This window comes from Amphiura filiformis, chromosome 8 (assembly GCF_039555335.1).
Source record: "Amphiura filiformis chromosome 8, Afil_fr2py, whole genome shotgun sequence".
Classification (NCBI taxonomy): domain Eukaryota; kingdom Metazoa; phylum Echinodermata; class Ophiuroidea; order Amphilepidida; family Amphiuridae; genus Amphiura; species Amphiura filiformis.
Genome location: NC_092635.1, coordinates 18,894,117 through 18,961,521, shown reverse-complemented (window position 1 = coordinate 18,961,521; position 67,405 = coordinate 18,894,117). Strand labels below are relative to the sequence as shown.

The following is a 67,405-nucleotide window of genomic DNA, read 5'->3' as shown; positions in this document are numbered from 1 at the left end:
TTTAAGAAAGATACGGCAGTTTTGGCACAGTATGAACGCGTTTTGGAGTGTCATGTACCGTGCTAAGTAGGCGCTGGAAAAGTCTGAGAGGCAAATGGGAAGGTATTTGCAATATGTTGTCGCACACCGTGGTATCTTATGGGGATTATTAATTGGTGTAATTTGCTATCTTCAGAAGATAGCAGGTTAATTGTCGCACACCGTGGTATCTTATGGGGATTATTAATTGGTGTAATTTGCTATCTTCAGAAGATAGCAGGTAAATTGTCGCACACCGTGGTATCTTACAGCGATTTTTAATTGGTTTAATTTGCTATCTTCAGAAGATAGCATGTTAATTGTCGCACACCGTGATATCTTATGGCGATTTTTAATTGGTTAAATTTGCTATCTTCAGAAGATAGCAGGTTAATTGTCGCATACCGTGGTACCGTATCTTACGGCGATTATTAATTGGTGTAATTTGCTATCTTCAGAAGAAAGCAGGTAAATTGTCGCACACCGTGGTATCTTATGGTGATTATTAATTGGTGTAATATGCTATCTTCAGAAGAAAGCAGGTTAATTGTCGCACACCATGGTATCTTATGGGGATTTTAATTGGTTTAATTTGCTATCTTCAGAAGATAGCAGGTTATTGTCGCACACCATGGTATCTTATGGCGATTTGTAATTGGTTTAATTTGCTATCTTCAGAAGATAGCAGGTTAATTGTCGCACACCGTGGTATCTTATGGCGATTTTTAATTGGTTTAATTTGCTATCTTCAGAAGATAGCAGGTTAATTGTCGCATACCGTGGTATCTTACGGCGATTATTAATTGGTGTAATTTGGTATCTTCAGAAGAAAGCAGGTAAATTGTCGCACACCGTGGTATCTTCAATGGGGATTATTAATTGGTGTAATTTGCTATCTTCAGAAGATAGCAGGTTAATTGTCGCACACCGTGGTATCTTATGGCGATTATTAATTGGTTTAATTTGCTATCTTCAGAAGAAAGCGGGTTAATTGTCGCACACCATGGTATCTTATGGGGATTTGTAATTGGTGTAATTTGCTATCTTCAGAAGAAAGCAGGTAAATTGTCGCATACCGTGGTATCTTATGGGGATTATTAATTGGTGTAATTTGCTATCTTCAGAAGACAGTAGGTTAATTGTCGCACACCGGTGTATCTTATGGCGATTATTAATTGGTGTAATTTGCTATCTTCAGAAGAAAGCAGGTAACATATTGCAAATATAATGCCTTTTTTTCCTCATTGGTAGTCGGTGAACTTACCACAGTCAATGCATGCAAGAATCAAATTACACGCACAGTGAGTGGAAAGTGACCAAGCACACATGCAACGCACACTGGAATACCAAAGTTGATCTAATTCAGAAATTTAACTTTTGCTACTCCTAAATGATGATTGATCATCAAAGTTCTATGTTATTCCCAAAGCTAACATCTTATATCTGTAAATACAAACCGAACCAGGTCAATACCCCATTTCTTTGCCAAGTTCTGACCTTGTAAAGAGTGAAAAATGAGTAAAATTATGACTTTTGACTCCTTCCTCCATAGAAAGTATTTCACACATGTGGTGTTTAAATCCAAATTTGCTACTCTTGAACTTTGGAGTATTTTTATCTAGCTAAAAGTACTGAATGTAAACATAACAAATTATCATTTATCGAGCAAACCAGATTGTTACCTCAAGATTTAAGAAAGATACGGCAGTTTTGGCACAGTATGAACGCGTTTTGGAGTGTCATGTACCGTGCTAAGTAGGCGCTGGAAAAGTCTGAGAGGCAAATGGGAAGGTATTTGCAATATGTTGTCGCACACCGTGGTATCTTATGGGGATTATTAATTGGTGTAATTTGCTATCTTCAGAAGATAGCAGGTTAATTGTCGCACACCGTGGTATCTTATGGGGATTATTAATTGGTGTAATTTGCTATCTTCAGAAGATAGCAGGTAAATTGTCGCACACCGTGGTATCTTACAGCGATTTTAATTGGTTTAATTTGCTATCTTCAGAAGATAGCATGTTAATTGTCGCACACCGTGATATCTTATGGCGATTTTTAATTGGTTAAATTTGCTATCTTCAGAAGATAGCAGGTTAATTGTCGCATACCGTGGTACCGTATCTTACGGCGATTATTAATTGGTGTAATTTGCTATCTTCAGAAGAAAGCAGGTAAATTGTCGCACACCGTGGTATCTTATGGTGATTATTAATTGGTGTAATATGCTATCTTCAGAAGAAAGCAGGTTAATTGTCGCACACCATGGTATCTTATGGGGATTTTTAATTGGTTTAATTTGCTATCTTCAGAAGATAGCAGGTTAATTGTCGCACACCATGGTATCTTATGGCGATTTGTAATTGGTTTAATTTGCTATCTTCAGAAGATAGCAGGTTAATTGTCGCACACCGTGGTATCTTATGGCGATTTTTAATTGGTTTAATTTGCTATCTTCAGAAGATAGCAGGTTAATTGTCGAATACCGTGGTATCTTACGGCGATTATTAATTGGTGTAATATGGTATCTTCAGAAGAAAGCAGGTAAATTGTCGCACACCGTGGTATCTTCAATGGGGATTATTAATTGGTGTAATTTGCTATCTTCAGAAGATAGCAGGTTAATTGTCGCACACCGTGGTATCTTACGGCGATTATTAATTGGTGTAATTTGCTATCTTCAGAAGACAACAGGTATATTGTCGCACACCGTCGTATCTTACTGCGATTATTAATTGGTGTAATTTGCTATATCTTCAGCAGATAGCGGTTTAATTGGCGTACACAGATTTCTCATTGAACTGATTAATTACAGTAATTTGCTATCCACTGAAGATAGCAAGTTAATTGTCGAGATTTTCTCATCGAAAATGTTAATTGATGTAATTTGCTCCATGCAGCGTGTCATAATCTTTAAGTGTAATTTCTCAAAAATAAACATTAACGTATAGTTGTAGTTGAATGTTATAGTTTTTGAGAATAATATCTAATTAAATAAAACTCTAGGCAATTGCCCGGGCAATTGATAATACTAGAGAAAGACACTATGATATCAAGAATACACAAAAAGACAAGGAACAAATTCCTTACCTTAATAATAATCGACTAAAATGACGAAAATGATGCTACAAAATCAGCAAAATCAACACAGGATAGGAAATTGCATAATTCAAAAGAAACACATCACTGATTGTTCTGAAGAATACGGAACTCGTTTGGATTTTAATATTCCACCAGGTAGTGTCCGTCACCACCATACACAAATCGTCACAGCCCTGCAATGCGATACACCAAACGGATGACGCCACATTTTAACTTGAATGGAATCGCCTTTCATATTTCTTATATCATAATGATCTTGACTTTTACACCAACTTCAGTGACGTCGTCATCTTCAACCAATTAAATGTCGAGACTTGAACGACATGGTACAATATTAATTTTATAGGTTAATAGCAAGTTTTTGTGAAATATAAGATACCTTAAAAACAATCCATTATGCCTATGACTAGTACTTAGCATCACCCACGTATTATTTTTGGGAGCTTGTTTTAAAACACTTGATATTGTTACTAAATTAGCTGCGGTGGAATTAATCTTGTTGGTCTTTTATGTTTTTACTAGATCTAGAGGTCCACTCGCTTAAAAGTGTTTGATTCGTTTATTGAACCCGTGTTATAGGCGGGGAAAATTAGAATTCGCAAGACTGAACATCAATTTAGAAATTTCCGCATTTTGACAACTAACAAGATTATTTTCAAATCAGCTTTCATTATTTTACAGTTTTTTAAGTTAATTATTATCTGCACTTGCGGTGAAGATGAATTAAAATGTGTATGCCCAGGAATGATAGCATACAATTCAGTGAACTGACAATGTAAAATCTAGTAATTTATTTAGAGTACAGTTTCTTAATTAATCTCATTTGCAAAATTGATTTATTTATCCCGTAAGGCATAAGATGGCTCATATTGATGAAAGCTTTCAACATTGTGGTTTCATTTAACGTGTAACCAATCAAGAAAATTTGACATGTCAAAGCTTACAGATGACATCTTAATACAAATTCTTCAAGTATATTGCACGTAGACACGCCAAAATATTGAACGTTTTTTATAACATGATTGTACTTTTTTTTTTTTTTATAACTGTACGTTTAGTTAAGTATTTCAATCTAAATGAAACTATTCTTGATAGACCAAAACATATTCATTAATCTTTCCATGGAAGTACGAGAGATCTTTTTAAAACCTCTTGATTTATTGCAGAAATTTGAACAGTACGTATTCATCACTGTTGGAGGCCTATAAATTATTTACTAGATTACGATTAAACTAATGCTAATGAAGTCAAAATTTAGTTCGATTACTCATCGTTATAAACACTGATAAAGAGGACATAAAATAATGTTAAATAAAGATACATCCCCGTTTTGAAACCAACTCTCTTAAATTGGTCGATTGAAATATGTCAATGTTTTAACGATTGATGATAGGAATCAATCTAAATAGATTGAAAAATAGATTGAAATGTTGTTGTTTTTTTCACTCTAACTCTCTTTGTAGACTGATTTCACTATCTAATCAAGTGTTACTCCTAATGTACTGCCAAATGACATGTGTTGCATAATGTTTGGAATGAGATTTCAAACTGTTTTAGAGTGAACATTTTCAATCTTTTTTTTTCAATCCTAATTTGGGACGACAAAAGATTGAAAACAATGAAAATCAAACCTTTCTACTGAAAATTCAATCGAAAAAGATTTGCCCCGACCTTTAATCACTAAAAGATTGTAAAAGATTGAGAATCACTCCTTTTGATTGAAAAAAAAAGTTTGAAAAATTCAAATCACCCAACTGAATATACAGTCGAAAACGATTTGTCCCTAATTCGGGACGGCGAGATTGAAAATTTAATATTTTTGATTGAAAATTCAATCGGGCAATTTAAGAGAGAAAATTATCGTTTAGGGATTAAAATATTTCTTGATGCGTTTTTTTTTTCAAAAGAATAATGTATTTTTGCTAATATTGTTTCCCTCTCCATATAACATTTGGACAATTGGTATGTTATTTCTGCATGCAAGAAAATAAAATAATCCAAAAAGGAGGGCTGAAAAAAGGTTATAGTTAATCTGTCACAATTTCTTTGAAAATTACGTGCGTATAATGCATTTTTCTTCACTATCAATTTCTTTCTTCCATCAATCAGGAACTAGGAAGTTCATATAAGATGTCTCAGTGCGTGATTTCAATATAGGCAGCCGAAAATAATCAGAATATCGATATCCGTTGTAAGATCCGGTTAATTCCGGATGTGGATATGATTCGCTGAATTCGCGGGATGTCAAATGCATTGATTTGAAATAATTTCTACCACTCAAAAGCTTTTTGAGTGTAACATGTTATTAAATAAATATACCTATCAATCGGAATTTGGTCATAGCGAATTTTGACTAAAATGACAGTGTTTGAGTCAAAAAGGACAAAATTTGAAAATTGGCAACAAAAAAATAAAAAATTGCTATTACTTGTTGATAACAGTATTTTCATAAATGAGACCTTTTAGTGAACATATTTATGCAATGGGATTGGTTGTATTACGTCAATTTTATAGAAATAAAAAAAAATGGAAAATTATTTAAAAAAAATGATGAAAATAAAGCTTCCATTCTGACTTTTCTTTACACTAACGATAACCAAAATCTAGTTGACACAATGCTATCTTCGGTAGACACTATATTATATTATTTCACCAAAATCTAGTTAACACAATGCTATCTTCGGTAGACAGTATATTATATCATTTCACCAAAATCTAGTTAACACAATGCTATCTTCGGTATAGACTGTATATTATATCATTTCACCAAAATCTTGCTAACACAATGCTATCTTCGGTACACAGTATTATATAATTTCACCAAAATCTATTTGACACAATGCTATCTTCGGTAGACACTATATTATATTATTTCACCAAAATCTAGTTAACACAATGCTATCTTCGGTAGACAGTATACTATATCATTTCACCAAAATCTAGTTAACACAATGCTATCTTCGGTATAGACTGTATATTATATCATTTCACACAATGCTATCTTCGGTACACAGTATTATATCATTTCACCAAAATCTATTTGACACAATGCTATCTTCGGTAGACACTATATTATATTATTTCACCAAAATCTAGTTAACACAATGCTATCTTCGGTAGACAGTATATTATATCATTTCACCAAAATCTAGTTAACACAATGCTATCTTCGGTATAGACTGTATATTATATCATTTCACCAAAATCTTGCTAACACAATGCTATCTTCGGTACACAGTATTATATCATTTCACCAAAATCTATTTGACACAATGCTATCTTCGGTAGACACTATATTATATTATTTCACCAAAATCTAGTTAACACAATGCTATCTTCGGTAGACAGTATATTATATCATTTCACCAAAATCTAGTTAACACAATGCTATCTTCGGTATAGACTGTATATTATATCATTTCACCAAAATCTTGCTAACACAATGCTATCTTCGGTACACAGTATTATATCATTTCACCAAAATCTATTTGACACAATGCTATCTTCGGTAGACACTATATTATATTATTTCACCAAAATCTAGTTAACACAATGCTATCTTCGGTAGACAGTATATTATATCATTTCACCAAAATCTAGTTAACACAATGCTGTCTTCGGTATAGACTGTATATTATATCATTTCACCAAAATCTTGCTAACACAATGCTATCTTCGGTACACAGTATTATATCATTTCACCAAAATCTATTTGACACAATGCTATCTTCGGTAGACACTATATTATATTATTTCACCAAAGTCTAGTTAACACAATGCTATCTTCGGTAGACAGTATGATCATTTCACCAAAATCTAGTTAACACAATGCTATCTTCGGTATAGACTGTATATTATATTATTTCACCAAAATCTAGTTAACACAATGCTATCTTCGGTAGACAGTATTATATCATTTCACCAAAATCTAGTTGACACAATGCTATCTTCGGTAGACAGTATATTATATCATTTCACCAAAATCTAGTTAACACAATGCTATCTTCGGTACACAGTATTATATCATTTCACCAAAATCTAGTTAACACAATGCTATCTTCGGTACACAGTATTATATCATTTCACCAACATCTAGTTGACACAATGCTATCTTCGGTAGACAGTATTATATCATTTCACCAAAATCTAGTTGACACAATGCTATCTTCGGTAGACAGTATATTATATCATTTCACCAAAATCTAGTTAACACAATGCTATCTTCGGTAGACAGTATTATATCATTTCACCAAAATCTATTTGACACAATGCTATCTTCGGTAGACACTATATTATATTATTTCACCAAAATCTAGTTAACACAATGCTATCTTCGGTAGACAGTATATTATATCATTTCACCAAAATCTAGTTAACACAATGCTATCTTCGGTAGACAGTATATTATATCATTTCACCAAAATCTAGTTGACACAATGCTATCTTCGGTACACAGTATTATATCATTTCACCAAAATCTAGTTGACACAATGCTATCTTCGGTACACAGTATTATATCATTTCACCAAAATCTAGTTGACACAATGCTATCTTCGGTACCCAGTATTATATCATTTCACCAAAATCTAGTTGACACAATGCTATCTTCGGTACACAGTATTATATCTTTTCACCAAAATCTAGTTAACACAATGCTATCTTCGGTACACAGTATTATATAATTTCACCAAAATCTATTTGACACAATGCTATCTTCGGTAGACACTATATTATATTATTTCACCAAAATCTTGCTAACACAATGCTATCTTCGGTAGACAGTATTATATCATTTCACCAAAATCTATTTGACACAATGCTATCTTCGGTAGACACTATATTATATTATTTCACCAAAATCTAGTTAACACAATGCTATCTTCGGTAGACAGTATATTATATCATTTCACCAAAATCTAGTTAACACAATGCTATCTTCGGTATAGACTGTATATTATATTATTTCACCAAAATCTAGTTAACACAATGCTATCTTCGGTAGACAGTATTATATCATTTCACCAAAATCTAGTTGACACAATGCTATCTTCGGTAGACAGTATATTATATCATTTCACCAAAATCTAGTTAACACAATGCTATCTTCGGTACACAGTATTATATCATTTCACCAAAATCTAGTTGACACAATGCTATCTTCGGTACACAGTATTATATCATTTCACCAAAATCTAGTTGACACAATGCTATCTTCGGTAGACAGTATATTATATCATTTCACCAAAATCTAGTTGACACAATGCTATCTTCGGTACACAGTATTATATCATTTCACCAAAATCTAGTTGACACAATGCTATCTTCGGTACACAGTATTATATCATTTCACCAAAATCTAGTTGACACAATGCTATCTTCGGTACCCAGTATTATATCATTTCACCAAAATCTAGTTGACACAATGCTATCTTCGGTACACAGTATTATATCATTTCACCAAAATCTAGTTAACACAATGCTATCTTCGGTACACAGTATTATATCATTTCATCAAAATCTAGTTAACACAATGCTATCTTCGGTACACAGTATTATATCATTTCACCAAAATCTAGTTAACACAATGCTATCTTCGGTACACAGTATTATATCATTTCATCAAAATCTAGTTAACACAATGCTATCTTCGGTACACAGTATTATATCATTTCACCAAAATCTAGTTGACACAATGCTATCTTCGGTACACAGTATTATATCATTTCACCAAAATCTAGTTGACACAATGCTATCTTCGGTAGGCCTACACAGTATTATATCATTACACCAAAATCTATTTGACACAATGCTATCTTCGGTAGACACTATATTATATTATTTCACCAAAATCTAGTTAACACAATGCTATCTTCGGTAGACAGTATATTATATCATTTCACCAAAATCTAGTTAACACAATGCTATCTTCGGTAGACACTATATTATATTATTTCACCAAAATCTAGTTAACACAATGCTATCTTCGGTAGACAGTATTATATCATTTCACCAAAATCTAGTTAACACAATGCTATCTTCGGTACACAGTATTATATCATTTCACCAAAATCTAGTTGACACAATGCTATCTTCGGTACACAGTATTATATCATTTCACCAAAATCTAGTTGACACAGTGCTATCTTCGATACCCAGTATTATATCATTTCACCAAAATCTAGTTGACACAATGCTATCTTCGGTACACAGTATTATATCTTTTCACCAAAATCTAGTTAACACAATGCTATCTTCGGTACACAGTATTATATCATTTCATCAAAATCTAGTTAACACAATGCTATCTTCGGTACACAGTATTATATCATTTCATCAAAATCTTGTTAACACAATGCTATCTTCGGTACACAGTATTATATCATTTCACCAAAATCTAGTTGACACAATGCTATCTTCGGTAGACAGCTATATATTATTTCACCCATCAGGGCTGCGACGCGCACAGACAACAAAACATTCATTAGTTCACACACATTGACAATGAAAATAAAAACATGCTCATTGTAAAAGTTAAGCAAAGAAGATACTGATGTTTTTGAAGATTGAAAAGAGTAAGACAATTGTTTTCTTGACTTGTGTGACATTATAAGGTTTTTGCAGTGATCTTTTGTTTAATTAAAAATGTTGCGCGAGATGTTTTTAGAGCCTCATTAAAATAGCCTCAGGTTAAATTTAAATATAACTATCAATCTTATTTTGAAATATCAATCACAATTATCTCGTACTTACTCTTGATGACAAATATCAGATGAATTAAGGTGGGTTGGAGGGAAGCATGACTTATAGCGGTGTTTGCATTCAAATATTGAGACAAACACAAGAGGAATCATATGTATTCTAGAAAGGAGACACGTAAGGCTTGATATTTCCGTCGTTTCTACGCATGTGCATGATTTTTCTCGGAAGGGGAGAAACATCCAAAACTGGATATATTACTGGCCTTAACTCAAGAACCGCAAGACCTATGCAAATATAGATATACAATATTGGCTTCCTTGGCTAATTTCTTATATTAAAGATCAATACACTGCAGTTTTCAAGTTAAGTGATTTAAACTAGAAAAATAATTATGACTCCTGACATTCCACTCGCCTTAATCGAACCAAAAGAATTTATTCAGATGATATTACAAACTCAACATATAGACCAGTCTGCTCCTCAAGGGATAATGTTGGTGTTACGAAGTGGAAGCATGGAAGATGCATGATCTCATAATGAACACGACCAACTGAAACACAAAGCCAAAAAAGAACCTGATTTTATACATGTTATCACTGGTTATTGGAAACTGTTTTTGGTTTAACTAGTTATAATATGATGTTTTCAGGTGGATAGTAGCTTAATGATAAGGACTGCTGATTAAGAAATGTGAGCAATTTCAATACGAACGGAGAAATAAAAAAAATTAGATCAGCTGCAGATAGCATGATATAAAAAGAGAAATTGTTAGAAAATACTGATTTTTTGTATGAATTGCCAGTGGTGTGAATATACGCGTCGTTCATGTCATTAGCCGCGTTTGACGCAATCTCGAAAGCGCGCATATCGTGTGCGTCAGCTGCGTTAACTGAACCGCTGCTTCTTGTGAACGCGTAACACACCAAATTGCAAAAGGGATTGAAAATGAAAATATTCAAACTCATCACTTCGAAACAAATTTATCACTTGTATTTACTATTTAGCATTATCTTTAAGCATTCGGAGCGGAAAAGAGCGCCGGGGTTCTCTGGAAAAGCGCGTTCTGGACAAGACCAATCCAAAAATACCGTTAACTTCTGCTGAGTGAAAGCTGTAATTAGGCACGGAGGCTGATATTCCAAGCCCATCAAATCGGCCCTAATATGAAAACCAATATCATTATCACATATTATGTGTTATTTCTGTGTCTAGTTTTGACGTGTTCGGGTTTGACTACCTTTAAACAAGTTTCGAACGAAGGTAAGTTTTCTGAGCATAATTATTATGTAGGCCTACTAAACAAATCGCCACACTTAGGCATAAATTTGAATAGAGCGCTCTGACTTAATTAATAAACAGGCCTAATAGGCCTATGCTTTTTGTATTCATTTTCTAAATTTTTCTGAAAATTATCAAATAATCAGGGGTTGTATAATTTAACAATACTTATTTTGCAGAATTTGAATGTTATGACTGTACGGGACGTATATTTGATAAATCAGCATGCGGTGCAGCTGTAGACTTGAATAATGCGCCGAATACCACCACTTGCTCTACAAAATGCTCGGTAAGGCTTTGCATTTTTATGAAGATTTGTAACAAAAACCGTAAAAATCATCCAAGGATCGTAAAAATCATCAAAATTAAGAATTTGGCACCTGGCTTTGTTAGTGCCAGTCTCAAAGAAAGAACGGCTTGCAGTAAAATGCACGAAATTCGATATTTTACACGAATCTGCAATTATTTCTCTACGTAAAGATATTGTATTTGAACGGGGCTTCAATACTGATGTTTTCCTCGTTTTTCCAACTTTTCATTTCAAAAATACCTAATGACAATTTTAATGACTTATCCACTTCTAGGCAATTTATGCGCATTGTTTTTTTTGTTGGCACTTTCTCTGGGATCACTGAGTATAGCCTTCAACTGATTTAAGAAATGATCAAACCACGGATCTGAACTGAAAAACTGATTCAGAAATGATTGCGAGTGTATTTCAATCTTATTGGAATATGGGTCTTTGGAAATAACGTTTCTGGATATTTATAAAACACAACAAATTGGTTTTTTTTCAGACTCACATAATTTATGACAAGGACCTGCAAGAGAATATTACGAGGTCATGTGATGCAAATTGCACCGATGGCTGCCATCTACTAATGGGCACTGGTAGCTGCACTTTCTGCTGCAAAGACAACTTGTGTAACGATGCTCCTGGTAACGTCTGGATCCATCATACACTCCTTCAAGTATCTTTATTATTCATATTACTAGTGCTGCACTTTACAAAGTGACATTGACGAAATTTTTCAAATTGAAATTTGGTTTTCTAGATAATGTGGAGACTGGAGAGAAATAAAGTTGAAAGAAAAACGACGTTCTCTGTATTTGAAACTTCTAACATGAGCTGCACATCATAGGCCCATCCTATGTTTTATGTAAAATTAAATCTTTTTATAAAATGATTCCAAATTTGGATATAAAATTGGATCGATTGAGCCCATATTTATTGGGCGCAAAGCATCCAATTTTATCATTATTATGTGTTGGATCCAATATTTTCACACACTTGGATTCATCAAAACATAATGAGTGAAATTGTTCTGGCGGTTGGATAATATAATTTATATCTTCTCACCATCCCCATCTAACTGTTTATTGTTGTTGTGATTTGAAAATAAAGTTCAATTGATATTAGATGGGTGGTACACCATGAGGGTTGAGGCTACTACTTTCTCTCCCCCATGAATACTATCAAAATAAACTGAACTTTTACTGGGGGTTTCTTTAGATCTCAACATCTCAAATTGGATGGGGTAAATGGTGTGTGGGTGGGGGTGTGTGTGTGGGGGGGGGTGTAGGGGGCTGTCAATCATTCACCCACCTTCCCTAACTCAATAATCAAATGACTTTTTCAATTTGAACAGAAACATAAAGTCAATTTCAGGAGCAGACTTACTTCTTACAGGAGGCATTATATTTAGTCCAGACTGTTTCTTGAAAATAGTAAAAAAAGGCATACAAATATTTGTATCGGACGAACCAAATTAACACAAAAATCAATGAGAAAAAATAATTTCATACTTATACAAATGCAATATTTATTTATTTGATCCTATAGCGGCATTTCACTATTGTTTTACTACAGCATACAATATTGGCAATAGACATACAGTGCCTACTGTAGTTTAATTTCTAGATTTAGGGACTGCTTTTGGCACTTATATGCCACAAAAATCAGATCAGCAGAATCTGTCCCTCAACTTAAATAAAATATTAAAATAATACACAACTTGGATACATTAATTGGTATAATAATTCTGAAGCAACAAGTCTGTGGTCACATCATACAAATATACTTATGGAGAGGATACTTAATATATTTTGTGTGCAATACTGCTCACGTTCAACATTTGAGATTTTTTATTCCTCATTCCATCCTAAGAAAAAACAACTCACAAGTGTGGCAGGTTATTTGACTTATCTTTTAGGTTATATTTAAGACACATTGGACTATTACATTTTGATATCCATACACCTGTGTGGACGATAAAGATCATGTCATCCATAGAGGGTGTAAGGGTTTCAGCTGGAATAACCCAAAGTACATGCCTAAGTTCACTTCTTAACTTTTCAATTTTACGCATTATTATGTTTTGATGAGTCCAAGTGTGTGAAAATATTGTATCCAACACATAATAATGATAAAATTGGATGCTTTACACCCAATATTTATTGGTCTCGCTATGAGTTGTATTGGACTCGACTATGTCTCGTCCAATATTTTAAAACTCATAGCTTGACCAATAATGGGCTCAACCGATCCAATTTTATATCAAACTTACAGTACTGTGGAAAAACATGTCGGGAACAGTTATATTGCACTCAGTTCACTAGGTTTTGTGTTTCCTGACATTCAATACTCAGGGAATGTAACTTGTAACTTGTTTTCCATTCTGTACTAGTTTGCGCTTGACAGAAAGTGCAATGTATGTCAATTTGATATGGGGAAAACACAGACAAGAAACAAGTGTTTGCAATAGGAAGGCAAATATTACCATTTCCTGACCCAGCAAATGCATATAAAACTACAGTAAATGGACAACTGACAAGATACAGTAAGCTAGGAAACAAACAAGACCAACAAAACCAAAGTGTATTGAAGGGAGTGATGAAAATTACTGTGTATCAATGGCAATAAGGCACTGAATTGTCTAAAAGACCAATTACAACATTTGCAGCTGTTTTCAAGCATACAAAACTTGATCCAGGAAGGAAGAACTGAAATATACTCTGATCAGCTCGTAATTGGCGGGACTCATAACATTGTGGATTGATATAAAATGGCGTACACAAAGCTAAACCACGCTTTTGTGAATTTACATGGGCATAAGTTGGACTTTATTGACTCGTGCAGTAACAAAAAACAAATAATTCTCGCCTATTATGAGCTGATCATAGTATGGTGAGATGCAACAAAACAGCTGTTAAATTATGTAACAATGAACATCATTCTCTTCAACATTACCAAAAATGGCACCAAGATTGAAGATGACCTTTGACCCAAATTTCCCGAGTATATGAGAAATTCTCGCCCAAGGATTGCTCCATTGAAGATGAATGAACATCCATTGCATTCTATAGAAAAAGCATTTTGAAAAATGACCTTTGACCCAAAACAGCTTACAAATTTATACATCACCACTCATGGATACCTTTGTCCATGTTTTGTTAACAGGGCATGAACATGATAAACTTTGTTGTGCATAAAACTTTGACCAAAAACTAATTACAACAGCTTTGACCTCATTTGACCTGACATGTGACCTTTGACCTCTAATGTAGCCCACATTATCTTTGCTGCCCAAAACTCATTGTATGCAGGTTTCATGCTAATTCGGACAAAACATGAGAAATGAGATGAATTGAGAATTTAAAACTGTAAGTGTCTCATAAAATTGATGAGATGACACAAACATTAGGATGACAAAACAGATTTTGCAAGAAGACTCAAGTTGTTGCATACATAAAGAACACAGATGCCAATATACTGATTTAAACAACAAGATACATTATTGAACAACTGTAAAATGAGTCATTTAGCTTTTGCACTGCATCAATTTATTTAGCTCATTTGTTAATTTGATATTTCAGGTTTTTACATACATGTAATTATACACGCCACACTAAATAAATGTTTTTGATGTTTTCCATTTTATGAAAATATAGCAGAAAAAAATCAAATTATACAGACACATTACTAGAATTATTATTAAATTCTGAAACATATTACTGACAAAGTGCACTCTTCACTGTTTATCAGAATCTTTCAATTTTGAAGATTGAAGAGTAACATAAGTTTCGGTTACAGGTCAATATTCTGAAGGATCATTAGGCCAAATATCCAGTAAACTAAACCCCAATTCTAACCCTTAACATAACCCTAACACATATTCTAACCATCTTACTATATAAATAGGGAAATGTTGTAAGTATGTGAAGTAGTATGTATGTCGGTTAATTGTTTGGATTTAAATCCCGCCAAATTCATACAGGAGATCGAGGAATATACAGGAAGAGTTTTAAACTTTATTTTGGTTGAAAACAGTTTCAAGAATTGGTCTCAAACACAGTGAAAATATGGTTAAAACCAGGTTTTTTTGTTATAAAAATTTGTTGTCAACGCAACTGGCAGACGTTAGTGGTAAATCACTAACCATAAATCCTAACCTGAAGCGTACCTGTCTTCCTTTCCAGACTAATGATAATTCAGACTAATGACCCTTCAGACTAATGGGCTGTTCACAAAGTTTCAAAATAGAAAGAATTGATTATTAGGCAGTGACATCATTATTATAGTTTACGTACACATAATGTGACACAATCAAGCAAAATAAGTCTATTGCCAAAGATATTCAATTGATAGTGTTTAAAATCAGTTTTGATATAAACCTCATAAAATGTAATTTCTGGCTACTAAGCTATAGGCAATTCTATAAACAATCGGAAAGAAAAAACATTAACTTGTCAAAATCATTCATTCAACATTTCTTCTATACAAGTTCAAATGAAACGCTTACTGTATGAGATGGGAAAAGCTAAGGTCTTTTCATCAGAGATCAATATATCATAAAGGTGGCTCTATTTTAATGTGTCATCAACCCCGTCCACCCTTCCCCCGGATCCAGACGGACCCATCATGCAGGAATTTAGTGTCAACTGGCAACAACTCAAGCAGATCAATGCACCATCTGGCTGATAAAAAGAGCAGACCGTATCTCTTGAAACTCCCAATTGGGGACTTGTATAAAAGAATTCTTAAACACTTGAGAATGTTCCTGCAATCTTATTGGTTCTTACCCGTGTGATATCACACGGGTCAGCGCGTGTGCATCGACGCTATACGCGTACTCGCAATTTGAACCAATTGGAGGCGCATAGCAGCAACGGGACTGATTGATTTTAAGCCCTAGGTATAATTCCTTGCAAAATGTAGGATTTACTTATTTGTAATACTTATCATATTTTTACTTGAATTGAAGTGTTTAAGAATGAGAATAAAGGTATTATTTTTAGCCGCTGTCGTGCATCTATCGTCTCATATAACACAGGTGACACATTATTTTTGGCGTAAAACAACTCAGCTTCGCCTCGTTGTTTTACTTCAAATAATGATGTCGCCTGTGTTATATGAGTCAATCATGGCGTAGCTGCCGGGGGAATTGCCCCTGGCAAAATTGCCTATTTGGGCCCCCCCCTACCCCCCTAGTGCAAGGAAAAAGAGGAAAAGGAGGGAGAAAGAGGAAAAAAGAGAGGAGAGAGAGGGAGAGGAGGGGCTGAGAGAGGGGTAATCCATACGATATGCAATACCATACGATTATTATCAATAAGCCTGGCAAAAATTGTCTAATGTAATTGACACTACTCTGATAATATATTGATCACTGTCAGGTCATTGGCCCAGTCTTAATGACAGTTATAACATATAGCAGGGGGGATTCTTAGTTGAATGGTGGGTACAGGGATGTGTGACAAATTTGGGGTGCATCATTTTCAGGCTCTTTGGTCTAGATTTGGGTTTAAATTGCAAACAAATGGTTTAAAAATTGGTGCATTTTCAAAATTGTGTCCAAAAATCTGGAAAAAGCGCTAATTGTTTTATTGCTTTTTAGCAAAAATTTGTGTTGATGACATGTTTCATCTAGCCAATCCCAAATTCATGTTTATGTCATAAACTGCGCCAAAATAAAAACTGTGAAGAAATTTTGCAAAAGATAATAGTCACACATCTCTGCCCAATCCAAAATCACAATCTCTTTGAAAGCTAAGCAACATAAAATATACAGTACCACAATTATAATTGCTTGTGCAGGTAATGTACAAGAGGGAAGGTTCTACAGGCTAATTGACATTATATCAACTTGTTCTTTGAGGTGGGTGACTCGAATGACACGACTCATATTTGGCTTAAAGGTCCGTTCATACTACCACCGCATTTGCGATGTGTTACTTTGCGATGCCGATATATCGACTACTTTTTACCGCAACTCAACGCATTTCCAAGTTAAAATGTATTTAACTTAATTGCGATATCGCAATGCAGTAGTTTGCAGTACAGCAACGCATCACAAAGCAACGCATCACAAATGCGGTGGTAGTATGAAAAGACCTTAATCCCATCAAAAACTGAGATTTTGGGATCTAGGGAAAGCTTATACAGTCGCTTTCAAATGTCTCAACACTCATACTGTTACTGCATATAATTTGCTCCGTGTAGACAGTCATTACCACAGAAATGCTGAAGATGAACCGGGACTCCCTATACCGCCACGTACAATCGCGCCGTCAGCTATGGGGAGAAAATTGGGGGTATTCGGGTCCTTGCCGATGGTGTGCGGAGACGAACAAAAACAATTCTGCGTCTCATCTGAAGCATCTGGGTACTCGCAAGTAGGTTGCATCAAGTGCATCTCCCAAATGCGCCCAACATCCATGTCGTGCTTATATGACAACGAATGCCTCGAGCGCATTCCGAGGGAAACCGAATACCCCTAATTTTTGCTCCATGCCTGTATCAAGATGGTGGTAGAGTCCCGGTTCTCTTTCTCTAATTCTGTGATCACTACACAAGTCCACATTGATCTGGATTATTTAATTGTTCCTGTTATATAGAGTGCCTCAGGTTCAAATGAATTTAATTACTGTGTGAGAAATCCTACATCTTATTCAAGCAACAAGCAATTAAGTAGGCCAACAGTGCTTTTCTTGACACAACAGAATGCACTGTACTTTATTGCGTAAAATTCAATAGCTTATCGCTCAGCTACTAAATGTGAATTCAGCTTTAGAGTGTGCTACATGAAGAAATGAATACCTTTTACATTAAGCAGCTTTTCAACCATTTCACATAATGACTGTTCAGTGACAGAAGTGGGTTGGTGCAATAGCTGCCCTGTGAACATTTGGCAATTTACAAACAGTATATTGTACTCATCTACACATGGCAGCTACACTAGGCAGCTATTACACTTACTCACTTCTGGCACTGAGCAGTCGAAAAAGATCATCTTGCATGTACATCCTTATGTGTGAATAAACTATATTTGCATGTACCTAGTACCTAACAGGTGTGCAGCGTGCCATAGTAGCATACAATGATACTGAAGAGTCAGCAGTTTCTATACTGTGATTGATACACACATATAGCAAAAGAGAAATACAAATCAAAACATTCCTGCCAAATTGGTCCATTCCTCTGCCCTTTTTACAAACGTAGTATAAAATAGTGCCCAACCAGTTGCATATAGTTTCATTGTGAAAGGGGGCCTACACAGATTACTGACTCAAAATAAACCTTGGGTTTGTTGCTCATGGAGGACAAATAGTGTACCTCCAGCATGTATCAACTACAGCACTAAATGAAATGATAATTGGCATATTTAACCTTGAGCGCTTCAAGGGTTTGCACTTAGGCGACGAAAAAAGAAAACCTTGTTCTACGGGCCTGACTGACCCAGATTTTAAACAAATTGTGGAAAATTTTTTCCTGTACAAATGAATGCCGACCCAAATTTCGGGAAAAAAAGGCAGACCGACCGACCCTACTTGAAAGGTCCGTCCGCCCGTAGAACAGGGTTTCTTTTTTTCGTCGCCTTAGCACAAGTTTTTGACACAACACAATTTAAAATCAATCAGAATGTCAGGGGTGGAATTTCGACGCGAGTCCGCGAGTCGACTCGCGCCGAGACTCCCGTAAAAGTCCTATTTCGCGAGTCCATGTGGACTCGTGCTGGAAATCCCTTCAGTCAACTTGCATGCTTGATCGGCTCATTCACTCGGCAAATTTTCATTCAACACTGACTCGCCATCGCGAAAACACAACGCTGATTTTTAACAACAAAGCCAATTAGTAATCAATACTACCGATTAATCAATAAAAGTTTCTAACCAATGCAGTGATTGGATATCTAGCCATCAACAACAGGACAATCAGCCAATCATAACTGGTTTCTATACACGACGGCACTGTGACCCGAGTCTGCAAAGCCAGCCCCTCGCCCATTTTACCCATAATTCTTTTTATAAGAAATAAAAAGCAAAAATAAATCGCGCTCACTTCCGGGTATATCGGATCTTGTGGTAAATGTTTACGACTGTCAAAATTGCACTCTGCGCTCTCACGCTGTCATTGCCAATCACACGTGTTTGGAAGGTTACCGCACGTTGGAATGTGTTAAATTAAACGATTTTGGGCCTGATTTTTGATCATTTCTGAGCGACTGACAATGGCTAGCAGGACGGGTACTGGTAAAGCAACTAATGAAGTGGGAGGACGATTTAAGAGAAAACTATTTATTTGAGTACAACGAACATGACAAAGATGGCTCGAATGCAATTAAATTAAAGCTTATTGCAAGGTGTGTAAATCGCATTGCCAGAAAATAGCATCAAAATATAAATGTAAAGTTGCAAGGGACGCGATGACTTATGGTAGTGAAGGGACAACATACATTTTAAAAACCAACTTTGTTAGTGTTATTTGACAATCATTTAATTGCATTCTCTACACCCTTATAGTAATACAAACTGAATGCATTTTACATAATGCATGTACCTTGCCTGCCCAAAATGATCTACATTGTATAAGCAAGCACAAATTTGCCAAATTATTTTGGACTCCCGCAAGATTGTACTACGAGAATCCGTTTGCGGGAATCCATGGACTCTCGCAAAAATCTCCTGCGAGAATCCACTTGGATTCCCGTGGCACTGAACGAAATTCCACCCCTGGAATGTGCCAGACACATAGCAAAATAACGAGGTGCAGCATTTTGCCCTCCATGAGTGACATACAAACGTATCATCAGAGTTGATACTCTTTGGTTTTACTCCCTTGGTTTTGCCAGACTAACCAGGATTAACATACAACACATACAATTTCTAGATTTAGGTCTGGTTTTGGCAACCTTAATAAACCGGCATTCAAATGCTTCTCAAACTAGCAACATGTCCATTTTGTTCTGGCCCATTAGATATCAATGAGATTTTGAACTGGCGGTGAGCTGACATTTAAGTGATCCATGCCATCTTGATGTAGTGATCTGGAAAGTGGTGATCCTGATAACAGGATTGAATCATCCTCATCTGAAATGAAAATGGGAAGAAGTGGTTAGAAACTTCAATGATTTCTTCATAAATGGGTCATCCAGTTTCATCAAACTGCTGCCCACTGCCAATGCAATTTAGGGGATGCAAAACATTTGGGAACATCCTATGTTATTGTTAGCAAATAAATAAGAGAGAAAAAACACTTGATGATGTTTCTTGATTTTGCAACTCTTGAGCGTCTTTGTTTTGAAAATGCTTCGTTAAGGTTGGTCTTAATCCTGAAATTATGGACATTTTGGGGGCTCATAACTGCCAAATTGTTGGTCTAAAGTATATAAAAGTGTACACATTTAGATTGGCAAAGACTTGACAAATCCATCTGTGAGGTCAAATTTAGGCAAAAATTTGGGTAGTTTTGGAGAAAAAACAAAACAAAACAAAAAAGTTTCAGGAACAAAACAAAAGAATATTATTTAGATATTTAAAAACTAGATATAAATATCTGTGACCTGTTTTATTTTTGTGAATTTTGACCAACTTAAAGAAATTGTCACCAAAAATGGTTAAAAACTGCTCAATTTTGCACAAAAAAAATCACAAAAATACATGATTTTCACCCAAATTTCAGAAACATGTTTACTTTCCAGCCAAATAACCCCAAAACACAGCCTTATGGTATATAAAGTTATGTATTCATGAGAATTCTGATAAAAATACTGTTAATGGGTTATTCCATTTGAAATCTACACACCCTATGGAAGATGGAAATAACACCCCTGTAAGCAGGGGTGTCTATTCTTCCCGAAAATTGAAATTATTCCCTCACCCTACCGTGCTGTGTCACATCCGTCCTCAGATTCTTCCCCAACTGAGATCCAAAAAAAATGGACCCAAAAGGGAAAATTTTAGGCTGGTTGCTATCTACATGTACTTTTCCTTATTTTCTTGTTCCCTCCCTTCCCTGCCTGAATATAGGTGTGTTGTCAGACCCAGAAACTTCTTTATACAAAGTTCTGTTAGGCTAAGTTGTGAGTTGTTCTATTCTGTCTTCCCTAAAAACATCAAATTCTTTCCTATGGTACAGTCTGGACACTAAACCATATTGCATCTAAGGACTAATGGTTCAAAGGGAAGACAGGCTGGCAAACACCTTTAGGCTCTTTATTATTTAGAGCTAGCTGTGATTTATTATTTACAGAGATGTGAGAGTTCAGCTTTTTTGTTTTGATTTTCAACTTTTTTTGTACCAGTACACTTGCTCTGCAAAAGTATATAGGATCTTCCCAAATTGCAGCTTTTTGAAAGGTGTTTTTAGCTTTTTGTTGTTTTCAGCATTTTCAGCTCTTTATATGTGGTGACTCACATGCCCCGGTTTAATAAAGCCTTAGAATTAAAATTCTTCTGTATAGCAGAGTTCGGAGATTGCTACTGAACTAATGCATCTAGGCCTAGGGAAGGATAATCAAGGATTTGGATCTGAAGCTGAGGTTTAAAAGAGAAGATAAACTTGGACAATAGAAATGTTAACTAAGATGGTTCTGTCTTCCATTAGAATCCCAAATGCTTCCCTAGATAGGCAGATGTCCAAACTAAAAAGAAAATAGATTTTGTATGATGCAAAGCAGAGCTCCTTTAATCTCTGTGTGCATTATTACCTATAGTATGACCACAGGCAGGGAAGAATTACTGACCCAACTTTTCCCTGTTTTAAATGATAAAGTCCATGGCTTCCCTCAAAATAATTATTTTGGGGATGGGAATAGGTAAAAGCCAAGGGACCACTACATGTATGCTAATGCTATGTACCCATTATAATTCTTCCCTAAATGACAATTGATGAATTCACCTACCCTGTAGAGCAGTCACTCCCAGCCAGTGACCATCTATTTCATTCCAAAAATAGCCATAAAACATAATAATACATGATCTAGTTATACATTTTTCCCCAAAATTAGTTAATTTTATTTTTAATCTTCCTTGAATCCTGTTGACTTTCTTCTGTTTTTCCCTCTATTTTTTTTTTTTTTCTTTTTCAAAATGCAAAATTCTTCCCCAAAGGGGTAACATTATTCCCTCCCCTTTGGGGGCGATTAACGGAAGAATAAACGCCCCTGCGCCCTGTGTGGGAGATTAAAGCCATGTCTTCCATAGGGAGTGTAAGGATTTCAACTGGAATAGCCAATGATGGAAACTACTTACCAAAGAGCCCACTGAATTCCAGGTTAGCCCTTGGGGTGTGGTGGACTTTCTCTTGTGCTGTCTGTCTATCACCGGTGTGTCTATATGAAGATCCTGACAGCTTCATATTAGATAAACCCAGCACCAATGAATCATCATCTTCTACTGGCGGAGTTTCTGAGTAACCAGAAGACTGGTCAAACCCATTAAAAGAAGACCGTGATGGTACGTAGTCTTGCGATCTGCTACTTGTTGACGAAGACACTAGATGTCCTTGAGAAAGCACTCCCTTTCTTGTTGCAAGTTTGGGAGTTTTGGAAGGCGTTATTGTTGGTGATATGTGCTCTAATAGTTTCATACGCTGAGCTGGGTCTGGTGAGTGAACTTCACTGAAGTTCAGAGCAGACTGTAAGACACTGTCAAGGGGAGTGTGAGCAGATTCCTTCCCATCTTTTGATCGAGGGGAATGCCTGAGATAAGTTTCACTAAAGAAGCTATCATTGTTATCTGCAGGTGGACTACCGTCTGTGTTCTGTTTAGCAGTGATTATATTTGATTCAGGTGTTTTCACCTCAATATACTCATAAGCTTGCCTATTATGTACATCAATAATACCAAAATCTGCATCATCATCTTCGTGTCCTGTTTCAGATTCCTCATGGCTTTCCTTTGAAACATTTGATAAGTCCAGAAAGCTATGCTGATCTACATGATCAGAGAATGTCACGCTCTTTTGAGATCCATTACTTTGTGGTCTTGTCTTTGTGTGTTGACCATTCTGTGCGGCATTCCACTCACTCAGTTCATTCAACACATTACCACCTGTTCTTGTTTCAAACACTTGGTCTGACTCAGTTCTCACAACATTATCCACCCATTGACTACGGGTTGAATCTCTAAATGCTGGTGATTTTTCAAAATCGGTGTTCATTAATGGACTCAGTGACAATCTTGTCGTAGATGTTATCAAATCATCTTCCACATCTTCTTGTAAAGGAGCCATCACTCTCTGATGATTGGTTCTTTGTCTTGCTCTGGTCGGAAGCTGTGGTGTTTTGGTCCTTGTGATCTCAAGCAATGTCTGCTCAAGATCCTCAAGAGGCAAGTCTGTGGGTGTTACACTATCTCTGTCCTTGTACCCAGGAGTGGATGGTATATGGGCATTTTGAAAAGTTTTAGATTCATGTGTACGGTCAGATACAGGTGATTGCAAATCGGGTGGTGACAACCGATACTGTTGTGTTCTATATTGATGCTGCGACATGGTCAAAGATGACTGTTCATCTGTTTCTACTGTAAGCTGTTCATCACTCCTCCTCCTTAAGATATCATCAGATGAATCATCTGAGAGCAGCGTATCTTGGAGAAGAAGACTTGTGTTACTGAAATCCATAAGATGGGATATGGATATATCACCTTGGGTAGTTCTTTGTGTTGGGACACCACTGGGCGTGGCACGTAATCTCACATCATCTTCTGTTTTGTCTGCAAATGTTTGTCGTTGGCTATGAGGACTTGATAAAGTATCAGTTGTTTCAGTGAATTCATTCTGTATTCTAGCAGGTATTTCATGTTGTGTATTTGAAGGTGGGGTGACAAATAAATTTCTAGTGGCTTGCTGTAGAAGATTACTTCTCATAGATGAAGACACTGCTGGACTTGCAGAGTGGGTTGGGGTACGTGCTAGTTTGTCCCGACTAACAAATGCACTTTGAAAAAAAAAAAAAAAAAAGGATTGTGAAAGTTGATTTTAGATCTTCAATCAAGTACTTAAGTTTGATGCAGGATAAAACATTCCTGTAAAATCAAATTTGAATGTTATGTCCTCAGCATTGACTTCTCACATAAAAATACATAGCTTCCAAATTTGATAGTTATGCTTTTGCAATAATTAAATTGCAGCATACTTTTAACCCAACTTCATATAAAATATCAGATATTATAAAATCGCTTTCATATTGGCCATTTGGATAGATGGTATATTTGCACATGTATGCTTGTTCCAAAGGTGAATAATGACATGTGAATTTTCATGATTATGTGTGTGTTCTGATCATTGGACAAATCCAGACCCGAAACTGACCATTTGTGAAAAAAAAGAGGAAAATAGCGCAAAATCATGCTAAAAAAGCTCAAAATTGGGCCGAAAATAACAAATAATGCACAAATTTTAAGAATAAAAAAAAGAAAGAAAAGGAAATCAGCTAAAAAGAGGAAAAGTTTCATATCTACAAATCACTTACCCAGAGCAGCTACTGGGTTCTTCAAGGAGTCAGTAACTGGAGGAGATTCATGAGAGTTACTAGATTGAAGCAGAAGAGGACTGATACTGTCTACAAAACCATCACCACTCATTACTGCATCAGCAATCTGACAGAAAAAATGTAATCAGTAAACTATCAACAAAACTGGAATGGCAATTGCGGCCATAGTATGTGATGTGATTGAGCAAAATCAAAAAGTCAGAAATATTGATTTTCAGATACAGCCAAAGGAAATAATTTCATTTGCTGTCTTTTGTTTTAGAAACACTTAAACTTTTCATATGTTTGGAACTAAATGTTCAATTTCCATGAGGTTTTTTGAAAAAATGTAGCTTTGCAAATGCCTTATACAATCATGTAGAAAAATTTAATATGCCTAACTTCAGACTGATTTTGCTTGATCACACCACATATTTGCTCCTATCTTGGATTTAAAACAAGTAAGATATTAAAACATTACAATTGTGTGTTTCTTATCACCACAAGCATACATCCTATTATATTGCTCCATGCTAATAATATAATGTAGAACATAATTTGTAGGGTGACATATCTTAAAGTGACTGAAAAAATCCTGAAAATGTATTGTTAACCCTATGTTTTGGCACAGTATAATCTGGGCATTTCCTGAATCCTGAAAAGTTGCATCTCTACTTCTTGGTGGGTCATCTTGCTTATCTGGAGCAAACCCTGATTTATGTGATTCAGAAACATCCATTTATGATATTAGGTTAGGCTAAGGAGTGAGTGTGGATGCAGGCACAATAATATACAAATATTGATTGCCTGAGTGTGCAATGGTGAAAAAATAGCAAAATATTTACTATTGACATTTCCATTTTATGACGCAAAGTGAAATGGAACAGTCCAAATTTGACAGTAACATATTTATACCATTGCACTTAACATAGGCATGCATATTTGTTTTGTATTTTAACGATACAAAAAAATTTAATTTCTACAGTTGAATAGTATACAAATACTACATGGTTTGAAGCACAGAACATCTTATCTGAAGCGTCTTGGTACCCGCGTGCCGAATACCCCCAATTTTTGCTCCAGGCCTGATCAAGATGGCGGTCGAATCCCAGTTCTCCTTCTCTAATTCTGTGGTTTGAAAGGAAATAGGGGGAACTATTTTTGGCACTCTGCTTCAGACAGCGAAGTTCTTCTTTCCGTGGATGCTGCCATATTTGTTGTTGCTATAATAAATTTTTATTCCCATTTTATCAAGTGGAGAACCATGATACAAATTTATATAAAATGCCAAGTCCTACCTTCGCGGAAAAACATGTTTACGAAAGGGAGTACAAACTTGACTCTAAGGATGAAGAAAGCATGAATATGGGGAAAAACTATCGTCTGGTAAGATAGGTCATACTGGGGATAGGTCAATCTACATGGGTTGTGCCAAGTTGCGATTGACCAATGAATTAGTGTCATTCACTCATGAATATGTATGTGTTGTAATAATATAAAATATTCCATTGCTAATAAATGCAATTGTTATATAAGTCTACTTATCAGCCTACAGAAGCCAATTAATTAGACAAAGGATGATAAGTATAAGACATGACTGTTACTCACCTGGTCAACAAGAATCTGATGTGCTTTTGGAGTAGCTTTTGCCTTTGATTTCTGCTTGCATCTTGATGATGCATTATTATTTGTTTGCTTCACTACCGGTGTCCTCCCATGTCTCCTACCGTCATGTGTTCCCTTCCCTTGATGACTGACTTCTACTCTGCTAACCCCAATCCCTTTGTCGTTATGTTTTCTCTCAGTTCTTGATACTTTTGTAACCTGCTTTCTTTGACTTAGGCCTGCAGCAGGTTTGGATCTTGGATGGAATGGTGTAGTGGGTGGTGCTGTTGAAGTAACTTTTGATGGTGCAGATTGAATCCTTCTGCGGTTTTGTAAAGAAGTGGTATTGTCTACGGTTGGCACAGGTAGTTTGGATGTTCTGAGAAAGAAAATTGGCAAAAATATATATTGTTACTACACTAGTCACACTCCGGTGAAGAGAGATGGGCTAACTTTGCAATTGTAAGGCATCTCTTTTTCTTTGTGGCTTTTCATCTGGCTTGTACCAATACCGTAGAAACCCGTCTACAAGGAATAGTAGCGACTGTGATGATAGCATATTTCACGCTAGCGCCCTCCACAATATTATATCATTATGGAATTTGAGCAAATCATTTACCGACACAAGCAGGTATACAATGTATTATTTTATCTTTATTTTCAGCATCTCACGAGCATAGCTCACTTGGCAAGGCATAAGACTTTGGTTCTTTAGATCGGAAGATGGTGAGTTCGAGCCTCATCACGGTCACACAAACCTTTATAAACAAAATATTGTTCAAACTTTTCATTTATATTTTCTTGCATTTTCTAAAGACTCCTTTCGTGATCATTTTTTTTTCATATTTAGTTTAATTTATTCTATTGTTTTTCTTTTATTGTTTCTTTTCTTTGTCTTTTTTTCTTGTTTAATTTTATTTTTTCTTTATTTTTCTTTGATTCATATAATATTGGCAGGATAAGGAGAGGAGTGAACTAAAGACCCATTCAGTGATTTGTTCATCCGGACGATCGTAAAAATCATCAAAATTCACCTTTGTCATTGTCATAGATGTGGTAACATAGCCTGCTAGTGGTTCAGCAGAAAACCGTGTGACACATAATATACATTTGGCTACATTTTATTATACGATAAATACTGAATTTATTAAACATGGTAACAAATATTCTCTAGCAGATCGGTTATACGATGGAACTGGTAGGCATAGGCCTATTATAAATTCGGGATATTAAATATCTTCCTGACGAGCACAGATCAGCGCATGTGGTCTTACTAGCCACAGACCGTCCGCTGGAATTAGTTGAACATGAACCATTCGCTATGGCTGTTGGTCGGACCTCTCATCTCTCCACATCGATTGTGACCTATAATCCCCGACATTGCCCTTATGAACTCACATCCTCCTGTTTTATTCCAATACGCTGGCGAAGTTACGTAATAATCGGATTAACTACCATAGCAATAGGTGAAAACAATTTTTGAATATACCGCGTTATACACTGATAGGGTACCTCTTCATTGAACCATATCATGCTGCACCTGTAAGATTAGCATCTTTGAAAAGACCAGTATTGTATTCAATCTATGATTGCAGACATACACAGTACATGGTGATGAGTGTTCAAAATTGTTTTCACCTATTGCTATGGTAATTAATCAGATTAATTACGTAACTTCACCATCGTATAATGGCAGAATAAATTCGGACCATCACTTGGCTTGTTGGATTCGTCTATACTACAATTCGCTGTGGAAGTGACGTAATAATCGCAATAACTCAGTACCATCAAGCAGATTGCACTAATCACCTGCGTATGTCACCAAACATAGATGGAATACCACTCTTTTCATAAATACTAATCTTACATGGCGAGTGATTAGCATTTCTTTGACAACTATGGTTTAATGCATAGGTGCCACGTGAGCGATGAAGTGCAGGGCTATATATGCGAAATTGTATTCATCAATTGCTATGGTAGTTAATCCGATTAATTACGTCACATCGACAGCGAATAGCCTATGAGTATGGGTTCAAGTGGAACAAAAATAGTGTATGTCCATTGCTAGCTATGGTAATTAATCATGTTAGTGTTTACATCACTACTTGGTGAAGACAAGAGAAGTGTGCCTTCTCTACCAACGCCTGTGATATAACAGGTGCAAGCGAAACAAAATTGAATGACCAGAATAGTTTCCTTTGTCAGATGAATTGATTGAAGTTTTTGAAGACACTCTATTCTTGATGGGACAATAGATTCAAATATGGAATAATTATTATTCCTCATCTATTTTTTTATTGAAAAACTGCAATTGTGGCAACAGAACAATATTTATTTTGATTACATTTCAAGTAGAAACAAAATCGTGATTAATTAAGCAAAAAAAACGCACCCTACCTACCATTCCTCAAGAATTGGGATGGCACAAAGGTGCAACATAGGTTTTTATTGCAAAGACTAGGACAGACAAGTAGTTACAACACATCTGTCTAACCGTGGGTTTCGCTATTATTTAGAATAAATGCTTTTACTAGTTTCTATAAAACCACAAAATTACTAAAAAAAACTATAAAAAAAACCAAAAAAAAAAAAAAAAAAACACACCTAAAATTAAAAGTAGAAAGGTAGATTTGAAGAAAGATAAAAGAACATGTCAAAAAGTTAAAAGTAAGCGAGAATGAAAAACGGAACAGGTGCCCGGACCATGCTCTCTTCAGCATGTCTTCAGTTCCAAAGTCTGACGCTCTATCAATTGAGCTATACGATCCTGATATACTGAAACAGTCGTTATTATGTCAATACAATTGATTGGTGTTACAACATACTTAGATGGAATGCACAGCCACCCAGTGCCAGTATATATTTGCTCAAACTCCAAATACAAAAAGCAACCAATTTTATTGAGGGCGTTTCTTAGGTATATCCTTGTACACAGGGTTTTACGGTAATTATATCATGCATTAAAAGCATGATGGGTTTGTTGCCAGATCATATCTATACTTTGTTCAACTGGTAATGAAGGCAAATTTTATTTTTTGCATTTTTTTTAAAGTTAATTCATTTAATTGCTTTAATTGGTTGTAATGACAATAAAGCAGACAATAAGACCATTGTTAATGTTTTCCCAATTAATTCTTAATAAATTAGGCTATTATCTCTGACACAAAAGGTATTAATTTCCTAACATTATAGTTGACTGAAAGATCAATACCTCACATGACTGGGCATTCATTCATCAGTCATGACTTTGTGATGTTATCAGACAGGTGTAAGGCCTTACCACCTTGTTCTTTCTACACATTTCTCCTGCTGAATATCTTGAAAACATTTTATAATCATACATTTTTCCTTGTTAAGGATAAGCCAGACTTGCCCATGTATTTGTTGCCTGAGATCTTTCAGCATACTTGATGGTGTTCCCTGCACAAGTCCGCTGGTCCTCAAAGCTGCTTTATCCACTGCTTGACTCATCCGGGAAACTGCTTCTGGAGTGTCAACTATAACATAAAAATAATTATTGGATGTCAAGACAATGCTCTAACTGCTCTATAATTAATCTAACATGTCATTGTTTACAAGCCCAATATCATATGTGACCATCACATCAAAACGGACCACTTTGCGGCAGAAATGAAAATGGAGATTTAAACATTAGGATAAACTGTTGTTATTTAGCTTTAAAATGACACCTAACTTGTTGAAATTAGATACAGTAAAAATGTTTTATGAGGCAAAACAAGCTCAAATTTCTTTTTATTTTCTCATCTTCTTTCATTGTTATCTGCTAATGAAGCCAGCCGCGAAGTGGTCGGTTTTGATATGTTGGCTCACATATTTTCTGTTAAGTTATGATGTCATCTTCATCAACAATACACGCATGTCGATGTCATATGACATTGGCAGATATCAACACTCTTTTGATAATCAGTCAAGATTCACTTGACGCCAGACAACTATGAGGATTAAAGAGTATGATGTATGTTACTGCAATCTATTTCTTAAGCTCATCATCAGGTTTAAGCTCAAAAATGGATCATGTGTTGTATATGTTAAGCTCACCAAACATATAACATATATCAAGATATTACCTGAAAACATATGATATGTGGCTATCAGGGCTGGACCTTAACATTTTGCGGCACTAGGCAGTCGGGCGTGTAACTCTTAAGTTAAAGCCCTACTGAAGAGCGCTCTCAAAACCAAAACTTTGATCCAATTGTCATTCAAAAATATTAATTATCAACTTGCATGCACATGCATTGAAACATTTTTAGCATTGACCCCCATGTTGAAAGTTGTGGGTGCACATGTTGAAAGCTGCAACCGCATCTATCAGATTAGGCTAAGTGTCCCGCAGTATTTATGCCAATGATACCAGTATTGTTACCATGATAACAAATTGAAATTACCAATAGTATGAGAGTCACAATACCACACTCCAGTTGGGCTAGTACTTTTTGAATATTACAGGCCCGACAGCTAAAGTACACACCATTGGCGTGAGGGCATGTGTAGAAGTCCAGCCCTGGTGGCTATACCTGGGTCAGTACATTACTTACTTGTAGGATACTGCTCTGTTGATGCACGCATCCCATGTAATCTCATAGGTGTATTGTCATTTGAGTTAGCTGGCTCAAATGACACAGGTGGGGTTGGTGGTAACAAACCAAGGCCAAAGGTCTGTGGAGAAGGAAAGAAGAAAATGACACTTTAATTGTGGACTTGTTTGCTGTTATTTGATTGACAGAATTGGTCAGGTTTATCATTTCAGAATACAAGACATTATCCAACTTGATACGCAAATCTGTAGAGCATAATTAGCAGTGAGGTCTCAACACTGAGATATCCCTATTATACATGTATTTTTATATCCTTCAGATTTGCTATGCACAGACCATGTTAGACATATGACAATATCTGAATAATACCTCTGGTGCTTCCAGAAACCTGTAAGGGCTTGGAAGGTTGACAAGCAGGTAGTGTCAAAAGCTGTCATTGATATCGGTATAGTACGCCAACTACCATTTAGCAACATTTACCAATGATTGATGCACAGAAAAGTGCTCAACAGGTTTTGTGTATAAGGCTATTCTAGAAATGATTAACATCTGCATTAAACCTCAAGGTTCCTCAATATTTGACTTTCTGCAAATTAGGATAAATCTGTTATTCAACAAAAGAGGAACTTTATTTAGACAGGATCATTTTCCTTAGTACATTATGATAATAACTTACTGAAGTCTGAAATGATCTGAGTGAGCCTTGACTTCTCCCTGGAGTTTTCATTGATGTTTGATGTCTTAATTGGTGTATAGATGTCTTCAATTCATCCACATCTTTTGCCAAGTTGGTTCTGTAGAACAGTGGGAATAAATAGAATTCAGGTCAAGTTAAGATGAATGCTCTAAGACGGTGGTTCCCAACTTTTTTACAAGCGACCTAAGTTTTCTTGATTTATTTGTCGATATCCAGAGGTGGGTGATGGGTGAGATCATAGTTCGAGCCGTCTAGCTTACTAAACTTACATTACAAATGGCACACAATTTGCAATGTTTACTTCTAAAATAAGATGCAGCCTGACCTGAAAATACTTCAACATGTACAAAAGGTACAATGCTTATGCACGAGAAAATTTTGAATTCAATGCAGTTTTAGGCTGTACTTATCAATTGTATCTAACAAATTACACATTTACGTGGAAGAGAGTTGGGTACCTACAAAATACACAGTAACAGGCACGCAGTGGGCATAACAGTTTCATCTATCGCACTTCATGGAACAATGATGCTGGACTTTGCGGTTGGTGAAGTGTCTGTATTTAGTTATTATTAAACCTTACCTTAGTGCTTGAGCATTAGAGAGGTGTGCATGATGTGTATGGACCTGGGTTACCACACTGGGTGCTATTGTATCAAAACTAGCCAATGGTGCTGAAAAAAAGATAGAAATTATAAACAGTTGTGATAACACCTAGACATTTTGACAACAAACCAATGTACAAACAAACTACTGAATCCAACTGTTCACAGAGCACTACCATACATGTAATAACAACAGCCTCATCTGAACATAAAGCTTAATCAATACAGCCTGAGAGTAGACAACCAACAAAAGGGTACTAGCTATAATCTGAAAAATATTTAGCTGTATAGTGAAATTTAAAAAACATGGACAAGAAATCTACCAAGTCTTGATCTAAATCTACTAAGTCATGGACTAAATAAATAATACAATGAAGTAACCATTTTGATACTAGTTCTATCTCACTTAACACATGTTCAGTGCCAAGGTGACAGGCCCTCTATGGCACTACAAATTTCCCCCAGTCGTCACCACTTGGTGGCAGCTACACTGCCAGACGCAATCCCCTCAAAGAACTGAAACCAGTTGTACACTCACCTTGATGTATCTTTTCTAAGTAGAGTTTAAGAGCTAAATTCCACAACTGTATCAGACTTAACAGACTGAGTTTACCACCCTGATAAACATTAGCGATACTCCGCTGTAAGATACAAAAGTGAAGGAAACAATGATACAAATGAATGGAAGCAACATTTGGGTTGGAAAGTTGGTTTATCCTTAGTGTAAGAGAGCACAAAATACTGATAGGATTAGAGTGAGGGTTAGGATTTAGGTTTAGGGTAAGGATTAGGGTTAGGATAAAGGTTATGGTTAAGATTAGAGTTGGGATTTGTTTGGTATTCTCTTACACGGAGGATACATGAAGTGTTAAGCAAAACAACTCAGCAAGAGTTATTAAGCACAATAGTATTTTTTATAGAAAGTTTCAGATGAACAACAATATAAATAACAGTGTGGTGACAAAGGTTGATGAAATTTCTATCTATACAACATAGTCTAAGCCATGTTCACAACACAAGATTCCGATGTAAAGTATGCTTAAATGAACTTTCAGACAAACTCTAAAACTGCACCAATTTGGCTTGGTTTCTTCAAATAAGTGAATTTTCAATTTAAAATTGACAGCTATAATTACCAAGTTTGTTGAAATAGTACATTTAGTAATGTGTTGTAACTCCAATCAGTATGTTCTAAAACAGAACTTGATGCACTTGTAAGAAAACATTAGATGTGTTTGGTAAGTCCTTATATTAAGTAATCATTACCCTCTGTATTTCTGCCTCGCATTCTCTCAACAGTAGTTCAGGAACTTGAACATGAAAATCATTAGCATCCAGTTTAGACTTCATGGCTACCTCTTGCAGAATTGACTCGACTACTTCTCTCTCTGGGGCTTGTGCTTCCATTAGGCCATCAACAGCCTTCCACAACTCTCTCACCTGAAAAAGAAACAGTTTCACATGTATGCAATCACCATACACCTCAATACTTGCCTGTTTATTCACAAAGTTATGTTCAGTAGCTAAGTTTTCAACTTTACACAACAACACATTTCCCTTCTCACCATAATCTCAAACTTTCAGCCTAATATTATAGATGGAGTTCTGCAACCACTTTACTATAAATTCTTTGGTTCTTGTAGTGATGCAAGTGCATATTTTGCTGGTTGCAGTATTGAAACGCACATGTTAATCTACAAATTCTGTAGAGCGTATGTTCATGTATAAGGGTAGTTTGTTGGCATGCCTGCGGCAATAACATCACTACCAAACTCGAAGTAAGACAAAGTATAGGTTGTGATGATTAAAGTTTAAAACTTTTGATCCAAACACAAGAAATTATTCCTACCTTGGAATTTTCAGATGGCTCTCCATCAGTCATCAGCGAGGATCAAAAGTTTTACAGTTTAATCATTCAATATACCAACACAGATGAACGTTTAGGTTGTGACGTCAGGCAGTATTGGCATAACTTAGAAAAGTAAAAATTAAAATGGACTGGAGAAATTGTATGCATGGAAGCCTACCTTGCGCAATTTCTCAGCTCTCTTCACTGCCAGCAGTTTTTTCTCACCATCCGACCTCACTCCAGACCTTCTCCTTGAAGACATCACTTCTCCTCTTGTCTGGGCTTGGTCATAAGATTTTGCGTTGAGATCTTTCACCTTGCGTTCCAATTCACGAACAGTTTTACTCAATGCTCTGTAGTCTTTGACCAGTTCACTGTAAAAATAATAGATCAATGTTATGTATAAAATGTTTCAACAATAACCGTTTCAGAAAGTTACTAACAACTTCTTTCAGCTCAACTGTTAATGCTCTGCATGCTAGACAAAGGCTTCAACATAAAAAGTCCAAGTTTTGAGATATTTTCTCTAAATATCAAGTGCTATCTCAAGAGTCTCTGAACTAATACCAGGCTAAAATTGTACTCATTTTAATGCATTTATCATGATATGGTCATGAAAACGTACAATTCTGAAATTTTTGACGTAAAAAATTGAAAACAGTCGTCTGCAGTCGACACCTATGTGGAGAAAGATCACATATTTTCTGATTCAAATGTCTTGGTTTATTCAGTTACCTTACAAATTCCTGCCACTGTTTGTGTACCAGTACTGTGACTTGAGTTTGTTCCAAGAACCGTTTCTGTCTTCTGATAGTAGCTGCTTGGTAGGTTTTCAGCATGACACTACTGAGAGGTGATAGACCAGGAGCTAACTGAGGTTTTTTTAGTATCTCACGTTCCTTTTCACCTATTCATAAAAATGACAGAAACATGTTCAGGTTAATAATTAGCATCTCCAGGCTGGAGCCTTCATGTACACCATTTTTCACCCTGATGTAGCAGTGATAACAACACGTCGTGGCAGCTGTTTCGCATGCACATCTTATCTATGCGGCATCTCTAAGTGTGTGAGTGTGAATGCCAGCATGAAATGCGCACAAAGTGTCACTGTCCGGGTGGAAAATGGTACAGCTCTTATAGCATTGGTAGAGTGCATTACACTTGAAACACACATAAGTTGCCACTTTCAATTTGAAGTGTGCCAGGCAACACAATCCAGAAGTATATTACCATCCATGAGTGACATAAAAGTCTGATCTCTTTTAAATTGAAGGGCACAAACTAACAGGCAGGATCATTTTGGTAGGAATTTTTTGAATTTCATTTTCACTATATCTTTTGAAGTAACAGTGACAAGTAGGGCCTATATGATAGAATACATTTGGAAAGGAAATGATGAAAGGAATGCAACTGAATCTTCAAAATTTGAAAAAAAGTTATGCTTACACGTCTATTGCCTTATTATTTTTTTAAAGTCAAAAATCTAGTTACTCATGCATTCTCAATTTTGTGAAATTATGCTTACTTTTCAAAGCATAGAGGTCAAAATCATATTTTTGGCCATAAAACAAATTTGAGGACCTTAAAATACCAGAGAAAACTCTCTATATTAATAAATAATGTGTACTGTATATGCTGTTATTTTGCTTAGATTTTTTACCATTTTCGGAAAGTTGTTTATTTTGCGGAATTTATTTAAGAGTAAAGTAACTTTATATAAAAACTGTATTCTTGTGTGTTGTTATTTCTGTGCCTGAATACAAGTTGAAAGTCAAAAACACTGATTTTGAATTAATGGAAAAAAGGAGTGGAATAATATTTGTCTCATATAAATTGCAAAATATAATACAAATTGCAAAAATATACGATATACTTTTATATGATACACTTTTTTGTAGCATGATATATGACACACTGACAGGTCTCCAAAGCAAGGCAGAAACAAAAAATGCTGCAACAAAAAACATCACACATGATTGAGCAGATCAAGGGCATGCATTCTTTTGATACTTGTAAGGCAAATTTTACACATGAACTGCAGGTAAAGTAGGTAATGGGGATCGCTTGAACTGTATGTGCATAAACCTGTTAATATGTACATGTATTTTGCCCAAGGAATGAAACACAAATTAATAAAACCACTGGAACTAAATTGAATTTCAACAGACTACATTCCTGTGTGTTAGCCGATGCTCAATCAAGTGCTACATCGTGGAGCACAATAATCTATTACAGTCATCCTGAAAGTTCAGCAATTCTGTATACTGTGAAAGGCACCTGTTCATTTCTACAATTTTTATTATCAATTCACTTGCATGATGGCAGGGATTCGACATATCATCATCTTTTTATGTCACACCCTAGTACTTACTTCAGCAACCAACCAGTCACCGTGTTACCCATCAGGAAGTATCGCTTGTAAAATCTACAACCATACAAATTTAGATTGTAGTGCCAGGAATCTAGTGTGCATACCGCCATTACCAAATAATGCTTCGCTGACAACTCTAAATTTAGAAAGCAATCAGCTTCCTTTTATTCCTGATGAAGCATTCAACGGACTCACCAACTTGCTTGATTTGGACCTGTCTTCAAACAACATCTCATCTCTCTATGACAATAGTTTCAAAGGGCTAAACCACCTGTTAGTGCTTAACCTGTCATTAAATAGTTTAGACCATCTGTCAGCTACTACATTTAGAGATCTTATATCATTACAAACACTTGATCTTGAGTTCAATATCATCTCTAGTGTCACTGATACGTCATTTGCAGCATTGACAAGCCTGGAGACTCTTAGTATTCATTTCAATAGCTTAACCAATGTGACAAGAACACCTTTTATTGGCCTCCAATCTCTGCGGAGTCTTACACTGGTAACATACACCGATTCTGATTGTGATGAAACAAATGAGATCTTCACCGGACTTACTAAATTAGAAAACCTGGATGCCACTGGACTCAAAATCTGTAGCAATTTTTGCTCACTTTTCTCACTGCAGACACTTATTATGATGGGTGCTTATATTGAGCAAAACATAACATTTAACTGCTTCAAAGAAATGCCTCTAAAACACATTAACATCTACCCAGCAAACATCCTCTACTCTTTAGACAAATACCTGCATCACCTCACAAGCCTGACTCTATACACGACTGAAGAAGATGATAACACTGCAGTCATACAGGATTTAATCTCACTCAATTCACCACTTCAAACCTTATCCTTAATCTTGTATAATACTGTCACCTTAAACTCAACAACATTTGAAAGCTTGACGAAATGGAATGTAACCTTAACTGTGCTTGAAATCAGTGCTGATGAATTCTATATTGAAGGTTCACCGTTCCTGTGGTTTCCTAGTCTTCAGATACTAAAACTAAGTAGTGAATATGGGAGTCCTCAATTAAGCACCCTTTTCTCTGTAAATGTCTTCAATGGTTTAGAAAAGTTGCAAGAACTACATGTAAACTATCTAAATTTTAACATGTTCACATCAAATGCACTAGACATATTCACCACATACAACTCTCTGAAGGTTTTGGACCTGGCTCACAACCAAATACAGGACGATATCACACATGATCAGCTTTGTTTGCTGCCATCGCTTGACAAGTTGGATTTATCAGATAACATACTTTCTCATTTATCATGCAGCTCTCCCTGTAACACAGATTTGAACACATTATTGCTTACAAAATCATCCCAAGATGGTGGCGGATTGGTAAATGTGGTAGAAATGTGTTATAATATACCCAATCTGCATGTTCTGGATGCTTCATTGAGGATAATGATTCTTGGGCAGTGCACCTGTCCAAAGCTTGTGGTCCTAGACCTTCATGAATCTATACTTGGCAATGTGGAAGATAGTGAGGTGTCTGCGCCAAAGTTACAAAGACTTTATCTTGCAAAAGTTAAATTACAGGGAGGATCACACTTTCTTCGCAACATCAAAACAGTACTCAAGATATTTAGATCACAGAATTTGCGCATTCTTGACTTGAGCTCCAATGAAATTTCTACAGTTGACAAAAAAGATGCTACATTTCTGAGTAATTTGACAGAATTGGATTTAAGTAACAATCAGATAACAATGCTCAGCAATCTACAAAATATGAACAAAATACAAACTTTGCATTTGAGTGGGAACAGAATTAGAAACATCCCAGAGTCGTTTCTATTCAAATCAAACTATCCAGAACTTCAAAGTTTGGATTTAAACAACAATCCACTGGAATGTGATTGCAGTGTTTTGGCATTAAAAAACTGGTTACAAACCGATAAAATAGTGTATCTTGATGGTTACTCTGCTGATGAAAACAACTATCGCTGCTCTTCACCAGTTTCAAAACAAGGACTCAGTGTAACTGAGCTACACTTGGACTGCAAATCAAAACTCCTGATGTCCATTTCGATAGGTGTAGCATTTTTGCTTGCTGTTGTCCTTACAACTGCATTATTAGTACGGTATCGTTGGCATATTCAATACATACGTTTCCTTCTCTGCAACAGAAGACCGTATCAAAATCTTGTTGATGAGATTGAATTGGATTATGATGATGATGATGAGGGTGGGGTCCCTCGATATGATGCTTATGTGATATACCACATCCAAGATGAAGATTGGGTAGATGCTGAACTTCTAGCCAACATCGAGGAAGGTGAAGAACCATTCAGGCTCTGTCTTAAAACCAGAGACATCCGGGCAGGCCGACTCATTTTCAATGAATTGTCACTTCACATACAAAGAAGCCGCAAAATAATTGCGATACTCTCGCCCCATTTCGTTGAGGACAATTGGTGTCACTTTGAACTTAATATGTCGCATCACAGGGTTCTGGAAGAGAACCCTAATGTACTGATTTTAATTCTGCTGAATGAGATTCCTCAAAGGAGATTGACCCTGCTGCTTAGGAGATTATTCTGCAGAGTTCAGTGCCTAAAATGGCCTGCAGATGGGTATGGGCAGTACCTATTCTGGCAGCGTCTTAGAGAAGAACTCAAAAGGCCTGTACCATTAGATAGACGCTTTCAAATGCAATAAATAAAGACACAGTTGATTAGCAAACAAAGAAATAATATCTGTAGCAAAAGTAATAATATGATGTACCCTATGTAATCATAAAATACTGTTACACTCCATGATATGAGAAACAAAAATGTTGTTCATGTAATATGAAGTGATAGGCCTATATGCGTTTTTTTTTCTAAGCCTACCTATATGCCATGCGATTATCAGGAACAGCCTGTTTGTCTGAAGGGTCATTAGTCCAAAAAGGGTACAGTTTAGAGTACTTTAGGTTAGGATTATTAGGGTTAAGGTTAGGAATAGGGTTAGAATCGGACTGAGGTTAAGGAAAGCTTATGGATAGGGTAAGGATTAGGGTTTATAACAATTCTTATTGGGTTTTTGGACTAATAACCCTTCAGACATTTGACCTGTAACCCAATTATCAATCAGGATGAAAAATAAAAGTAGTTTGATACACTAGATTACTAAATATCTCCTTAGGCCAAAAAAAAAGAGGTTTGTCTCAAAGCTTGCATGCGCATTTGTAAAATGGCGCGATTTAAATAGAAAATTTGTTTTTAATTTTTCCCCAAAAAATTTGGCGAAAATCTAATTTTTTTCTCAAAATACCATAAAAATACCAAGTCGGGAATAAAATCGCATTTGTTTTCAAACCACTTGTGAGCTTTCAGACAAACCTTTTTTTTTGCCTTATAAACGGAAATATTTAGGCCCAATATTCTGTCTCATTGCAGTCTCAACGTTCCTCTGATGACAGACACACAATCATACTGCCATAAGGTCTCCCTTTGGATAACCTAAAACAGGTATTCTGATGAAACCGTAACACTTGAGTACATGCATGGTAACTTTGAAACAGTGAAAAATAAAAATGCAACCAGCATTTACTAACCATTTTCTCCTCTGATAGCCTTGTAGACAACATACTGTGTAAAGTAGAGTAGTACTGTATAGAATTTGTCACCTCCTGGGGATAAGAAGAGTGAGGGTACGATCCTGGGTAGATGCGCATCAGGGTCCTCCTATTGGGTAGACATAATTAGAAGTTCAGGTAGTACAATGATTAATGGACCTATGGCGAGGATTAAACACTACGGCCTGTATCCACACAAGATAGACCAGGTCTAATTTAGATCTGATTTAAACAATGAGGTACACCAAAGAGTACAGACTCGCCATGTTTGTTTGTCTTCATGGAGTGCAAAATAGTGCACCTTCAGATCACAAGCGGCCCAGCACATAGTGAAATAATCCAGAGGTACATACATGGACACTATTTTGCTCTCTGTAAGTGACAAGCAAGCATGGTGAAGTTGGTACTTCATAATGAGGTCCTCATTGTTTAGACCAGGTTTTAAGTTAGACCTAGTCTAACTTGTTTTTGTACATTATACAGGCTTAATAGATGAATCCAACGAGCCAAACTTGTAAACTGTCATCATTCTTTTGTCTACGTTTAACACAGGTGATAGAATGTAGTTTAAAATACCCTCCAAGGCCGCATCATTTCACATTTTAGGTGAGATGGAGCCAACGGGGACCCAGCTGCCATTGAGGTGTAGGAATGTGTGAAATTGGATTCGTCTTTACCTTGAGAAGAAAGCATATATTTTGCTTCCTCTTTGAAACATTTTATTTTAGTTACCATCTATTACCACAATAATTTCAATTATTTATCCTTTCACATATATTTTGTTTGTTTTTAAGCATTTGTTGTTTTAAATCATCTATTCATTGGTAAATAAATCTCTGCTTCTCTGCTTGTAGACATTTTATGTTTCATGTATACATGTGTGTCTTTCCAACTTGGTAAATCACATCATGAATATGTGAATATTTGTTAACAATTTAGGTTATTCCTTCATGTAATTTTACACGAAGCTAGGGTTAGGGTTAAGGTTAGGGTTAGTTTAGGGTTAGGATTAGGGAAAGGATTAGGGTTAGGATTAGGGTTAGGAATAGGATTAGGGTTAGGATTAGGGTTAGGATTAGCTTACACTAAATAATTACATGAAGGATCAACTACAATTTAATTATATTGCTTTGGTGTCAGGTGTACAACTTACTTTACTGATCTCCTGTAACCAATCAGACACTGTTCTACGAAACACCTGCTCTTGTTTCTTGTCTGTGATTGGCCAACAAAACCTGTAAGAAAATACATAAACTGTTGTAACTAACTTTACCTTACCAACAACCAGGGCTGGAAAAAATGAAAATTTTTCTTGAAGATGATCAAAATTTCCCTTCAAAAAGACAAATTTCCCTCCGATGTATTTCTTTGTTTAAGGACCTTTATTTCCCTCCAAACTTCCAAATTTCCCACGAAGGAGCTTCCACTTTCCACATTTTTTCCAGGCCTGCCAACAACCTGATCTGTGACACCATCTTGCCCATTCAACATGATACAATATGCAGCAAAATTCATGCAATATTCATGAGTATAATTGATATTGATATTAATTTTGGAATACCTATCCTATAATCTGCCTGGCCCCAAGTTGAGAGTAACGCCACAATGGATTTTGCAGTGGCAGATTCTAATCCTAATCTTACACTGAATTCTAACCCTAAAGCAAAGCCTCCCAAGTGCATTCTAAAATTTTGCCAACAAATCTAAACATTTGTTTGGGCCATAAAATAAATGCTTTCAACAAACAACTCATTTTTCTCAATCAAGACAAAACATTTTTTGTATGCATTTTTACAGTCAAAATTAATCTACTTTTTGCTCAAAACAGCTGATTTTACATGCATACAACAATTTCAACCAACTGGCCTAAAAACGGCTGATTTTACATGTATACATGTACAGCAAATAAAATAAAACAAAACTCAAAAAAGAAAATCTGGGTTGGTCGGGCCTGTAGAACAGGGTTTCTCTTCACCTTATTAGCAAGTATGTTCCATCCTCTACATGTAGCAAAAAATCTGCTTTAGTCTGTATATCTACCTCGAGTCACCGGCCCTACCTTTGTAGTTCAGCATGTGCTGCGTTGGCTTAGCATAGTTTTTTGTGTGTACATATGCGGCAGGTTGATAACACACATAAAGAATTAAAGATATGTACATGCACCAAGTAATGCTAAGCTAACACAAAACACGCTGAACTTCAAAGCTAGTGCCAGTGACTTGAGGTAGATATGTACAGACTATAGTACATTACCTGAACTTTTCTGCAGCCATAACTGGATTTAATTTGCCAAACAGGAAATTCATGATGACTTCAAATGCCTTTTTGTTTGGCAAAGCAAACATGTCCCTGTGTGGAGAAAAGTAACACAAAATCTGGATCGGATAAAACAAACCGTGTGTACTGAGTTTACTCCATCGATCCTGATGAATATGTTCAACCAAAAACATTCTATATTCTATAACTCTCTTCTTTCAAAGACATTGCAATGATGGCAAAATGTTTAAGCTACATGTGCTTGCCCTTAACAGGATCTACAATATTACAATACAGAATAAGGATAACATACATGTATATCAAAAAGTTCCCTCTCCATAAATAGAACTAATCTCTAAAGATTAGACCTGGTCTAACTTGTATTGTGCATACAGACCTAATGGTTTAAATACACTTAAGGGGGTACTACACCCCTGTCCAATTTTGGGCCTATTTTTGCATTTTTCTCAACAATTATAGCGTATTGGGGACAAGTAAGATATGTATATTATAGGGGCAAGGACTACAATAGTCTACTGTAGTAGACCAGTTTAATTTATCATTCCCTAAATTAATCTCTCTGACCTGACCATGGAAAAGTCATCATTCCTGTTCTGATTCAACAGCTCAGATATCCATGAGAAAACTGGTCTACTGTAGTTCGAATATACAATGAACTATGCACTCTATAGTGGGTATGATGTTACCTCATTAAAAATGCAGTCTTGGCTGTTTATGCACATATCCTGTGGTTTTTACCAATTAAGCCGTTTGAATAGCCGTCCAGCGTGTATTATTTGCACAAGGTCCAATACAATGTATAGTATGCTTGACGTCGCGCACGTATACGCGATGGTTTTAGCTGTCAAATGAAATCTGAATAGAGCTACCCCACGTGGTTTGGGTTCAGTGAACACAGTGGGTTGGGCTAATGCATAAACATGTATGCTTGCCTATCTGTTATTGGTTAAGATTTACCACCCACATTGATTTTTACTTCATTAACATTCATCTCAGATTCGAGATGAAAGAGGTTGAGTCTATGTGTTAAGATATGGTGGGTCACACAGGTCATATCCAACTACCGCAGTCCTTTTTTTCTCTGGGCAGGGCAGTCACTGGAGATGTGATGTGTTTCGTCATAGATTTTAAATGGTTTCATGCATGGAAACGTATGAATTGTTTATCAAAAAAAAGGAATGCAGCGCAGTCTAGGACTACAACTACTGCACTGGAAATTTTATTTCAGAACAGACAACAGTTGTGGAGTTACAGTCAAAAATGAGGGAAAACCAATATTTGATCAATTAATCAATAACTACTTGCTTTGAGTTACTGAATTTTCAGTACAGTAGTTGTAGTCCTTGCCCCTATAATATACATATCTTACTTGTCACCAATGTGCTATAATTTTCTGAGAAAAATGCAAAAATAGGCACAAAATTGACCAGGGGTGTAGTACCCCCTTAACAGATATTTGATCAAAATAATATAAACCAGCCCAAGATTGAAAGCATCAAATGCAAATAACATTGGTTTTTGAGCAATTCATTCCTGGAATTGTGAAACGGAACAACTTCAAAAAGGAGGTTAATAGCTATCTAGGCGCCAACCCGTCAGCTTTATCGTACCAATAACAGCTTGAATGTCTTGAAAATAGGATGGCTACAGTAATCTATATTTTCTGGAGTGTGATGAGGGAGAAAGGCTGGTAGAGCTACTGAATGATATTTTCGTGATCCACAGCCTCATCCCCCCACTTTTCTCAAAAAGAGTTGAGATTTTTATATCACTGGAAACCTCAATGGCTACATAATGTTTATGTACAAAATATTTCTTGCAGATTAATTCGTTTAACAAAGAAATTACAACGCATTGTCTATGGAGCAGTGTAATACACATAATCATGCATAACTTGCGAGCATAAAATCGGAATCAACTGAAATTTTGGGAATAGATTTTTTTTCGTGGATATCTAATGAAAAATGACATAAATAGAGGATGCTAGGATCACAAAATACTCCTTTAAGATGTACAAAATGCCTTTGACAATTCAATTGGAAGTAATACCAAATGTGCAAGCAAGGGCTTAGGCAGCCAGCCGTGTAAGTGTAGGGAGTGTTTTATACACCCAAATTTGTAAATACACACCCAGTTTTTGCCCACATGGCCTATAGGCCCTACTTTGTACACAAATCTTAAATTTACACATCCAGTTTTTTTAAATTTACACACCCAAACCTTCAAATCCTGCCTAAGACCCTGCATGCAAGTCAAGTCTCAGTATGTTCTAACACAAATACTGCAATACTTACTTTGTAAATGGGATGTTGTATTTGGATTCCATATCCCCTGGTTCGAATCCTAGCAGTAACAGATTACTGAAGACTATATCCCTTGTATCCAAATAACCTGGGTGTTTCTCCTTCTCCTTCTTCTTAGTTGCCCTTGTCTTACTCATGGTGATTGCAAACAATTCACTTGGTGGAGACTGAACTTAGTGAATTCTAAAAAAGAAACATATTGATGTAAAAGCATAGCCACATTACTTATTATAGAGGGTTCCCTTGAATTAAAAAATTGAGACCGTCAATTTTTAATTCATGAAAATTTAAAATTTGTACACCGACGATGATGAAGGTTAAAAATTATTCAAACACTTTCTGTTGTTTAAATCAGAATTTTGATTAGCATTTTACAACTAATACAGACAAATGCTACACCTTGAAAATGTCCCGTGCAAGACAATGCAAATACCGGGTAGCATATACTGTGTGGCAATGCAACATTGCAAGAAACAACTTCACACAAAGTGGGTATTGAGATCTCTAGTGACCGCGAGCACTTGGTTAAATCACATCCCTGGCTAAGTCCCGGCTAGGTCCCCGCTATTGCCCGGGTCCTGGGAGGGGCTGCAATTGACAGGCGCATTAAAGCCTTAAACATGCGCATATTTTTGGGGGCTTTAGGGGTGCGAGCCCCCTGGGGTAAAAGAAGGGGTGGCCAAAAACGAAGGGGCAGCAAAAAGAATTAGTAAAGAAGGCTTTAAGCCTGTGCGACAATACTCAAATTGAGGTATGCACATATGTGACACGATCAAAGGAAATGAGTCGATGTCGCTAATATTGATTTTGAGATATTGGCAAAGAAAGTGTATTTTATATTGTTTTCAGCGATTGATAAATTGACGTAACTTCACAAAGAAAAGTCGTATCAACATGGGGTTTTCAGTTTCTGAAAGCTTTTGTCCTTTGTCCTTTTTAGGAACAAGTTTAAAACTTATTTTCGACCAGGGCCGACATGTGACTCATTCCCCTTGATGTCACATATATATAGGAAGAAGAAGAAAAAGAGAAGAACACGACATGATCATGATTGATGATGATCTTAATGTATGTGTTAAATAAAAACCGAACCAAAAAGATGAAGCGTGGTCGGACTGTAGGTATGCCAGGTGAATTCAAATTTGCCATCAAACTGCATCATTTTATATATCAAATTAAAGCCCTTGAGTAAAGAAAGCCAAAACTGAAAACCTTTTCGTCATAGCACTTTCCGTAGCAAAGTTACATCTTGTCAAAGATTGACTTTCATCAAAAAGATTCTGATAGTGCTAGCAAAATTCCCCAAAACAGCATTTCGGTGGTGTTTCTAGATCTTAGTCTCATGATGATAGCAGCTTTTTTAATGGAACTGCTATCAAAATCCCTCTAAAATTCTATGTTGCGATTGACAGATTGTCTTAAATCACCATAACAAATCATATATTTGGGTCAAGTGAAGTATAGAAAACATGTAGGTTTCCTTGACCAGCCTGTTCTTTTAAATTTCTATGTAAATTTATGTATTGTGTTCTAGGCGAATTTGGTTGACTAGCAAATCAGGCTCCGATAATTTTTTTTCTTCTTAATTGCCCGATCGGGCGCGGGCAAGCTTAGGTCAACTTTTGCTTGCCCGATTATGCCCGAAAATTTGAGAAAGAAAACCTGTACAAATTGTACAAAATATCAATTTGATAATGACCTCAAATTGTTTACAAAAATATATTTTTCCATACGTTGTCATTGTATCCAGTTGTTACGCATATAAAGCTATCTATACTGATAAAATAACAAATTCTCGATCATGATGAGAGGATGTGCCTTCTGCATCAGCATACTTTTCATAGAATAACACGATCGCGCGACATGCATGACCGAACCTTGACCTTAGCTTAGTAGCATTAATATTAGCAACTACCGTGCCCGGCCGGCGGATTGGTCAATTCTCAAAAGCTGCCTGTGTTTGCCCCGTCGAGCGCCGGTCTTTGTGTACTACGCTCGACGCAAATAACTGTGCGTACCTTAAAGTTGGGTCTCATGATCGAGAATTTAATATTTTGACTATCGGTGAGCAAATTCGTGGCTGAACTTCTTGAGTATAATTAAGTTCTGATTGCAGTTAAGAACGACCTCATCGCCACTCACAGAATTGATCTCGATTCAAACTGTGAAGTTGTCTGGATTTCTATCTCAGTCCAAGGGATGAAACAGATAATTGTTGGTGCTTTCTATCGATCGCATCAATTTGGTAACACCACTGAGTACATGGACCAACTTAGGGAATCGCTCAGCAAGATCAAAAGATCTAATCGTAGCCATATCTGGCTTGCTGGCGATTTTAATCTTCCCGGAGTCGACTGGGATTCTCAGAGTGTCACCCCTAATTCCCAGTATGTTGGACTTTCCAAACACATGCTTGAGATTGCTGCAGACTTTGGCCTTGAGCAAATGGTCACTAAACCTACTCGAGGCAAAAACATCCTTGATTTATTTTTCACCAACAATCCAACCCTGGTTGAAAGGTTTTCACTTATCCAGGGTTGAGTGATCATGACGGTATCCCCATGATCATAGTCAGCTCTAGGCCCAAGGTGATTAAAACCAAGCCTAGAAAGGTCTTTCTATATCAGAAAGCTGACCTCAGTGCCATCAGAAATGATCTCAAGCAGTTTAGTGATACTCTGATTTCTAGTGATCCTTCATCGTGCTCTGTGAGTGACCTATGGGTTGACTTTGAGAAAGCGGTCAAGAATTCCATGGATGGCCACATTCCGACTCGCATGGTCAGCACGCGCAATCTGACCCCTTGGATAGGGAGGAATATTAAGAGACAGCTGAAAAAGAAACAGCGTGCGTTTAACCATAAACAGAAAGTCGGGGACCAGGAATCTCTTGATCGCTTCCATGATTTGCGCAAGGCCACTCAGAAAGCTACGAGGAAGGCTCACAGAGAGTTTATCAACTCTGTTTGTCTAGATTCCAGCAAAAAGTTCTGGTCCTTCATGAAGAATTTGAAGACCGACTCTGTTGGCATATCTACCCTGAGATCAAACTCAGGTGTTCTGGAATCTGACAACCATGTTAAGGCTAACATTCTCAATGACCAATTCAAATCTGTTTTTACCAATGAAGATGACACATTACCAACATTAGGACCTAGCAATTATCCCACAATACCAGACATTCAAATTTCACAAGAGGGCATCATTAAACTCTTACAGAACATCAAGATTCACAAAGCCCCAGGGCCTGATGGTATTCCTGCCTATATACTCAAGGTTGCAGCCGAGGAGATAGCGCCGGCATTATGTATGATTTTCGAAAGATCCTTGGAGTCTGGCGAACTACCATCAGATTGGCTTAGTGCCAATATTAGCCCAATTTTCAAGAAAGGAGACCGAACAGCTGCCTCGAACTATAGGCCCGTCTCTCTCACAGCCATATGTTGCAAGGTCTTAGAACATGTCATCCATTCACACATCATGCATCATTTTGATAAACATTCTGTTCTCACCACAAAACAACATGGCTTCAGACGCAACCACTCATGCGAATCACAACTTTTATTAACAACACATGACCTGGCCCTTTCACTAAATAACAGACAACAAACTGATCTTGTAATTATGGATTTTAGCAAGGCATTTGATACGGTACCACACAATCGCCTTCTCCTTAAATTACAACACTATGGCATCCGCAACAACATCCACACATGGATAGCAAATTTCCTTATGCACCGTAAACAGAGGGTCGTTGTCGGGGTGAACACTCGGCTTGGACAGATGTGTTATCTGGCGTTCCCCAGGGCACGGTGCTAGGACCTTTGCTATTCCTCATATATATCAATGACTTGCCACAAAACATACAATCTGAAGTCCGGCTCTTTGCCGATGATTGTGTTATCTATAGGCAAATAGTTCACAATCATGACCATGATCAACTCCAGGATGACTTAAACACACTTGTCAAATGGCAGAATGATTGGCAACTACATTTCAATATCCAAAATGTTTAGTCATGAGGATCACCCATGCACGATCGACTAAAATGTTTGATTACAAATTGGGAGACCGCATTTTAGAAGAGACAAAGTGCCATCCCTACCTAGGAGTTGAGATTTCCAACAATCTTTCATGGTCTAATCACATTCACGCAACACATCATCTGCAAACAGACAATTAGGATTTATTAGAAGAAACTTGTACTCTGCACCAAGCAAATCAAACAAAATGCCTACATGTCACTTGTGCCCCCACATTGAATATGCCAGTTCAGTGTGGGACCCCACCAAAAAAGATCTAAGTAACAAAATTGAGATGGTGCAGCGCCCAGGCAGCGCTTTGTTATGAATGACCACAAAAGAACTAGTAGCGTCACTAACATGCTAAAGGAGCTGGATTGGTGTTCTTTAAAAGATCGTAGAACAGCCAATAGGTTAGGTATAATACAAAAAAAATAGAACTTTTTTTGATTCTCATCAAAGTAATCTCATATTAAAGAGGTAAATGAAAGAAAACTGATGAGGCATAAATGAATTAATTGAATGTCATACGACATGTGGTTGCGGAGATATGCTAATTTGAAAGTCTCAATTTTTCAGCCAATTTCCTGTACAAACTTTTTGTGCATGCACATATTAAAATGCTTATAGGCCTATACTGTGCATTGTGAGTACACAATTTTAAGAAACAAGCACTTGCTATTTACGGTACTGAACTGTAAATGTAATCCTAGATTGATTGAATTTGAATGGATGTGAACATAAGGGCCTATCATTTTCTTTGTAAGGGGGGGGGGTCCCAAATATACAGGGGGGGTCATAATTTTTGGAAAGAAAAATAGGGGGTCATAAAATTTTGATGACCAAAATGTAGGGAGTCGCAAGATGACCACAGATAGTGTGTTTATCTTATTCAAAAGACTGAATACAATTTTAGCCTCTTCAGGGGGTACGTGTAAGGTGTATCAGTGGGTGGGGAGAGAGGGGTCATAAAAGTTTGTTGCCGAAATAGGGTCATAATTTTATTGATGCTGACTTTTTGGAAATTTGGGAGCCCCATGAAAATGATAGCCCCTAATATACAAATGAACATGTATGAGTAACATTTTGTTTTATTTCTGTTTTCTGATGCAGATTCCAGCTTTGACAGAGGATGGAAACCAGGGACTGTCTTTTGGAATTTGCAGGAGAGCATTACATAGCTCTTCTAGAGCCTTCAAGAGCTGTTTAGAACATTAACAATAAAATGTAGTGAGAGAATGGTCAACTAAGGAAAGCTAAAAATCACTCTCCGATTTAAGGAGAGCAGAAGAGAGCGATTGCTCACGCTCTCCTCAAAAGGCAGTCCCTGGGAAACCACAGTGAGGGCCAACAGCATATGCAAAAATAAAGAAAACTTATTCAAAAAATGAAATTAGGTGTTGAAGTGTCTTATTATTTTTTGTCATTGAAAAACTCATGGTTTTGATACTACCCACCCAGTACACCTTTTCACTGATACAAGGGGGGGGTAATTTGTTTGAGGGGCACCCTTTAAAATGTTTAATTGTTATAAGCACTAGCTGATGCATTCACCCCCCTCCCCCAGGAAAATGTTTTTGAGCAGGCACCCTTTGGAGCACTGGCTGGCGCATGCTCCCTATTCCGAAGATCATTGCGGAAACTCGAGGGCCAGTTCACTTGATCATCAGAATGGGGTCACTCCTGCTCAAGTATGAACCCCCCCTTCCCCCAGCTTAAGTTTTGTCTTTGAGTAGGCACCCTTTGGAGCACTGGCTGGCGCATGCTCCCTATTCCGAAGATCATTGCGGAAACTCGAGGGCCAGTTCACTTGATCAACAGAATGGGGTCGCTCCTGCTCAAGTATGAACCCCCACCCCTTCCCCAGCTTAAGTTTTGTGTTTGAGCAGGCACCCTTGGGAGCACTGGCTGGCGCAGGCTCCCTATTCCAAAGATCATTGCGGAAACTCGAGGGCCAGTTCACTTGATCATTAGAATGGGGTCACTCCTGCTCAAGTTCCCCCCCCCCCCATGACGTAGCGTCATAGGACTATGTCCCCCCCCCCCATCAATTTGAACATTTAGAAAATCAAATAGGAAAATGGCCAAAAACGGCCTGTAGGCCCCTATCCCCGGCCATCATACCCGATGTGCCCACAGTCATTCATGCGTCTAGTCTATCAGAGCAAAAATCTGATAGCGCTATGCATGATGGGATATGAATAGAAAAGGTCCAAATTTGCTTCTTCCCCCGACTCATAGTCGGCACAGAGTGAGAATCTATCCCAGCATCCACAGCATGAGCCCATTCAATTAGTATACGCAAACCATGCCGGGTTAAACATGTTCACTCACTGGCAAAAGTAGCCGAATTCGTACTACACAAAGTCCCCAGTTCACTCACTTTTTGCGCAAGGCATCCATCCAATCTCATCAAACCAAACATTTTTATGTACAAAAAACTATCTTTATTCACCGCGTGCTCCATTTAACTTACCGCTCAACTCCGTTATTTAGATATTTGGAGAGTAATTTCCGAAAAAAATTGATCGAAATCGTCACTTTCAAACCCACTAGAAAGTCGCCAAAATTTGCCGCGACCACGTGCGAATCATCTGACCTCTTCCGGGTTATGATCAAGTTCAACCTTTGACTTGACCTTGTAAGCTTTGGAACTGTTTTTAACTCGATCTAATTCCCCCAAATTTTTTTTCAAAAACATCGCCGTAAAATTTACTACCGGTAATGAATTTCCAAAATGGCGCCGGGTGCGCGATTTCCCTATGCTGAGAGAGGCTGAATATTGCGCATGCTCAGGTAAGGAATGCTCACATACCTAAATAGGTTAACCATCCTCCACAAGGCTAGAGAGGGTCTCCTGCCCCTGCCGGTCGACGACCTCCTTCTGCCGGTCCAACGTCCTTCTAGGCACTCTCACCAGAACTCATATCAAATCATAACCGCAAACAAAGACTGTTATAAGTACTCGTTCTGGCCAAGGACAGTACAGGACTGGAACAAGCTACCCTACCACATCACCACGATACAAGACTCCAAAGATTTCAAGAACCAAGCAACCAACTACCTAAAGCAACTCCAATAAACAGCAATCCGCATGCGCACAACTATTCCTGTTCGTCTGGCTTCACTTGAAGCGTTGAGCAGTATTGCTACAGACAGAGAATAGCTGCCGAATTCTCCTACCACGGCTAAATAACCGTGAACAAACATGGAACATTTTCATACATTGTGAACACGAATCATTTTGATATCGTCACGTTAGTATTGAATGAACCCTAATCTAGATCATAACAAAACAAAGGTGTTACTTACCTTTCATTTACCTTCACAAAACTAGACTTTTTCAAAGCATTTACGAACGTTACGATTCGATATCCCCGCCTGTTATTGTTTCAATCTTTACACGGTTGACATCCTAATTTAAATTTCAATGGACAAGGGCGAAAAATATACAGGAAAGAAAATTACAGGATGTCAACCCTAAAACTCTTTATCTACATCTCTTTTACAAATTCAAGCATATCACTCTGAAAATAGTGAAAGCGATAATGATACGTTGTGTAAGAGGTTTATTTTAGCTGGCTTCAAAATTCATTGAGCGCAATATTGTACCCTGAAAAGTGATCGGGAATGATTTTGTAAACAAAAATTTGCAGCTGATCATCATTCATGTAACCCTCCTCAGTTACATGTTCATCTTTGAAGAAACAGAAACACAGCAGTATTAATGATTATGGCAGTCAAGATGTCAGTTCAAAAGGTTTCTTTACTCTACCTTTCGACAACAAGGACATGGCAGCTATTTAGAAGCACAGGTAAGCTTAAACTTCTTTTAAAGTTACTTGACATATTTTAAAATTCATTCATGCATTTGGGATTTGTAGCTAGTTGTACATGTACATATGTACTTACACCACTGATTTGCTGTGTGAGCCAGACATAACACTGTGTATACTTTCAGTCATCTGGGATTTGATCAATGAATTAGTAGATAATTAAATAATTTTAATGGTCAACCAGAAAAACTCACTTTTTGGTCAGATGGAATCACCGACGTTTCGGCCAAAACCTTTGGCCTTCAGCTGGGTGGATGATTTAGGGTCATCCGAGGTCAATCGATGAGGAAGTTGCTTGATGCCCTGATCCCAGCCATTTTGGACCGTGAACCCCATTGGTTTGAACGGGGAGTCAAAGAAGCAGTGTGGGTGGGTACGAGCTGAACAACAGGAGCGGGTTGTTAGAGTTAGTCTGTCACATGTCACGTCGGTGATTCCATCTGACCAAAAAGTAAGTTTTTCTGGTTGACCAGATTTAATTATCTACTTAATTGAGCCAGACATACTTTTTCATAAGTTTGTTCGGTTTATAGTTCAAAGAATGATGATTCGAAACAGAGATAAAGTGTCTAAATTCAAAGGCACAACATGATAGCGATGCCGGGACTCAAACCAACAACCTTCCGATTATGAGTTGGACCCCGTTCCGCTCGGCTACTGTGTTCTCATGGAAAATGTACATAATATAATAATTGATGAAGAAGAAATTACGTCAATTGGACAGAAAACTGTTTTTAATTTCAGTTTGTTTTAAATTATTACAAATGTATTTTTTACTTAAATTCCATTCATATAGGTGTGAAAACTTCATCACTAGGGCTTTGCCATCGTTTCTACAGTGATGCTAGCAATAGTCAACGTAACAGTCCGCTCAAGAAACCAAACACACCCGTCGGCAAACACGACGATCCTGACAAGCATAAAGATGCTGAGAAGGAACCACTTGAACCCTTCCCAAATAATGTCAATCCATATACAGGAGAAAAAGGTGGACCAAAAGGACCTGAACCTACTAGATATGGAGACTGGGAAAGGAAAGGAAGATGTATAGATTTCTGATCATTGCAATCATGCAGTTTTTGCTGTTCAAATGATAATTTATTGGAACTATGGTGATACTGATAAATTGTTAGGATACTTGAACCAGTATGGATGGATGACATATTGTGCAAGTCAACATCTTAGTGTTTTACCCAACTTTTGAAGTGCAATCAAGAGTCTTCTGTTACACTACATCTTGAGATGGGTGTGATAGTAAACATGGTAAATCTGAGAACAAATCTGCAGATGGTGTAACAATTTGTTAGCAATTGCAGTGCTCATCAGTACATCTGATTACTTTGTGTTACCCTTGTAGTACACTATAATATTATAAACAATGTAAGAATTCCTGATGTAACTTGCTCATATCATAAAAAAGTAGCACCATCCATCATGTTTTAAAACTGATGTATTTTAAACACTACTTGGGATTTTAACAATTTTGACATTTGGATGAATTTGCATTACTATTGGCCTTTGGTTGATAAAATAATCCATAAATTACTCCATGGGATTACAGACTTTTCATGTACAAGGGCTGGAGCCTGGAATCCTGTTTTCTTCATCAAGTATGCTTTGGAATTCCACACATTTTTATTTACTCTCTAATATAAAGGGGTGCAACATTTTTCTGGAAAAGCTCATTTTTATGATTCAGAGTTTTGGGGTGGGGTACTTCCTAGATCTTTAGCTGAACTTGAAACTCCCAAGTAAGTTTCTTTAATAAACATGCATCACTAATTGTTATTAATTTAGATGAACTCCAGTTGTATATTCTTCATCAGAGCGTCAGTGGATCAAGTCTGGTTCAGTCGTGCAAGCACATTAAAGTGCTATGCTCAACTGTATTTTGCCGTTACACATTTAATCAGCAGTGTAACTCTTGGGGTACTTTGAGGACAAAACTAGAGCGATAACCGCACCATAGCTGAACCATGTGGCTTCGGCAGTATATTGTGGTAGGCCTATACCAATGTCACCCGGAGTCTGTAATGGACATAATCTCGAAATGCTACAAAGATATGACCGGCCGAGTGGTGTTAATGAAAGAGGAAAAGTAAAGAATATAAAATAAACTAGAGCAACTGTGCCCACGAGGTAAGTTAGGCGGATGACTGTGACGATCTGATCAAGCAGCAATACTGTGCTGGATAGCATTTTTAATCATTAATTGCCGTTTTAATATACCTTGATCGTGGAAAGCTGGCATTTTGAAAACTTGAATTTTGACCTCTGTATGACCCCCTTAATGCCCTTAAATGAATTTTAAAATATTTAAAACATGTTAAGAATGTCATAATGATCATTGCATTTAAATGTCAGCTCAATTGAAGCATTTTGAAAACGTGACCTTTGACCCCTTTATTGCCCCTTAATGACCTTAAATGAATTTTAAAATATTTTCAACATGTTTAGAATGTCATAAGGATCATTGCTTTTAAATTTAAGCTCAATCGGAGCATTTTTGGTTAAAATGACCTTTTTTGACCCCTGGATGACCTCTGACGTTTGGAAATATTTTTATTATATTCTTTATGTTTTCCTCTTTCATATGACATCACTCATATGTCCATTTCTCAGACCAAAAGGTTGCTGAGTAAGGAAGTAAGTAAGGAAGTAACATAGACTACTATAGGCTGAGACCATTTCATGGTTCAGCAACAATTATCACCCCAATTAGTACCAAAAACATGAAAAATCACCTATTTTGGCTCAAGTGAGCTACCTAAACCATATATATATATATAATGTTATGCCCATGCCCTTTAAAAAATGTTTTGGGTTCTTAACAATTTTCTGATATTCAAATTAACATTTTGATTTTTTGTCATTCTTTATGGCCTGCTTGGATTTCTGTAGCCTCCAATAAAAAGGTAACACATGACTATGAAAGTTGCAGTTGCAGTTATTGTTCATGTCAAGAGACTTAATATGGGTACATTCAAAATGAAGACTTTAGAAATTATAAGCACTGTCAATTCATGGTGTGCTTAGTTGAAAGTTGGGTACATGGGTGTGCAGAAGAGTGGGTGCATTTTTAGAAAACTGGTAGAGATCAGGTGTTTTTTTCTCAAAATGGTTTCTAAAAATCTGGCAAAGTGCAGATTCGTCCATTGTTTTTAAAACAAAATTTACAGAAATTGCCCAGAATTTAATTAATCAACTGTAATTTTGATGCAAAATAGTCACACAAATTTGTATAATTTTGTGTCTCTTTTTGGTCAAATTTTGTATATTTTTTGGGGAATGCTCTTGGGATCCCAGATGCACATCCAAGTCCTCTTGATAATGTTTTATTTATCATTTACTGATCCATATCATATAATTAAAGCCATAATGTATGACTTTTGTCAAATTTCAATTTTGTTATTCTTTAAAACTCATAATGCTGAAATAATATTAGAATTACAGTTACCTGCCAAAGCTGTCCATTTTAAGCTGAAATAACAAAGTGAAAGAAATTCCTCTTGCTATTTTTGGCTATTTAACACACAGTTCTAGTCATAATTATGACTATATGCAAATTGCTCTGTTGACCTCCACACACAACAAATTTGGCTGTATCTAATTAAGGTGTAAGTTGTATAAGATGTATAAACGTTATGCCAAAAAATGGGTTTGAAAAAAATCACTGTGAAAAAAATTAACCAATTTCACAAGATGTACATTGTGGCTTGAAGAGAATGGTATTGGACTGAGAGAGACACAGGTTATTTATGTAAGGGCGGTATCAACCATTTCAAGTAAGAAGTTTTTGTCATTTATGATTTACCTATAGGCATAGTGTATGAGTCTGGCCCCTTCAGATGGAGCTAGATGGGGGTGTTTAGCATCAGTTGTGGGGGGGGGGCAAAGCTGCACTGCTACTATAGGTAGCTCTATGGGGAACAGAAACACCAAAGTGCTCCGAGTTAAACAACTACCCCCTATAAAATGAAAGCATTTGGTTACATAACTTCACACACATTTCGACAAGTTGAAACATTAAAAACATGTGAAAGAGGAAACACCACAGATGGCCCATTTCAAAATAAAAAACAACACATTTTTCAAAATATTATGTTTTGTTTTAATTTTTACAAAAAATAAATAAAAAGTAAACTTAAGAAAATCCTAGTCATCCTGATATGAATTGATAATTTGGATGTTGAAAAGTGCAACTTTGTCTGAAACGTCATTTTTGAAAGATAAATTTGGACAAAAGAAAAAAGGAACAACTTTTTGTGGGTAGCTGAATGTTTCCTCTTTTCATATAGGTTTTTAAATGAGTCAAATCATTGAATGTGCTTGAAGTTATGAAACCAAATGTTTTGATTTTTTTCCTTTAAATCATTCTTCCATCCACAATATGTTTAGTATCGTTGAATGAAAGTCATGAGATGTACACCCCAGGGATGTACATACCGGTATGTACAATGTATTATTAGAACACAACAAGTCATGTTAAAATTTTTAACCAACACGGAACCTTGGTTAAAATTTTTATTAACCAACAAGTTTAAACTTCTGATGTGGGTTAGGCTAAAAAGTTAAAACTTGTTGGTTAAGATTTAACCAACAATTAATATGTGGTTTACCTGGTAATCCGTGTTGGTTAAAAAATTTCACCTGACTGCAATCTCAGCTCAGTTCCCGTAGCCTTCTCCACTGACTCCGTAGAAGATTATAACCAAACTGGCTGCGGAGGAGACTACCCAGATCATGCCTGTCCCAGACAGGCTTCAGATCAGGTCCAGATTAAATTATGGTTTACTGCCCTCAATTATTGGAGTTGCCTGTGGCTTTATAGTATATTCACAAGAACTTGAACTAGTGTTACTGAAACAATACTGACGTCCCTGGAGCTAGGTCAACTCTTTCACTACCAAGTACAAGCTCATTATTACCTAGCTGGGGGGTTTACACCCCCCAGCTAGGTATTGTAATCGTTCGGGTTCTTCCGCTGGCAACAAACCACTGTAATCTTCCCGTTTTCTTCCGCTGGCAACAAAGTGAAAATGCACATGTTTTTTTTTGTTACCCTTTGAGTATGAAACCCTGACTTGATGCTATGTAAGAATTATTTGACTAGTGAAGATATGGTTTGGTCTTTTGAATCATTGTTTTTCTAAAGGAATGAATGTGTTTGTTAGTTTGTTACTGTAATTTGTTATTTAACCTAAGGCACTTAATTAGTTGAAAAGGTAATTAATGACCTGTTGTTTCTGCAAGCCCAGGGAATGTATGTGTGGGAGGATTGATGGCTAATATGATTTTGGATGCAGTTAGTTGGAATTGAAAGGTTGTTGCAGAAAACTTGGATAATAGTGACAGTAGTTTGTGTAGGAAGCAATAGTTGAAATAATGGCATATGGGCACATGAACAAAGTGAATAACTTTAGGTGATTGCAAAGCCAAAGGTTTTCTTTAAGGTTGAATGTCAATGCAGTGGAAATAAGCAGTAATGGCATATTTATATAGGGTTTTTTTAATAGAAATGTGATTTTTGATATGAACCATGCAGGTGTGTTAAAGGCACTCCTTAACAGTAATTGTAGTATAAATTTATGGGTTTAATATTATGTTTACTATTAAAAGTACTAGTATTAGGCTCTGGCTTATCTTTTGATTTTGATTTTGCACCCGTATTTTACAGACTTTGGTGGTATGTTTGGAAACAGGGGATTAATGAGCCAGGCTTTAAAATGTTTAGCATTTATTTCTGTATGGTTATGTCCGACCTCTTTCTTTGTATTAATGAAAGTGTTCTCTGGCCTCTTTCTTTGTAATGAATGTGTTTTTGGCTTGATTAGTAATTCCAATGTTAGTACCGGTATATGAAACTATCAGATGTGTTTCCTTTGCAGTAGGAACTTTAATTCTTTCAGTGCCATTATCATGGCAGTTAATATCAAACTCTAGCTAGCATTTGTTTACAGGCTCTATGTTTTGCTTAAGTAAATGATTGTTGGGGATTTTCTTGTCTTCTGATGTTAGGGTTTTTTGTTTTATACTTATATCTTAGAGTATGTATCTTATTTTGTTTGATTAAAAACATCTTGCATTAATATATATTTGAATTCCAGTTCCTAATTTGTGTGGTTTAAAACATTAACAATTGGTGTTCTTGTATTTTACAGGGAAATTAAACATGGTTTAAGATTGTGCGCAATACAAAAATAGCTTGCAAATGGAATAGACCTACATGAATGCGGGACATGAATTCATTTGTTTTCCCTACCTTTTTTTGTTTGTTTATGAAGTTGGGGAAAATAGTATAAAAGCCTTTAAAAGTCTAGTAATTGGTAACTGTAAAAGAAGGGCAGGAACCCTTCATGATACCTCCGAGTCCACTGGGTATTATACTGTGCGTCTTTGGCAGCACTATTGTGGTGCCACATTACATTTGATGTAGTATATATGTCATGGACTGTAACATTTGAGCTGTTTAAGGGGTCAATAGGTCAGGGTATACAAGTAATATTGTAAATAATTTTTATTGCACAACCTTATGCCCTACAACAAGTTAAAACTGCATTTCTAAAAGGTTTCAGTGTTAGATGAAAATTGGTCAGTGCATCGTGGTATGATAAAATTCCTTCTATAATCTGTGGATAAATGTTTATAATCTGTGAGTTAATGGTACCAGTACATTTTATTGTTATCATGGTTATCACCCATTTGCTGTTTTCTGTAATCATGGTGATCTTGAATGAGAAATACTAGCTAGTACTAACAAGGTAAGACTGATCATAGTTTAATTAATTTAATTCTATTTAGTGATAGTTACAGGACTATTCATGGGTATTGGAATAATTCTGGTAGACCCTGCGCACAAGTATAACCCACAAGTATAACCCTAACCCTAATCCTCACCGTTTATAAACCTAACCCTAACCCTAACCCTAATTTAAATTTAAATTATAAGGGGCTGTCATTTTCTTTGGAAGGGGGCTCATGAATATACTGGGGAGTGGGGGTCATAGAATTTTAGACCAATTATAGGGGTTATAATTTTCAACACCCAAAATAGGGGGTATAGAATTATTAAGGGCTGGTGACTCAAACTTTTCAGCGCTGTGCATGTATTCTTGCACACAATCTTTCATTATATAATGCAGATATTTTGCGCATATAGCGAATCCAAATACACGCATTCCTACACCTGACTAGCAGCCTTTAGTTGGGTAGCCGTCGGCTACAATGCACTCAAAATGTGAAATGATTCGCCTTGGCGGAAATTTTAAACTGCATTCCATCACCCGTTTACACCTTCCGCATGAAAACACAGGCAGACAAAAGAATAACACAATACAGTTCCTTCGACAAAACACACAGCATGGTCTATTCGCTGTTGAAGTGACATAATAATCGGATTAATACACGCGGTATCTATGCATTGATGTACTTGCGAACAAAAGGGCTATATGTATGAATAGATGCGACGGGATTACCTCGGAATTATCTCCATTATATATATTATTAGCTATTATTCTATTAACCCTCCTCGTCCTTGCATCTTCTATAGGTGTTAGGCGGCTTTTATTTGCACAATTGACGCTCAAAGCACCAGGTTGGTGCTAGCGGCTACCCAAAGATGTCCGACCAAATCCTGACCATGACTTGGCTACTTGGATTCGTCTATAGCGCCTTCTTTACACACACAATTAAATTTTAACGCACTCCACACACTTTCTTTGCTCTAAAAGTTTTGATCGCTCCTCGCCTTTGTTCCGCAATGAATAATTTGTTTTGAGTCTGTGTAGGTGGAAGTGGGTGGGGGGGTCATAAAATTTTCGACCCAACATAGGGGGGTCTAAAAAATTGTGCCCATAATAGGAGGGTCATAAAATTTTTACTCCAGTCACCGACCCCCCCCGACGAAAAAATGACATCCCCTAACCAAACCCTAAAACACAGGGTGCACAGGGTAAACCAGAATTATACCTGGGTAATAATAATAATTTCTATTCATGTTTTAGTCCAAGACACAATATGTTTATCAGCACCGTTCAACATCTTTATTAACCACTCCCGTTTACTAACTGCTCCTGTTTACTCTACTAGTGCACCTGCAGCTGTGAGAGCCCTGATGCTGTGAGAGCACTGGCATGATAGCGATACTGTTTGATGACCTAAGACCTCGGTGTAATTTTTTTCATGCTCCCCTCATACGAAGGATTCCACCTATCAAGTTTAAGCCCAATAGGGCAAAGTTTAAATTTAGCCCCTACATGACCTTTGACCTCAATTTTGTTTTGCGCATATATTCCCCTCGTATCAAGGATTCCACCCACCAAGTTTGAGGCCGATAGGACAAAGTTTGAAATCCATGACCTTTGACCTTTGACCTCGGATGACCTCCATATAATGTTTTTCATGCTCCCCTCATACGAAGGTTTCGACCCACCAAGTTTGAGCCCGATCTGACCAAGTTTGAAATTTGACCCCTCCGTAATGACCTTTGACCTCAGTCGACCTCGATTTTATTTTGGGCATATATTCCCCTCATATCAAGGATCCCACCCACCAAGTTTGGGCCCGATTGGACAAAGTTTGAAATTTTGACCTTTGACCTTGACCTCCGATGACCTTCGAAACTACCTGGTAAACAGCGCCCGCCCGGTACCCATCTATGTGTGCAATATCGGGACGATGCGTCGAAGTGCGGCGGAACGCATAGCTGGACAGACACACACACAGACAGACACACACACAGACAGACAACGGCTATTAGTGCACCTGCAGCTGTAATGGCCATGTAGCTATTAGGGCACCATCTGCATGAGAGACACACTTTTGACCCCAGCTGACCTTTGAACTGGGATGACCTCGATGTAATTTTTCATGCTCGATCATATCAAGTCTAAGCACAATAGGGCAAAATTTAAATTTAGCCCCTAGATGACCTTTGACCTCGGCTGACCTCAATTTTGTTTCGCACATATATTCCCCTTATATCAAGGATTCCACCCACCAAGTTTGAGCCCGATAGGACAAAGTTTGAAATCCATGACCTTTGACCTCGGATGACCTCCATATAATGTTTTTCATGCTTCTCTCATACGAAGGATTCCATCCACCAAGTTTGAGCCAGATCGGACAAAGTTTGCAATTTGACCCCTCCGTAATGACCTTTGACCTCGGTTGACCTCGATTTTATTTTGGGCATATATTCCCCTCGTATCAAGGATCCCACCCACCAAATTTGAGCCTGATCGGACAAAGTTTGAAATTTGACCCCTCCGTAATGACCTTTGACCTCGGTTGACCTCGGCTTTATTTTGGGCATATATTCCCCTCGTATCAAGGACCCCACCTGCCAAGTTTGGGCCCGATCGGACAAAGTTTGAAATTTTGACCTTTGATCCATGCGGGGTATTTTTCCCCTATGACCTTTGACCTTGACCTCCGATGACCTTCAAAACCACCCGGTAAACAGCGCACGCCCGATACCCATCTATGTGTGAAATATCGGAACGATGCGTCGAAGCGCGTCGGAACGCATAGCCGGACAGACACACACACACACACACACAGACAGACAACGGCTATTATTTTAGTAGTATAGATAGATAGCTCCCGCTAGTTTTGAATAAAATAAACACACTATCTGTGGTCATCTTGTGACTCCCTACATTTTGGTCATCAAAAGTATTATGCCCCCCCCGTATTTTTATGCCTCCACCGCGAGGCATACTGTTTTTGCAATGTCCGTGCTTCCGTGCTTCCGTGCTTCCGTCCTTCCGTGCTTCCGTCCGGACGCTATATCTCAGGCATGCATGGGCGGATTGACTTCAGATTTTCAGGATAGGTGGGTCATGGTCAAAAACTCTGGCTACTTTTTTTGGGTGAGGTTCAAGGTCATATACTGAGGTTAAAGGTCATTTGAGGTCAGGGGGCCCATTTTCCTTATTTACCTCTTTTCTCAGAGACTAGGGGTCGCACGTTCATCAAACTTGGTGGGTGGGTGCATCTTGACCCCAGGCAGAACAAGTTTGTATTGGTTAGTGGGTCAAGGTCACCTGAGGTCACCCAGGGGTCATCTGAGGTCAAATGAGCAAAAACTGTTGTATGGCCATGATACTTGGTACATACAATCAACATTTAGTGCCAAATTTTTGGAAGGTCATTTTGGGGTCACCCAGGGGTCACCTGAGGTCAAATTAGTAAAAACTGTCGTATGGGCATGAAACTTGGTGGGTACAGTCAACATTTAGAGCGAAATTTTTGAAGGTCATTTTGAGGTCATCTGAGGTCAAATTAGTAAAAACTAGCATATGGGCATGAAACTTGGTGGGTACAGTCAACATTTAGAGCCAAATTTTTGGGAGGTCATATTGGGGTCATCCAGGGGTCATCTGAGGTCAAATTAGTAGAAACTGTCATACGTGCATGAAACTTGGTGGGTACAGTCAACATTTAGAGCCAAATATTTGGAAGGTCATTTTGGGGTCATTCAGGGTCACCCAGAGATCATCTGAGGTCAAATTGATACAAACTGCTTTGTATCAACTTTTGAGTGCCACATCGCTCCCTTTGGTGGAGGCATCACGGTCGACGCTGTGCGTCGAAAACCGCGACATCCGAGAACCGCGGTCCATCTAGTTCTTTCCTAAAATTTATGACCCCCTGTATATTTGGGATCCTCCTTCCAAAGAAAATAATAGCCCCTAAGGGGTATTTATGGGGCTCAAACTCAGTGACAACAAACCTCACAACCAGGGGACATTTTGCAGGGGTCATGTCAAATCTTAGAATTGCTGCATTTTCTGGCAATGTGTAGGGGTACGGAGCTCAAACTCAGTGACAATAAACTTGATGAGAAGAGTAACATTTTGGAATATTTTGCATGGATCAGGTCAAAGGTCAGCTGGGGTCAAATCTTCGAATTTCAATATCTGGACATCTGTGAGGGGTACTGGGCTCAATCTCGGTGACAACCTCATGACCTGGGGAACATATTGGAACATTTTGCACGAGTCAGCTCAAAAGACATCATTCTGGGGCCAAATCTTAGAATTGCGTTATCTGGACATCTGTAAGAGGTACAGGGCTCAAACTCGGTGACAACTCATGACCAGGGGTGAATTATGGAACATCTTGCAGGTGTCTGGTCAAAGGTCATCTGGGTCAAATCTTAGAATTGCATTTTCTGGACATCTGTGAGGAGTACAGGACTCAAAACTCAGTGACAACAAACCTCATCACAGGGGAACATTTTTGGAACATTTTGCAGGGGTCAGATACCTCCACAACACCAACATGCCCCAGCTAGGTTTGTGGTCTATGACCACCATTTGCCTCTAGTTATTTATTAAAATCGGCAGATTTCATTGTATTTCCACAAAACCTTCAGTGCAGTACATACCGGTATTGAGTTTTGTTTGCTGAATGTGAGGCCGGCTAATGAATGAACTTTGCAATAATTTTAGACTATACTGATTGGCTCATTGAATCACACATCCCCTTGAGAATCTGTGATTGAATGCATTCTGTTTCGGGACGCGGTTCCCTGGTTTCAATACCCCGTTCCAAACTTTACTCCAGATCAGTGAACATTTTTCGATAGAAATACTAATTCGGGGAATATGGGAATAACTAAAAAGTCAAACTCCTGGTTACCACAGACCAAACTTGTGTACAATAAAGTAAAAGATCATGGAGGTATATAAATATTTATATACCTCCATGAAAAGATGTCCTTCAACGTGTTCACTTATGAAATATGACTGAACCCCGGACTGAACGCGTGAAACGGTAAACACAATGCATGCATAGGCCTTGACAAGCAGCATGTGCCCATGATAGTTGAAGGAGTCGAGTTACCAATCTGCCTGTGTGTAGCAATACGAAAGCATACATCACGTTATAGTTTGATAATTTTATCTCATGGTATGACACAATTACTTCGGTCACCAGTTTGCTCATTCGTTAACTATTAACCAGGGAGCGTGCTAGTGAACTTGTCGCACTCTCGGTATACCATTCATAAATTCATTCAACTATGTGAAATTGTACAACTCACCACGGATATTCATAAGCCGGAACGGTACAGCTAGCTGAGCAGTTCAACCGGGAGTTCAACAGTAGGCCTATACTTGGAATACTACCATATTGTCAAGGTCTAATGATGGCAGAATTTGAAGTTGTGCTTCCAAATTTTACCCATGTACCTGCAGAAGTCTCTTTTGCATTTGAATTTGAGAAAAACTTTGACCATGTTGCCAAGTTAGGATGGTTCCAGCAATATTGGAAGATCGGATTCTTATTCTGTACTCTATATGTGTTGTTCATCTACTTCGGACAGAAATACATGCAAAATAGACCACGATTTGAGTTGTATCTTCCACTTTGTATGTGGTCTTTTACTTTGGCAGTGTTTAGTCTTATATGCGCCCTAAGAAGTTGGAATGAATTTATATACATCATTCGGCGATATGGATGGCATGCTAGCGCTTGCGATCCATCGTGCTTCACATCGGTAACCGGTTTCTGGGCGTGGCTTTTTACCGTTAGTAAACTTGTGGAACTTGGCGATACAGCCTTCATAGTGCTAAGAAAGCAAAAGCTGATCTTCCTTCATTGGTACCACCACATTACCGTACTTCTGTATTCGTGGTACAGTTATGGATATTGTACCGCACCTGGTCGGTACTTTGTCTTCATGAATGTCAATGTTCATACGGCAATGTACACTTATTATACGGCAAAAGCGGCCAAGTTATTCTCTATCCCACGATGGATAAATATGTTCATAACGATCTTCCAGACTACCCAGATGTTTGTAGGTCTCATGGTAAACCTCTATGCTCTTCATGTACTCAATAATGGAGGCGACTGCTCAACCAGTTATTACAACCTTCGAGTGTCTTTCCTCATGTATGCAAGTTACTTCGTACTTTTCATTCACTTCTTTTGTCAAGCTTATTTCGGTAAGAAACCATCTAAGACCGTTGCCAAGGAAAAATCGGTTGCTAATGGACATGGACATGTTATCGCAAATGGCCATTCCAATGGAGTCGAGAAGAAGAAAGAGCAGTAAACTATAGAAAAATATTCATTTTGAAGTTAACTTGCCCAGTCTAATTTATGTTTCTCTGGAAAAAAAAAGGGTGTTCTACATGTATGAGCCTTTGGTTGTACGCTATAATTATTAGCCTATATTTATTATGTTTGTTCCTGAAATGTACATTATTTGCAAATGCAAGCTTTCTCAGTGCCTTGAATCTTGACTCGTCTAGTTGTATATGAAGGGGATACCCGATACCCTGGAAACTGGGGCGTTACCCAGACACAACATGAAACATTGACATTGTAGTGAAGTCAAGTCAATAAAAAAAAGGACACGGTATGTAGGCCTATCCTTCTTGTCAAATGTCAACATATTAAAGGTATGCAAGCAAAATGAAAAGAGGTTGATAGACGGAAGTAGAAATGTAGATTTAACACAAGTTCACGAAACATTTCAATGAATACAGATTTTGATCAAAAATATAACAAATGAAGAATTTTGATTCGTTTTATTTTCTGAAACGTTATTAAATGATTTTGGTCAGAAGATGACGTTTGATTTATTGGTGCTCAATTGTTTTCAAAGAGAAATCGAAGTCTGTTTTGTACCATTTTTTAGTATTCTCTACAAAATAGTTTCTCTCTATGCATAATTAAATACTTTAGCCAATTTTAGTGATTGTAATGTATTAAAAGGGGGTATACTACAACCATGTGGTAAATTTGTGACTATTTTTGCATTTTTCACAAAAAATAATAACACACTGGTAACAAAAGTTATGTATAGGGGGCCTATTATTGGGGCAAGGAATCCAATTACTGAAATTTCAGTGACTCAAGACAAGCGGTTCACTAGTATATGATAGGAAACGAGGTACATCCCTAGCGGTACCTTATTTCTTATCATAAATAACAAACCGCTTGACTTGGGACACTGGAATTCCAGTGTAGTAATTGGATTCCTTGCCCCCATAATATACATAACTTTTGTTACCAATAGTTTTTGAGAAAAATCCAAAAATAGACGCAAATTTATCGAGGGGTGTATAGTACCCCCTTAAAATTATTAATTAGTTCGTTGTAATTCGCAGCATGCCAACATTCGATATCAATTATCATATTCTGTGGTATTTTGCATGCAGTATTCATCCAAATGGTGCTTATCAGTGGAGATATGACCACTTATTGACCTTTTTGGAATACGTGTGACCTCTTTTACTTGAAACATTGGTATGACTAAATAGGCCTTCAAGCCTATTATGGAATATCTTATCTATTTGTATGTTGATAGTCTAATAATATGTAGCTATCAATGGTTATGAGAGTTTAGAATTGACTATAGTTGTTATGTACTTCATCATCTTATAAGGACTGATACTATAAAGCAAACTTTTTGGGCAATTAATTATCACCAACATATATATTGTTGGAAAAAATACATGTTGCCATGGTAACGGCGTTTAATGAAAAACATTAGATCTAAGTCAGAATAGAGCCCTTACTCATTTTTTGTTCCTTTCTACATGGTTTAGATCAATTTAAATATACATTTGGGCAGATTTGTCAAACAAAAAGCATCAGAAAGTTAAACATTGCCTACACTGTTTATATTGAAAAACAAACAAACCTAGCAATTTGCTTCGTAATCAGTTCCTTTTAAAAAGAATGAAAATGATACCGTAACACTCATAATGATATTTTGCCTAATCCTAGTTTTGAATGTGTTTTGTTTATAATAATATAATTTGATTATACCATTGCTTGATTAATACCCACGTGAAATGTTTGATTTGGTAATAATTTGGCATAGGTTTATTATTATAT

General features: G+C 37.0%; 2 protein-coding genes and 1 pseudogene across 2 annotated transcripts; 2 read left to right on the top strand and 1 right to left on the bottom strand.

Moving 5' to 3' along the window:
- Positions 1 to 19,500: 19,500 nt before the first annotated feature.
- LOC140159447 (uncharacterized) lies at positions 19,501 to 52,102 on the bottom strand. The gene is made up of 17 exons (XM_072182927.1): positions 52,023 to 52,102; positions 44,681 to 44,872; positions 42,363 to 42,458; positions 41,263 to 41,344; positions 40,089 to 40,218; positions 34,899 to 35,070; positions 34,342 to 34,537; positions 33,581 to 33,754; positions 32,853 to 32,955; positions 32,293 to 32,383; positions 31,689 to 31,806; positions 31,013 to 31,133; positions 29,827 to 29,950; positions 26,457 to 26,832; positions 24,845 to 24,975; positions 22,627 to 24,314; positions 19,501 to 20,463 (listed from the first exon to the last, which is right to left on the bottom strand). The coding sequence occupies exons 2-17, from the start codon at positions 44,824 to 44,826 to the stop codon at positions 20,348 to 20,350; spliced, it is 3,864 nt and encodes a 1,287-aa protein (XP_072039028.1). The 5' UTR covers positions 44,827 to 44,872; positions 52,023 to 52,102; the 3' UTR covers positions 19,501 to 20,347.
- Positions 52,103 to 52,365: 263 nt separating this feature from the next.
- On the top strand, positions 52,366 to 55,472 carry LOC140158752 (succinate dehydrogenase assembly factor 4, mitochondrial-like). Its single transcript, XM_072181957.1, has 2 exons — positions 52,366 to 52,525; positions 53,343 to 55,472. Exons 1-2 carry the CDS (start codon positions 52,438 to 52,440, stop codon positions 53,603 to 53,605), a joined length of 351 nt encoding a protein of 116 aa, XP_072038058.1. The 5' UTR covers positions 52,366 to 52,437; the 3' UTR covers positions 53,606 to 55,472.
- An 8,602-nt stretch (positions 55,473 to 64,074) lies between these two features.
- LOC140158751 (very long chain fatty acid elongase 6 pseudogene) lies at positions 64,075 to 66,133 on the top strand (annotated as a pseudogene).
- Positions 66,134 to 67,405: the final 1,272 nt, after the last annotated feature.

What these genes read in the sequence shown, in the direction of transcription:
- LOC140159447 (XM_072182927.1), bottom strand. Translation starts at nt 44,826, where the DNA reads ATGAGTAAGACAAGGGCAACTAAGAAGAAGGAGAAGGAGAAACACCCA. An exon ending in TACAACATCCCATTTACAAA is followed by an intron (nt 42,459 to 44,680) that starts GTAAGTATTGCA and finishes TTCTCCACACAG; the next exon opens with GGACATGTTTGCTTTGCCAA. An exon ending in AACAGAGCAGTATCCTACAA is followed by an intron (nt 29,951 to 31,012) that starts GTAAGTAATGTA and finishes TTTATGTTATAG; the next exon opens with TTGACACTCCAGAAGCAGTT.
- LOC140158752 (XM_072181957.1), top strand. Translation starts at nt 52,438, where the DNA reads ATGATTATGGCAGTCAAGATGTCAGTTCAAAAGGTTTCTTTACTCTAC. An exon ending in GCAGCTATTTAGAAGCACAG is followed by an intron (nt 52,526 to 53,342) that starts GTAAGCTTAAAC and finishes CCATTCATATAG; the next exon opens with GTGTGAAAACTTCATCACTA.